We start from the raw sequence: 70,429 nt of genomic DNA, 5'->3' as shown, positions 1-70,429 counted from the left end.
TTACGCCAGTACCACATTGTTTTGATTACTGTAGCCTGGTAGTAAGTTTTCAAATCAGGAGGTGTGAGTCCTACAACTTTGTTCTTTTTCTAGATTGTTTTCACTATTCTGGGCCCATCACTATTCCATATTAATTTGAGGATCAGCTTTTCCAATTTTGCAGAAAAGGCCTTTGGAATTTTGACAGGGATTGCATTGAGTCTGTGAATCACTTTCGGTAATATTATGTTGTCTAATCCATGAACATGGGATATCTTTCCATTTATTTAGGTCTTCATTAATTTCTTTTCCACAATGTTTTGTACTTTTCAGAATACAAGTCTTTTCCCTCTTTTGTTAAATTTATTCCCAGATATTTTATTGTTTTTGATGCTATTGTAAATAGAATTGTTTTCTTAATTTCCATGTTGAATTGTTCATTGCTAGCATATTTCAGAAACACAACTGGTTCTGTGTGTTGATCTTGTACTTTGAAACTTTGGTGAATTCATTTATTAGTTCTAGTAATTTTGGGGGTATAGATTCTTTGCGAGTTTTTATATAGAAGATCATGCCATCTGGGAATAAAGATAATTTTACTTCTTCTTTTCCAATTTGGATGCCTTTATTTTTTTTCTTGCATAACTGCTCTGGCTAGAACTAGTATTATGTTGAGTAGCAGTGTGAAAGCCCGCATTCTCATGTTGTTCCTGTTCTTAGCAGGAACACTTTCAGTCTTTCACCATCTAGCATGATGTCAACTGTGGGTTTTTCATAAATGCCCTTCATCGTGTTGAAGAAGTTTCCTTCTATACCTAGTTTCCTGAGTGTTTTTATCGTGAAAGAATGTTGAATTTCGTCAAATGGCTTTCTTGTGTTAATTGAGTTGATCGTGTATTTCCTCCCCTTCATTCTATTAACATTCTGTATTACATTGATTTTTGTATTTTGAATCACGCTTGCATTTCTGGGATAAAGCCCACTGGCCATGGTGTATAATTCTTTTAATATGTCATTGGATTCAGTTTTCTAGTATTTTGTTGAGGATTTTTGCATCTATATTTGTAGATATAGGTCTGTAGTTTTCTTCTCTTGTCATGTCTTTGTCCGGCCTCCTTATCAGGTAATGCTGGCCTCATAGAATGCATTACAAAGTGTCTCACCCATTCTATTCTTTGGAAGATTTTGAGAAGGATTTATGCTGATTTTTCTGTAATTATTTGGTAGAATTCATTAGTGAAGCCATCTGGTCCTTGGATTTTCTCTGTTGGAAGGTTTTTGATCACTGATTCAATTTCTTTACTCATAGCTCTGTTCAGCTTTTCTATTTCTTCTTGAGTCAGTTTTGGCATTTGCCTATCTAGGAATTTCTCCATCTCATCTAGATTATCTAATTTGTTGGCATAGCATTGCTCATAGTACTCTCCTATAATCCTTTTTATTTCTGTAAGATCAATAGTAACGTCCTCGCTTTCATTTCTGATTAAGTTATTTGTATCTCACTGTCTTCTTAGCCAGTCTAGCTAAAGGTTTGTCAATTTTGTTGATCTTTTCAAAGAATCAACTTTCGGTTTTGTTGATTCTCTCTATTGTTTCTCTATTCCCTATTTAAGTTGTCTCTGCTCTAATTTTATTATTTCCTCCCTTCTGCTGACTTTGAGTTTAGCTTGCTCTTTTTTTTTAGTTTCTTAAGGTGTTTTTATTTTATTGATTTGAGATTTTTCTTCTTTTAAAAATGTAGGCATTTACACTTATATATTTCCCTTTATGCACACTGCTTTTTTTGCATCCCATAAGTTGGTATGTTGTGTTTTCATTTTCAAAGACTTCCATCTTTCATAAAAAATTTATATCTGGAGTGTGTTATAGTGCATGGTTTGAGGTAGGCATCCATTTCACATCAATTTTCCATTATTTGAGTGGTGCTTTCCTTTCCCAGGTACCTGCTCTGCCACCTCTGTTCTCTAAATAGTTAACTATGTTTCCCAAAGTTCTGTTTTAGAAATAGTGCTCATGAATAAGTATTAGAGAAGTGAACTCCCTTTATGCATAGGCATATCTTTAGTCACTAATTCTATTCAGCTTTTGTCTTTAGTTTTTCACTTCCTGTAAAACTTGTGGTTTCCCCAAACTGAGGTTTCTTGGTGATAAGTTTCCTCCATCTTCCCCACCAGTCAGAGCCCTGCTGATCTCAGAGTTTGTCTTTAATATACCACTGTTCACAAAAACAGTGGACCTCCTCCTGCTGGCTGCAGGGCACTTCCCGTCCTTTTCCCTCTGTCCTTTCCTACTTTATCCCTACCTGGAAGTCTCACGGGAGAGGCTGGGCTCAGAGAGGGGAGGCCCAGGACCATCCAGCCCAGAAGAAGCCAGGCCTCTGTACTCACAGCCACTGCTCTTTCAACCACGCAGCATCCTGAGGGAGACATCATGGTGCAGAACACAGGGTGAGGTTCTCAGTTTTCTGAGGTTCTCAGGCAGAGGGTCAGCAGGGAAGGTGGGCTGGGCCAGAGGGTGGTTCTGCGAGGACCGGGCTCAGAAACTGAGGAGGAAGCTGGCTGTGGGGCAACCATGTCCCTGGGGTCCCAGGTGTGAGCCAGGCCACAGGAGCCCAGGTGTGCCCTGGGGCAAGATAGAAGCCAGGCAGTCCTGGGCCTGGCCCAGCCCTGAGCCTGCAGTGGGGGCTGGGCCCTGGAGGCGGGGCTGGGAGGTGCTTGGTCAGTGCTGGTGGTCAGAGCCAGCCGCCAACACTCAGGACAGCATTGCCTGGGCCCTCTCCTGGTCTTCCACTCACAGCCACGGTCCTCCCAGGTGGTCCCGGCGCCCCAGAGGCTGCGTCTGGTGCAGAGGAGCTGCCACCTCCCTTCTCTGGTGAACTCCGGGGCCCGGCAGATCCTCAGGTAGCCGCCCCTCCTTCCCCGATTCCAAGGCCACTCAGGGACCCACAAGAACAGGCACAGCCCTTCCTACACCCCCCACTCCAGGGCTCCCACCAAAGCTGCTCTTGGTTATCAGCAGAACCTCCACTCTCCAAAGGAATGTCTGCACAAATTATCCCCCTCAGGGCTCTTTCTTCACCCTAACCACTTCCCCAGGCGGGTGAGAGGCCCAGACACATAGGCATGGTTCTTGGACACCATTTGGAAACTGCATTTCTTCTGGGCCTCATTTTGCTGTCTGATTTCTGTCATCTCAGCGTCTCAGATGGAGTGGAGTCAGGACAAGTCCCATTTTAACACCATGTGCATGTTTTCATTCTGCTTAAAAAAGAAATTGCTGCAAGAGCATTTATCTCTATGATTACACGTCACACGAATAAAAACTCCTTATACTCATGAGCCCTCAGCATCCTACTGCACATCATCACATTCATTCCAGGGGCTGGAGTGGCTGGGAGAGACCATCATCCCCATTATGGAGAAAGAGGGGATCTGAGAGGAGATGGCCTGCTCAGGCCTGTGGCTGGTCAGCGGCCCACGGGGAGCCAGGCCTGCAGAGGACCTGGTGGTGCCCGGCTCATCGTCCTGCTCCACCTTTCTGGGGACAAGCTTTTGTCACCTCTTGAGTGGTCTTGTCAATGGGAAGTGATAGATTTGAACTGCCCTTCATTATCATAAGGAAATTACTGGAAATATGGAAAAAACTTCTGGTTCACATACATCTGTAAGAGCATTAGTTACAATAGGAGGAAGCGGAGATCCAACTGTCTGACGCGGAGAAGTTGAGGGAAGTTACTGTCCTGAGCCTGCAAAGTTGGGAGCAATGCCTGGTGCATGGTGCTAAGTAAGAGGATAGATCTTACATTAGATGGTCTTATCACACAAAAGGAGGGGACGGTTAGAGGCGATGGTGAAGTTTGTGGCGACCGTTTCACGGGTGCATACTTATCTTCAAACTCACCAAAATGTGTACATCGAATGTGTACAAGCTTTGTGTGTGTCAACCTACCTCAATAATAAAAAAGAAAGAAAGAAACAAGAGCTTAGAAGTGCATCTGTGGAGTGAGCCCTAAAAGTCAACAGGAATGGAGGATGTGACACACCAAATCTTCACACTTGTCTGTGCTTTGAGAAACTTTCTTCTACTTCTACGTCTTCCAAACGCCTAGAGTGTTATTACACTTGGAAAAATAGGGCCTTTGAACCAAAGAGAAAGCAGATCTCTGTGCTTTCCCGACAAGCCCTGCAGGGGGTGCTGCTAACTGACGAGGCCCCGCTCCTGCTCTGGGGAGCCCACCACCAGCTTCTAACGAGCTCCCAATTGGGGGCAGCCCAGACGCCTGTGAGGCAGGGGCCCCACAGCGACAGTGGAGTCCCCAGTGTGGAGTGACAGTTGAGGCCCGAGCATGGCCGGCTGGGGTCACCGCTCCTCCTGGCTGCCATCGTGCCCCTTGTCCCTGGGGCCTCGTCAGGACCTGCTCTGACTGATGCCCACCCCACAGCACTGATGGGGGAAATAGGCTGAGGGTGGGTGGTCACAGTCCCACCACCTCCCAGGACCCCCACCCCAGACAGCTGAGTTCCTGCCACCCAGGCGCAGGCCCGTGTGACTAACTGCACGCAGCCCTGCCCATGGCTGTGAGCCCAACTCCACATCCCCCTGAGTGTGCCCCACAGGTGTGCCCCACAGGTGTGCTCTGGAGCCCCCGAGGCCAATGCTCGCAGAGCCCAGAGGGTGGGCTCTCGCCTAAAGCCACCTGGCTGACAGCGGTTCCTTCCCTTTGTCATAGCTTCTTCTTGGCCACAGTGGGCTCGGGGTCCCCACCTCGGGGAGCAGCCCAGGGGGGACCAGGCAGGAAATAGCCCCCAGCTTGGAGCAGCATTTCCAGAAGGCTTGAGTGGGGGTATAGAGTGGGGACAGCCTATCGACCTGTGGGCCATCATCACTCCGTTTACAGAGGGGGAAACTGAGGCACAGAGCACCTGCTAACAGCACCCAGCATCCAGCATCCAGCCAGCCCATGCCCTGGGGTGTACAGGGTACCGCCCCTCCCCCCCCCTGCCAGATGCTATCACTGTGTGGGCTCCCTGCTCAGGACACTGCCCTTGGAGACAGACCCGGCATGGGCTGGGCCCTGGGGCAGATGCACTTGGGTTGTGGGTGAGAAGCGGCTGCCAAGTGCAGCCCAAGGGCAGGAGGCCCCACTCAGGATGCTGGGTGCCACCCGGGACACCCTTGGGCCCCTCCTCAGCCCCCAGGGCCAGGCTCTTGCCAGCTGTGTAATCAGCAATATGGTCCTTGTAGGCCTGAGCCTGAGGGAGGTGGGTAGAGAGCAGAAGTAACCCAAGTGTCAGAGGGCTGCCAGCTGGGCACAGGGCTCACCCTGCTGCTCTCTCCACTGGTGGGTGGACAGGCCCGGTGCTGTCCAGGGTGGGGAATCCCCCTTGCTGCCCTGTGTCAGATGCGTTTGCTGGGCCGTGAGCTGGAGTGCCAGTGGCCTCTGGTCTGGGCTCCTGGCCAGCGTGCTAGCCGACAGCCAGCAGGACTTGGTGCAGATGCTGCCCTGGGAGAGGTGGGCGGCAGGTGCCGCGTGGCCACGATTTGAGACGAGAACAGCAGCCTGAGGATTGTGACAACAGCAGAGGCGCCGCCGGCTTCCTTCCTGTGAGGTGGGGCCGGGGCAGCCTCCACGTCCGTGTCCTGGGGTCTGCACTGAGCTGGGCCAGTGCTGGCCACTCTGAGTGACCAGTCAGGGTCACTGGGCAGAGCAGTCTTGCAGACCTGGGGCAAGAGCAGTGGTCTGAGAGACTGCACTCAGGCCCAGTGTTGATGGACGGTCAGGTGCCTTCCTGGGCAGCAGAAACCTGCCTTCTGGCCACTGCCATAGACGTGCTGGAGCAGCAGAGGGTCCAGAGCAGCCCATGACCCCCACCCGTTCCTTCTCGCCACGTCTCCAGGAGCTGGGCAGCAGAAAGCAAGTGTTCCGCCAACAGGGGACCCTCATCGGCAAGTCAGAGGGTCAGCCTGCCAGAGGCAGTACACCACCCCGGGGGCGCAGCCCTGCCTGGAGGGTGCTCAGTGTCGTCCCATGCTCATCCTCCTGGTCTCCAGGCTGCTTCAGGGGGACACGTCCTGGAGCCTGTCAGACCCCTTGGATCAGTGACCCCCAACCACAACGAGCCCCCACGAGCTGACCTCCAGGTAGATTTCCCCACACCCCTCCCCCATGAGGAGCAGGGTGCCTCGGGGCAGCCCACGTGGGCTTACTGGGGGACACTCTTTTACTCCTCTCTTCTCTGAGGCTCAGGAGGCCCTTACAAGATGCAGAGGATTTGGTGAGATCTGGGTGTTCTCCCCTGGCACAGCAGGGCTGGTCCTGACACACGTGTGGGCATGTGCGCAGACACACCGGCACTTGGGGGAGCAGACCAGTCGTCCTCGTCTCCAGGGCACAGGAGGAGCCGCTCATAAGCGGCAGCATGGGAAATTGGGACAGGAGGGTTGTTAGGGATCCAGAGAGGGCAAGCCTTGCTGAGGTTTCTTTTCCTTTGAGCCCTTGAAGCCATAATCTTCAACAGCAGAAGGGTTTTCAAAAGGAGAGGCTCGTCCCCAATCAGGGCTGAGAAAATAGCCCCCATCCCTGGTCAGGGGACCGGACGTCACAGGCAGAGCAGCTCCCCCTGCAGCACTGCTCCCTGTGGCTGCAGCGGGTGGGCCCGAGAGCAGTGGGGCCCAGGACCCCGCGCAGCCCGCAGCCCGGGTGGGGTCTGTGCCCACCGGCTTTCAGAAGAGGGGCAGGAGCAATTGCCCTCCAGGAAGCTGTGTTACGTGTGGGGAAGGGGGCTCTGCTAAAAGTACTGCTCCTTCCAGGACGGCCCAGGGTGGTCCCACTCCTGGGACCTGGGGGCAGGGGGCACTGGCCTTGTCTGCACCGCTGAGACCCCCTCTGGAGTTTTGCTTTTGTCTGAGCACCGATGCAGGGCTGCATGGCCAGGAGAGGCAGAGGCTTGCAGCCAGCGCATGTGTCTCAGGGACGTGGCTACAGCGTGGGCCATTTTGTTACTGATTGTAGCTGTGGGACTGGGGAGGGGACGCAGCCAAGGGACCCCCAAATCCATTAGCAACAGGGGTGAGGGCTCCAGAGGGCAGAGGGCTGGCCCAGATAGTGTGAGTGTGCACGCACGTGTGAGCACAGATCCACGAGTTTTATGCTGTGCCCATGTGTGAGTGTGCACAGGCGCGTGTGGTGTGTGCAAGCGTGCAAACCGGGGGAGAGGAAGGGGCTGGGCAAAAAACTGCATGTGGTTGCGGTGGCTCCTGAGCGCGGTCCTCCCCAGATCCCTAACATCTGGACACCGTTCGGCGGAAACTTTTACCGGCCGGGCCCCTCCTGCCTCTCTGTGGCTGCTGGTTCCAGGCTCCATGTCCGTGGGGTCTCTGCCCACCTCAGCCCGGCCACCGCCTCGGAGACTCATAGGGTGCCGTCGGCCCGGAGCAGCCGGCGGGCCCCGGGTTCCGGGGAATGGGCTGCTGGAGGTACTGAGGGGCTGAGCGCGGCGCCCACTGACACCCTCCCCTCGCGCGGCAGCCCCGCGCCCGCGCGTCCACCGGGTCCCGCCCACTGCTCCCCTCCCTCCCTCGCGGGCGCCACCCGCCGCCCACCTGCGACCGTCCTCCCCCGCCCCCGTCCCCCAGCCTCCAGCCAGGAGCGGGCGCTGGTGACAGCTGTTTGCAATGTCGCATGTCGGGGGCTACCTCTGGAGGTTGTCGTCCTTGTGGGGGGGTAGAGGCTACCGGGCACAGAGATAAGAGTGTTCTACTAGGAATCAACCTGGTTTGTTGCACGAAAATGCTAACAACCGGGCCATACATAATTTCATTTGCGAAAATTTGACACTTCCTGTCCTTTCCCAGGCTTCTTGAGTCTAGACTAAGGACCACCCCCACCCCCAACAACCAAGGAATCTAGAATAGGGACCCATCCACCCAGGTGCACCGCTCACCCGCGTCCACGCCGCCCTCTGAGCTGCTTCCCCCGAGGAGGACGTGTTCATGCCCACCGTCCACTCGCTCCCACGGGCATGCTAGGCCTGGCTGGGGTCCTGGGATTATTGGACAAGGTGAGTAGACCCCAAAGGGAGCGGGGAAGGGCCGACCCCTCCGTTCCTGAGCCCCCAGAGAGAGATCCGGGCAGGAGGTCGCTCTCACTGGCCTTGGTGGTCTATGTCCCACAGGCTTCATGGCCTGGGGCCGCAGCCAGAACCTCTCCACGCAGGCGCCGTTCATCCTGCTGGGCTTCCCGGGGCCGCAGGGCCTGCGCGCGGGGCTCTTCCTGCTCTTCCTGGTCACGTATGTGCTCACGGTGGCCGGGAACCTGGCCATCATCTCCCTGGTCGGCGCTCACCGGCGCCTCCAGACGCCCATGTACTTCTTCCTCTGCAACCTCTCCTTCCTGGAGATCTGGTTCACCACGGCCTGCGTGCCCAAGGCCCTGGCCACCTTCGCCTCGCGGAGCGGAGCCATCTCCTTCGCTGGCTGTGCCGCGCAGATGTACTTCGTCTTCTCGCTGGGCTGCACCGAGTACTTCCTGCTGGCCGTGATGGCCTACGACCGTTACCTGGCCATCTGCCTGCAGCTGCGCTAGGGTGGCATCATGACGCTCGACCTCTCCGCGCGCCTTGCCCTGGGCGCCTGGCTGTGCGGCTTCTCCGCCATCGCCGCCCCCGCGGCCCTCATCGCCCGCCTCTTCTTCTGCGGCTCGCGCGTCATCAACCACTTCTGCGACATCGCACCCTGGGTCGTGCTGTCCTGCGGCGGCACGTGGGTGGTGGAGCTGGTGTCCTTCGGCATCGCCTTCTGTGACATCCTAGGCTCCTGCTTCATCACGCTCGTCTCCTACGCCTACATCATCGCCGCCATCGTCAGGATCCCCTCGGCGCAGGGCCGGCACAGGGCCTTCCACACCTGCTCCTCCCACCTCGCGGTGGTCCTCATCTGGTATGGCTCCACCGTCTTCCTGCACGTGAGGACCTCGGCGGAGAGCTCGCTGGAGCTGACCAAGGCCGTGACGGTGCTCAACACCATCGTCACCCCAGTGCTGAACCCCTTCATATACACCCTGCAGAAGAGGGACGTCAAGGAGGCTCTGCGAAGGTGGGTGCAGGGGAACTGAGCCCCCTAAACGGCTCTGCAGGGCTGGACCGCAATTCCTCCGTCCTCGAGGCTCAGTTCTTGGCACCACTCTCTGAGCGGCTGAAAGCAGTGCCCTGGTGTCACCGTGTGGACCCGGCCCTTGGGCGGCAAGGGGCTCTGGCCATGCTCTGCAGTCCGTCGAGGGCTGCGTCAGAGCGCCATCCTGGCCCCGGGGGGTTTCGTTCCTTTACAGGCCTTGCCAAGCCGTGCTCAGACCCCCCAGGGTTCCAGAGATGGATTCTGGAAGAGCAATGGGAACACGCGGCCCTGGAGAAGCACCACATGTACTGCAGACATCCACGGCCCACACCTCAGTGATGTCTCCTGAGCCATCCCTTACTAGTGGCAGGGGGGTTGTTGGTGGCCGAGGAGGGTAACCATGGGAGTGAGAACTCAGAGAAATACGTGTGTCAACCTCTTTGAGGAAGCCTGGCGGCCTGTGGGGGCTGTTTGGGATCAGTGTGTGGGTCTGCCTCACTTGGAGGAGTCTCAGAGCATGCCCACCAGGTCTTACACCCTCCTGGGGCCTGAACTGTGGGACCTGTGGCATCATGGGGGCAGAGGCCTGGTCCGGCCCATTGACTGTCATTATTTATTGTCAGAGCAGCACACACAGGGTTGGAAGCACAGGCTCCGAAGCTGGATGTCTGGATCCAACCCTCTGCCAGCATTACCCTCTGAACCTCTGTGTCATCATCTATAAGTGGGGTTGTGAAACTGCGATCTTAGAGAGCGCTTTGAGTATTAAATGAGTTAACGTGTCTACAGTGCCTAGAACAGGGCCTGACGGGAGCAAGCACTCGGAAATGTTATTGTTACTGTTATTTGCATGCTTAGCAGATAAAACAGTGCACAGGCTGTCCCCTTGTCTCTCTCCTGTCACTTCACACATGGGTCAGGCAGGACTAATGGATGCCGTGTCCTCAGCCCAGTGTCCATCCTGGTTGCCCAGCCACCTGGGGCCTCAAGAGAACTGGACCCTCTCCTGCCAGCTGGACCAAGAGTGAGGGTGGCTGCCTGGACTTGGTAGTGCTGTGTGGCACTGAGTGAGGCTCAGCCACAAGCCGTCCGGGAGCTGTGGCCACCGTGTCCACCCAGGACCACAAACCCTGCCCCAGTTCTCACCCAGGGACAGGCAGGAGGCATGAGCTGGTTAAGCCAGACCAGCCTGGTAGGGGGCTGAACCAGCACCGCCATGCAGAGGGTCCCTGAGCCCAGCCGGCCTGGTGATGCTGGCCATGCTCGGGGGTGGGGTGGGGGGCTGTGGGGCGTGCTGGGGGGTTGGAGCTCACCACAACCGAGCGCATCAGGGCCTGGGCCTTCTTGTAGGTGCACTGCCCCCTCAGTCTTGGCTCAAGCACCACTTCCTGGGTTCCTGGAAGAGCCCCCCATTTAAAACTGCACCCACCCTCACCAGCAGCCCTGGTTCGGCCGTGCGCCTTCAGGGTCTGACACCCACGTGCCTTGTCACCTTATCACACTCTCTCCTCGAGAAGGAAGCCCCACAGGGAAGGGGGTTCTGGCAATTTATCCTCTGCAGTGACGGGTGCCTAGAATGGGGCGGATGCCCATGGGTTCCCATAAACACCTGTCTAGTGGGTTGAGGAGCCATCTCCCACCAGTGGGAAGAAGTTGGAGTTTCTGGAGGCTCCCCTTCCCCGGGGCCAGAACAAAAGGACACATTTATCTCTCTTGGACTCGTACACTCTGTCATCTACAGCTGATGACATGTGTCATCTTTGTGCTTTTGTGAAGTTATGTTCCAAATAATGAATTAAAGAGCATTCACATTTAATGGGTTCATGTCTTTGCTAAGCTGATGGGTAAATTAGGAACACCCCAAATTAGCATGGCATGTCATGCTCACAGCCACATTTGAGTTCACAGCTCAGAGTGACTTAGTGATGGACTGGCCTGGGGCAGGGAAAGGAGGGAGACAAGGGGAGGGTCCAGTAACTTTATTGCTGTGGCACCAGAGCCCAGAGAGGCTGACTGACCCTCAAGGCCACACAGCGGCAGCAGCCTGAGCCCACCTCGGTCCACTGGCCTTTCAAGAGGAGGCAGCCCGAGTTCTCACAGATCCTTCACTCTAGGTTCCTCTCCCAGGAGGTGAGGCCGGTGCGGTGGGTGACCCCAAGGGGTGGCAGGTGGGGGGATCCATCAGGGTCCCTCCACCCCACTGCACCCCTTGGTCCCATGTCCTCAGCTGATCCTGGAAGAGTTCTCCGAAGGCTCCTCTGCTCTGGGGAGTGGACTCCAGCACTTCCCTGTCCCCCTTGGTGTGGGTTAGGGCTCCAGGGCAGCGGGCAGACGCCCTTGTCTGTCCTGGCCCTGAGCATGGCCTCGACCATGCAGACTCGACCTGACCAAGCCACTTCCAAATGCCTGGTGTCCCCGCTCACGTCAAGGATTTTCCTAGGCTGAGGACCGGGCTCCCCTCCCTCTGTCTCTTGGTTTCTGGAGGTACACGGCGTGCCTCGCCGAGCAGGTCCCGGGGAACCTCAAGCCCCTCTGCTTCGGCCCTGGGCTTGCTCCCTCTTCTTGCCGAGGGACGGTGACTCCCACAGGGGCCGTGCCGGCGCAGGATGGCTCCAGGTTCCACCGGCCGCACCTGTCGTGGGCTTCCCTCTTGGGAATGCGGCCATTGCTCGGAGTTGCTGCTCAGGTTTAGGAGCTAGGTGGTTTCTAAAAGCAGAAAGGGGCCGCCATCTAATCATCATTTAGTGTCAGTGCAGGAGGCAGAGAAGCTCAGCTGGCCCCAGGACGGGGCAGGTGCAGGGTCTTTGCCGTCACTCGGCCTGGGAGGATTCGAAGCCCTTTAGTGATTACTCTCGGGGAGAGGGGTGTGGAGCCGGGCTCCGGGGCCCAAGGGGGTGATCTCCGTCACACTGCTGACCTCCCCAAGCCCCCACTTTGTCACTGCAGGTGGGCGAGGATTGCAGGGTATCAATACCTGAGAGGTGCCCAGTGTTAGCACTTGCTCCAAAGTGTTTATCCTTCAATGACCTTTGTGTAGGTTTTGTGACTCAGCAAGTCGCATGAAGACAAGGCCTCAGTGACCTGGTGCTGGTCGTGGACCTTCCTTGGTAAAGTTTGGGCTCTAAAACGGGCGGCTCTAGAAAGAGCAGGGGAAAGCTCCAAATTAGAGATCTCACTTCACATTCAGTTCAAACGTTGTGCACTTTGAATTGTCAGTGTTCCTGTCAGCCGTGAGAAGCTGAGACTCACCTTGGGGCTTGTGAACGTGCTGTCCTGGGCTCCTGCCTCAGCGCCTGCTGCAGAATTCCAGGCCCTTGAGCCCCGCGAATCTCGGCTCTGGGGTTTTTCTGGGTCCTCAGCAAGTCAGTGAAGGAGAGTGAGACTTTTAGCACTTCCTGCTGTTTTCATCCTTCTCTCCCTTTCTAGGTGAAAAAAATTTTCATGGTGATTTTTAAATGAGTAGACTTATTTTAAAAGCAGTTTTAGGTTTATAGAAAAATTGAGCAGCAAGTTCAGCAAGTTCCCACATAACACCTCCGCCCCCCAGTTTTTCCTTGTTAACATCTTGCATCAGTGTGGGGTATATATGTTACAATTGAAGAAACAATATTGAAACATTATTATTAACTAAAGTCCATGATTTACATTAGGGTTCACTCGGAGTGTTGTACATTCTATGCGTTTTGACAAATGCCTATATCGTGTATCCACCACTACAGTGTCACACAGAATAGTTCCATTGCCCTAAAAATCCCCTCTGCTCTGCCTGTTCATCCCTCCTCCCCTCCTTCCCGAGCCCCTGGCAACATCTGGTCTTTTTACTCTCTCTATAGTTTTATCTTTTCCAAAATGTCATATAGGTGGACTCATACCATATGTAGTAGTCTTTTCAGACTGGCTTCTTACACTAAACAATATGTATTTAAGCTTCCTCCATGTCTTTTTGTGACTTGATAGCCCATTTCTTTTTTATTACTGAATAATATTCCATTGTCTGGATGTACCACAGTTAACTTATCCATTCACTTATTGAAGAACATCTTGGTTACTTCCAGGTGTCACCAATTATGAATAAAGATGCTATAAAGATTTGTGTGCAGGTTTTTGTGTGGATGTAAGTTTTCAACTTAATTTTGTAACAAACTGCTCAAACTATCTTCCAAAGTGGCTGTACCATTTTGCATTCCCACCAGCAATGAATTCCCACGTGTTGCTACACATCTTTGTCAGCACTTGGCGTTGCCAATGTTTTGGATTTTAGTCTTTCTACTGGGCGTGTAGTGATATCTCATGGTTGTTTTAATTTGCAGTCCTTAATAATCATCTTTTCGTATGCTTATTTGCCGTCTGTATATCTTCTTTGGTGGGGTGTCTGTTCAGGTCTGTCTCCCATTTTTAAATTGGGTTGTTTGTTTTCTTACTGTTAAGTTTTAAGTGTTCTTTGTATGTTTTGGATACAAGTTCTTCATCAGATATATGTTTTGCAAATATTTTCTCGAAGCCTGTAGTTTGTTTTTTCATTCTTTTAACTGTGTCTTTTGCAGAGCAGAAGTTTTTAATTTTAATGAAGTCCAACTTGTCAACTTTTTATTTTATGGATTGTACTTTTGGTGTTGTATCTTAAAAAGTCATCAACAAACCCAAGGTCACCTCAATTTCCTCTTATGGTACCTACTGGAAGTTTTATAGTTTTGCATTTTACATTTAGTTCTTGGATCCATTTTGAATTAATTTTTTGGTGAAAGGTATAATGCCACTGTCTAGATTCTTTTTTTTTTTTTTTTTACATGTGGATGACCAGTCGTTCCAGCACCATTTGTTGAAAAGACTATCCTTTCTCCATTGAATTCCCTTTGCTCCTTCATCAAAGAATAGTTGACTACATTTGTGTGGGTCTGTTTCTGGGCTCCCTATTCTGTTTCATCGATCTGTTAGTCTGTTCTTTCACCAACGCCACAATGTCTTGATAATGCAGCCTTAAGTCGGGTAGTGTCAGTCCTCCAACTTTGTTCTTCTTTAGTATTGTGATGGCTAAATTTTAGAATCAGTTTGTCGATATTCATACATTAACTTGCTGGGATTTTTATTGGGATTAAACTGAATTTATAGATAAAATTGGGAAGAATTGACATTTTAACAATATTGAATCTTCCTATCCACAAGCATGGAATATCTCTCCATTTATTTAGATTTTCTTTAATTTCTCTCATTAGAGTTTTGTGGTTTTCCCTCATATAGATCTTGTACATGTTTTGTTAGGTTTGTACTTATTTAATTTTTGTCAATTTCATTACATTTGCTAATGTAAATGGTGTTCTAAGTTTCAAATTCTAATTTTTTATTGATGGTACATAGGCAAAATATAAAAGCAATTGACTTTTGTATGTTAACCTTGTGTCTTGCAACCTTGCTGTAATTACTTATTAGTTACAGGAGTTTTTGTCATTTTTTTTGGATTTTCTATATAGACAATCATGTCATCTGAGAACAAAGACAGTTTTGGTCATTCCTTCTCAATCTGTGTACTTTTATGTTCTTTTCTTGTCTTGTTACCTCAGCCAGGACTTCCAGTATGATGTTGAAAGTAAGTGGTGAGAGGGGACATCCCTGCCTTCTTTCTAGTCTCAGGATGGAAAGCATCTAGCCTACATTTTTGCAGTCGTTTATCAAGTTGAGGAAGTTCCCCTCCATTCTCAGTTTGTGAGAGTTTTTGTCATAAATGGGTGCTGGATTTTGTCAAGTGCTTTTTCTGCATCTCTTGATAAGATCAGGTGATTTTTCTTCTTTAGCCTGCTGATGTGATGGACTACATTAACTGATTTTCAGTTGTCCAGCCTTGCATACCTGGAGTAAATTCTACTTGGTTGTGGTGTATAATTTTTTAAAGACATTGTTGGATTTGATTTGCTAATACTTTATTGAGGATTTTTGCATCTGTGTTCATGAGAGATATTGTTCTGTAGTTTTCCTTTCTTGTAATGTCTTTGTCTGGTTTTGGAATTAGGCTAATGCTGGCCTCATAGAATGAGGCAGGACGTGTTCTCTCTGCTTCTAGTTTCTGGAATACCTTGTAGAGAACTGGTATCATTTCTTTCTTAAATATTTGGTAGAACTTATCAGTGAAACCCTCTGGGCCTGGAGATTTCTTTTCTGGAAGGTTATTAACACTGATTCAATTTCTTTAATAGTTATATGAAAGTTTTTTTAAGTGGAGAAATTACATTGTTTTCCCTCATTATTAAAGTATATGTGCTTATTGTATGGGCGGTTAAGAAAGAACTACATTAATGGTTTAGCATATTTTTAGATTGAAATGCTTCTCCAAGTATATCCTTAGTCTTATAAAAATATGATCATAGGACGCCAAAAGTTTGCAAACTGAATGTCCATTTAATCTATAAATACATATTTTTCATATTAACAAATAAGAATTCTGAGCCTCCTTTTTTTTTTTTTTTTTTTTTTTTTTTTTGATGAGGGAGATTGGCCCTGGGCTAACATCCATGCCCACCTTCCTCTGCTTTATGTATGGGACACCACCACAGCATGGCTTGATAAGCGGTGCATAGGTCCATGCCTGGGATCCAAACTTGCAAACCCCAGGCCACCGAAGCGGAGCACGCAAACTTAACCACTACGCAACCGGGCTGGACCCCTGAGCCTCATTTTTTTAATTAGCAGTTATTATTCAAGTAAATGGATATATTATCATTTATTTCACCAATGTCCTACTAACAGGCATTTAGTGGGTCTCAGTGTTTTCCCATTACAGACAATACTGCAAAGAATGTTCCTGAATGAGCATCTTGCACCCTTGCCTGATTCTTTGCCAAATTGCTGCCAAGTTACATCAAAAGGCTGTGCCAATTTGCACCCTCAGTGTGAGGGGGTTTATCTCCCACCCTGTGCTCTCAGCCCAGTGAATGTGAGCAGTTACAACTCTTTATAGTGGAGCTGGTCTCCACGTTTTGTAAGCCACTTCATCTCATTTCATGCATACAACGTCCCCGAAAAGTAGATCAGGCAAGTTTTATCATCTCGTTTTGCACACGAAGTAAAACCAGGCAGAGGTCACTGTGGCCAGCCGGTGTGCAGAGCTGCAGCCCAAGCTTCACCCCGTGGATTCATCACCACCTTGCACTTCTGCTGAGATTAAAGAGACCTTGGGGATTCGGTGTGGATGGTTGTGCCTGAAGAGGAGAGGTTCTGATTGGACACGAGGCCCTCCCTGTGAGGTGAGTGTCTGGGGGATGGGGGACAGGGCTTTACCCACGGCAAGTTAACCCCCTAGCATGTGTAGTACAAATGCGACCTTGTGCTCTGTGGGTTTTTGGAGGTAGCCCTCATTAGGCTTTTTTCTTTTAATTCAGAGAGATGTGAAGATGAAAATAAAAAATGGGCAATCTGTGCCTACCTCACCCACTTTCCTCTTCTAGAAAACAAACAAACCTAGTCAGAGTTCAGACAATCAAGGGCACAGGTGCGAGGCCTCCTTCCCCTCGGTGTACTCCTCCCCTAGCCCCTCTCCTAATGGCCCCCTGTCTGCAGCTCTGCTGATCTAGGGTAGACCCCCTCCCTCCCATCCGTTCTCAGATGCCCACTGGGCCTGTGGGGACAGCAGAGACCTTCTCTGGTGAGCGGTCGTGTTGCCTGAGGCCTGGGGCCTCTTTATCAGCCCTTGACCTCTCCACCCCCAGGAAGCTCCCCAGAGATGGACGAGCCCATGTGAGCAGGGGCGCACCAGGTGCTTTGAGTCTGTCCAGTTCCCATCCGGTGCGTGAGCCCTGCAGGCTCCCACACACACTGTGGCCGTTCTTGCTGTGCCTCTGAGGTCTAGCTACATCACAGGGCCTGCCTTCTAACCCAACTGTATCCTCGAGTGTCGCCATCCACGCCAGCAGCTTCCAGCTTCTTCCTGTTCACTGATAATTCCCAACTCCTCGCGTTCCACCTTCTTTGGAATCCCAGACTCACATTCCAACTGCCTGGTGGAATGTGCAGTTGGATTTCAAATTGAACAGTTCCAAAATGGAGCTCACTCTTCTCTCCAATCAGCTTATTCTCCTGTGTGTCCAACCCTCATGGCAGCAAGCACGAAGCCTGGTAGACTCCATCATGCCATGAAATGTTTTGATCTCCTGCTGTGTTCTGGGCACCAGCTGGGCCTTGGCGAGACACCAGGAACATGGCAGACAGGACTCCTGCCTTATGAGGAGACAGGCGCACGGGCAATTAGGACAGATGTCAGAAGGTACCAAGACCAACAACACTACGGTGCTGTGGGGGCATGAGGGAGTGTGACATTCAAGCCGAGGCTGGAAGGTGGAGCACGGACGACCAGCATGGTCAGCAGGTGCCGAGTGCTATTCTAAGAACCTTCACACGTGGCCTTATCCTTCTTCACCACAGCCTGGGAGGCAGGTACCCTTTCAGTCCCATGTTACAGATGAGATCACAGCACAGAGAGGCTGAGTGACGCTGGGCTCTGGCCAGGGGGATCTGATCTGGGCAGAATGCAGAGCTCTGTCTGGAAGCTTCCTGCACCTGGAGGGAGGATCCAGTGGAGCTCGAGGAAACCTGAGCTTTGAAAGTTGCTCTGGCCTCATCTGGAAGGCAGATGGGGGTCCAGGTGGACACAGGGTCCAGTGGGAGGCTCCTGCATCATCAGGGGGACATGATGAGAGAGTGGCAGCGGGATGTGGAGGAGCAGTGAGACTGGGGGTAAGCATTTAGGAGGGAGTCTGAAGGGGGCAGACATGTTGGATGTGGAGTGAGGAGAGGAGGAGTCGGGATGGCTTTCGAGTCGCTGGCTGGGGACTGGTGGGTTGCTCTGAGTGTTCTGTAACCCACGCTCTCTCATCACCTTGGCTGCACCAGCCACACACACACACCGTGATGCGGCTGCCCCAAGTCCTGGCTCCTCTCTGTGGCCTGGGTTTCCTCATCTCTCTGTGCCCTTGGCATGCTGTTCCCATTCCAGGGAACACCCTTCCCTTTTCTGCTGACTCCACATCCTTTTTAAGCCTCAGCTCTTGGGTTGCCTCCCCCATCCTGTGCTCCCGGGAGCTCTGTGTCCATTCCTTGGGCACCTGAGCACCCACAAAGCCTCAGGGTCACACATGCTCACGACCTGCCCATTGCCTCCCCAGCTTCCCCCAATAGTTGGCCTGTGGCTGCAGGACTCTGCTGGCTTTTGAGACACAACTCCCCACCCCCAAGTGCAACTAGGTGACCTAGGTCTTGAGCTGGACCTCTTGGCTTGTGGACTTAGCTGCTTCTGAACTTGGTTTCTGTTTGGACCATCTGGTCAGGATGGCCATCTCTGAGCCTGTGATTAAGACCCCCCACCCCCTACGCTGTTCTGGGTGACACCTGACTTCATCCCAAGCCACCTGAGGGAAGTAACACTCACTGCATCTTCCTGGCAAGAGGATGTCACAGTGTTTACTTATCAGTGTTGATTCTTCCTAGACTGAGCTCCTTGAGGGCAGAGGTCAGTGGCTTTTATCTACCATAAGCACTGTCATATGCCCACCCACCAGTCCAGTCACCCACCCATCCATCTTCCTATCTACCTGCCCACCCACTATCCATCTATCCATCTAGCATCCATCCAATCACCCACCGTCCACCCATCTACCCACCCACCCACCCATCTACCCATCTACCCACCCACTCATCCATCCATTCATCCATTCATCCATCCACCCATTTACTCACCCACCCACCCATCCACCCATCTATCCACCCACCCACCCATCCACCCATCTATCCACCCACCCACCCATTCACCCATGTACCCACCCACCCATCCATCCATCCATCCACCTACCCATTCACCCATCCACCCATCCATTCACCCATCCACCCATCTACCCATTCACCCATCCTCCCATCCATTCACCCATCCACCCATCTACCCATCTACCCATCCGTCCATTCATTCACTCATCCATCCATCCATCCATCCATCCATTCATTTGTCTGTCCATCCATCCATCTATCCATCTGTCTGTCCATGCATCCACCCAGCCATCCATTCCTTCCTCTTCTCCTTCCATTTTTTGTAATTCCTTCCCTTCCCCCTCCCCCTTTTGCTCCTTCACATGGGGCAGGAGTGTTTCCAGGGTGTTTGAAGAACAGTTATGAAGCCTGTGTGTCTGGAGTGAGGTGACTGAGGAGAACAGCAGGAGGAGATGATGTCAGGGTGGAGAGGACTCGGGTTATGTAGGACCTTGCAGTCATGATGAGGGCCTTAGCTGTGCTCTGAATGGGATGGGAGACTTTGGGCGTTATGAGTGGAGGAGTGATGTGACCTATCCTGTGTTTGGAAGGATCCCTCTGGCAGCTATATTGAGAAGACACTGTAGAATGGAGGCAGGGAGCCCAGTGGGAAAGCCACTGTAAAAATCAAAATGAGAGGTGGTGGTGGTATGGAGGTGGGATGGCAGCAATGGAGGAAGAAGTCGCCAGGTTCTGGATATATTCTGAAAGTAGATCCAACAGGACTGCTGATGGGTTGACTGTGGGATATGAGAGAACAAGAAGAGCCAAGGATGACACAGGATTTTGGCCTGAGACACTAGAAGGATGGACTCCATTAATAGAGATGGGAAAAGCTGTGGGTATAACAGGTTTGGAGAGGAATTTCAAGAATCTTGCTTTGAATACATTAAGTCTAAGAGATCAGGAGATAGCTGAGGAGATGGTGAGTGAGCAGTTAGACATGGCTCTGGACTTTAGGGGACTGCCTGGGCGGTGGCACTCATTTAAGAATGTCCCAGTGAAAGTCATGAGGCTGGGTGAGACCCTAAAGCGGGGGGGAGAGAGAAAAGAAAAGTTGGATGATGGCCCTGGGCCCCTGATCAGGACCATGAGGTGGCACCAGCACAGGAGACCAGGAGCAGCAGCCACCAGAGAAGTGGAAAACCAGGGCTGGTTTTTCTGGAAGCCAAGAGAAGGAGGTGCTGCTGATGGTGCCTTCCCATCCTCGTCTTGGCCTTTGGCTTAGCCATGCAGGAGGTCACATGACCCTGACAGAGTCATTTTGGTGAGTGGTAGGGATGGAGGCTTGTGAGAAGGTGAGCAGAGATAACACATTGATACCCTGCCAAGGAGCCGGGGACTGGTGCTAGCTGGAGAGGAAGTGGGGTGAACCTGCCCAGTAGTGTCACGTTTGATGGAAGTGGCCAGTGAGGAGGGCAACCACGGTGCTGCTGGAACCAGAGGAGATAATTGCTGAAGTGGCCTCACGTCAGGTGGGAGCAGCCATTAGGTAAGGAGCTCCGTAGGCGTGTCCTGGAGTCACCACAGCCCTGGGCTGAGGGTGAGATGTTTGAGGCTTTTGGACTATTTCTGTAATTCCCCCAGGGCCAGGGAGAAATGTGGGGCCCATTTCCCCTGGACCTGCAGACAGGGCATTCCTGTGTTCATGGCCAGAGGGTGGAGTTCAGCCATAGTTTCTTCTCTGGGCAGGTGCTGGCCAGGTGATGCCTGCTGGGCCAGGAGGCACCTGCTGAGGAGACACCTGCTGGGCCAGGAGGCACCTGCTGAGGGGACACCTGCTGGGCCAAGAGGCACCAGCCCCTTGCTGGCAGCAAGGGCCCTGGGCATGCCTGGGTCTCTGTCCGTGACCAACTTCCATGCCTTGGAACCTCAGCCTTCCTGGCCAATGTGTGTCGCCGAATGTCCTAACAGGCACCTCTAGGCAGCAGGGTGGCAGCAGTTTCCACCTGCAAGGAGCTGAGATCTGATGGCGGCTCTGCTCCCACTGGGCTGTTCTCCAGCACAGCTTAGCGGCTCACGCAGCCGGGCCCGGGCCCTCTGTGCATCCTCTGCCTCTTCCCTGACCTGCTTCACCCAAGGGAACATCTCCTATTTTGAGCTCTGTTTCTGAGAAAAAGTTTGTGTTCTTCAGGCAATTGGGGAATCGTTCATAAACCTCTTGGTACCCAATAAAATTTACAGTTTATGAAGATTTATGGGAGAAGTTTCAAGAGCTGGGAGACTTATGTGCTGCCTTCCCTGGGGCATCATTAAAAAGAAGGCAGGCGGGGCTGCTGGAGGCCGAGCAGCTGAGTGGGGGAGGCGCCTTGCCAGGCCCTGGGTCAATTAGCATGTTGGGTGGTTCTGGCTCATTAGGCACAGGGAGAGGCAGGGCAAGGGGATGCTCCAGACACCATCAGGAGGATGGTGAGGACTATCCCAGTTAATAAAGACATCAAATTCCCTATGGGGTTCAGCTCCAAGGAGTCAATTAATTTCAAACAAGCAATTATGAAGCGGGCAATGTGCCCTCCTGAGAGCTGGGCTGTCTGCAGCTAGAGGCAGAGCGCTGAGGAGGGAGAGCTGAACAGGAATCTCCTGGACCAGGTTTCCTCCTCCCAAAATTTGACCGGGAGGGGCCATGGGAGATGAGGCATGCTGAGCGCTTCCCGGCCTCCACAGCCCCCTGGTCTCCTGGTCTCTGTGGAATTTCCTGCAGAGCCTGGCTGCTCCACTGAGCTCTGACAGGGTCTGTGGGATGCATCAGAGCTCACTGCAGTCTGTTTTCATCACACAACTAAGATACGTAGACACCAGGACGTCAGCATCTCCTCCACCTGTAACCGGAACACAGTCAAGTCGTGCGGAGGGCTGCTGGACTGTCTCATTTTGTAGTGTATTGATTTTCAACCATTTCTGCGTTCTCTCACTGTCTATATTTCAAAGGGATTAGGTGCTTTTTTGTGTTTAGAAATTTTTTAAAAATTTTTCTATTAGGCTATTTATCATAAGCAAATATGTGACAACACAAAACTTTGGTGGTCCTTTGCATTTTTATTTATTTTTTTATACTGAGATATAATTGACATGTAACATCATATTAGTTTCAGAGGTACAACATAATGATTCAATATTTGTACATATTGTGAAATGATCATCACAGTAAGTGGTTAACATCCATCATCACACATAGCTACACATTGTTTTTCTTATGATGAGAACTTTTATTATCTGCTCTCTTAGCGACTTTCAAATATACAATAAGTATTATTAATTGTAGTCACCGTGCTGTACATCTGGTTTCTAAACTTTTTATCGAAATATTGAAGTATAAAATACATATAGAAAAGTGCCCACATCTTAAGTGTATAATTTGGTGAATTTCCATGAACTGCACACCCATGAAACCAGCACCCAATCAGGAACCCGACGTGGCTAGAGCTCCAGAGCCCCAGTTCTCCCTTCTCCCCATGGCCCCGAGGGTCACCACGATCCTGACCACCTAACACCACAGATTAGTGCTGCCAGCTTTTTATTTGCATAAGGGACTCACACAGAATGTGCTCTTTTGTGCCTGGAGTTTCATTTAGCATCGTGTTTGTGAGATTCTCCCATGGTGTTGTGTGTGGTTGAAGTTCACTAATTCTCACTATGATTGTGCTCCATTGCATGAATAGACCACGGTTCATCCGTTCAACTGCTGATGGACGTTTGGGTTGTTTCCATCTTTTGGTTGTTATAAACAATGCTTCTCTGATAATTCTTACACGTGTCTTTTGGGGAGACTATGCATGCCTTTCTATTGGGTATATATCCAAGAGCAGAACTGCTGGGTCATAGGTCTGTGTATGCTCAGCTGTAGAAGAAAACAGTCTTCCCAACTGGTTGCCACCCTGTCCAGTCCCTTCAGGGGAGTAGGATTGTCTCCATCCTCGTCAACACTTAGTATCGTTTGTCTTTATCTTAGCCACCTTGGAGGGTGTGTATTGCATTGGAGTTTCAATTTGCATTTTCCTGATGACCAATGAAGTTGGGCATTTATTCTTGCTTGTTTTCTGTTGGGATATGAGTCCGATCTCCCTTGACAAGGGATTCAGGAGAGCAGGATAGGGCTTCTGTGGGAACCAGTTTATTCCCACTGTCCCAAAAGGACTGCACTCAGACGGTCTCGCCGATGCTCATCAGTGCCCGGGACTGAGTGTTGTCTTGGAGTTGGTGGACCAGGCCGTCATCTCTGTCCCCACCATGCCCCCCAAGATGTCTCCATTTGAAATGCATGTGGTTGGCAAACAACTCCTCTTACATCTGAGATGTGTTGGGGGGACCACAGAGTTGCTGTGAGATGCTCATGTCTCACTGTGAGTGCCCACTCCATACCAGCCCCTGGGAGACACTTCTCAGCGGGCCCGCTTGAGGCAACATAGCCTCGGCCAAGAGACAGTGTGAGGTCTTGCTCCTCTTCCCGGCGGCTCCATGAACCTGTGCTCAGTCCCCATGCACACAATGGGTGCGACCACCACACCTGCTCCGTCGTGCCATGAGGACTTGGTGTGACATCTCATTTGTCCTCTTGGGGGGACAAAGCAGGGATAGAACCCCACTTTGCAGAAGACACTCATGGTAACGTGGTGGGCACATCACAGTCCTGGGACCTGAACCTCTGTCCGTCCACCTCCTCCCACTTCAATGCACCACTCAGCCTGGCTGCTGTGAGGCAGCCGGCAGGATGTGTGGTCCCTGTGGGGAAAGGGGGCACCATGATGGGTGGACCATGTGTGCTTTCTGTGGGAAGTTCACGGATGGCCCCACCTGCTTAGCTGTTTGTGCCACTTGCTCCTGGGGATGCTGTCCACAATGATTTCTGTTCTAAAGACCACTGGGCTACTCTGGACATAATTCTTTAGGAAAAAAACTCCTTTTGGCATAAAATATTGTTTCCTCTATGATTATTACGTTAGTCATTACAATCACTATCACCACTAATTCATTCCTGCCGATGTGAAGGGAATGTTTGTATGTTGCTGTGCACTGTGCACCAATGCTGAGCGAGCAGATGGTGAGCCTGGCCACGGGCTGAAGACTTGCTGACGTGGATGGGACCCCAGTCAGAGGTGTGCCAGCCAGCTGGGTCATGACAGGTGCCGACAGTCTCTCATGGGCAGTGGAGAAGCCCCTGCTTGCCCCCCGTTGCTCTCATGTCAGCTTATGCACTGCCCATGTGACACACAGGTCGTGTAGTCCTACAGCGACCAGGGTAACAAACCCCCTCAAGTCTCAGTGCCTTACTTTGGAGAACAGCACAGCAGTGTCTTATCAAGTTAAACACATACCTACCACAAGATCCAGCAATTCCACTCCTAGGTATTTACCCCCCAAAATGGAACCGTATGTCCATGCAGAGACATTTATGGGTATGTTTATGGCAGCGTTATTCATAATAGCCCAAACTGAATGTAATCCAAGGTCCATCAACTGGATGAACAGTTGTGGGATCTTCACATTATGGAATATCACCCAGCAATAAAAAGAAACAAGATAGTAATACACACAACACAACAGAACTCAAAACACCATGCTCAGTCAGGGACTCTGTACTGTAGGGTCCACTATGTGGCAGTCTAGGAAAGCCAAGCCTAGAGCCACAAGGGAACTTTTCAGGCTGTGGAAACTGTTCGGTATCTTGATACCGGTGGGGGTCACATTTTTTTATGCAGTTACCAGATGCATCAAGCTGTACACTTCACGTGAGTGAATTTTATTATATGCAAACAATACCTTAATAAAAACCTCAATGGGTTAAAATTACCCCTGCAATTGCATCAAATAAAAGCCTTTTATTACTCCTCGTGAGTCTGCAGGTTGCTGCGGCTTTTCTGGTGTGGCTGTGTTCCCTGAGGCATCTGTGGGTGGCTGTGGGTAGGCTGAGCTCTCTCAGGTTTGGGGTTGGCTGCTGTCTGGAATGGCCTTGCTCCACTCCAGCTCTGAGGTTGTTTAGGACCAAGCATTTTGTAGGATGACGGCAGGTGGTGGTTATGAGGATTTCTATCCTTCATTTTGTTAATGTGGTGTATCACATTAATTGATTTTTCTGTGTGTTCTTTTCTTGTAGTCCTTGTCTGGCTTTGGTATTGGGGTAATCCTAAAATTCACATGGAACCAGAGAAGACCTTGAGCAGCCAAAGCAATCCTGAGAAAGAAGAACAAAGCTAGAGGCATCACACTTCCTGATTTCAAAATATATTACAAAGGTACAATAATTAAAACAGTATGGTACTGGCAAAAAAAAAAAAAAAAAAAAACAGACATATAGACCAGTGAAACAGAGTGGAGAGCCCAGAAATACACCGATGCACGTACAGTCACCTGAACTGATCTTCAACAAGGAAGCCAGGGATACAAAAGGGGGAAAGGATGCTCTCTTCAACAAATGGTTTTGGGGAAACTGGATATCCACCTGCAGAAAAGTGAAATTAGACCCTTACCTTACACCATACACATAAATAAACTCAAAATGGATTAAAGATTTAAACATAAGACTTAAAACTATAAAACTCCTAGAAGAAAACGTAGGGGAAAAGCTTCTTGACATTGGGCTAGGCAATGATTTCTTCAATATGACACGAAAAGCACAAGCAACAAAAAACAAAAGTAGATGAGTGGGACAACATGAAACTGAAAAGCTTCTGCATGGCAAAGTACAGCAACAACACAATGAAAATACAACCTATGGAATGGGAGACAATATCCACAAACTATATATCTCATTAGAGTTCAATATCCAAAATATGTAAGGAATTCATACAACACAATAGCAAAAAACCACATAACCTGATTGGAAAATGGTCAAAGGACTTGAATGGACATTTCTCCAAAGAAGACATAGAAATGGCCAACAGATATATGAAAATATGCTCAACATCACTAATCATCAGGGAAATGCAAATCAAAATCACAATGAGATATCATCTCACACCTGTTAGAATGGTTATTATTAAAAAAACAAAATAACAAGTGTTGGAGAGGCTGTGGAGAAAAGGAGACCCTTGTGCACTATTGGTGGGAATGTAAATTGGTGCAGCCACTATGGAAAACAGTAGGAAGGTTCCTCAAAAAGTCAAAAATAGAACTACCATATGATCCAGCAATTCCACTTTTGGGTATATAGCCGAAGGCAATGAAATCAGAATCTTGACTCCCATGTTCATTGCATATTCACTACAATAACAAAGACCTGGGAACAACCTAAGTGTCTACCGACAGATGATTGGATAAAGAAGATATGGTGTATATATCCAATGGAATATTAGTCAGCCTTAAAAAATAGGGAAATTCTGCTATATGCGACAACACGGATGAACCTGGAAGATGTTATGCTAAGTGAAATAAGCCAGACACAGAAGGACAAATTCTGCATGATTCCACTTATATGAGGCATTTAAAAGAGTCAAACTCATAGAAACAGAGTAGAATGGTAGTTGCCAGGAGCTGGGGGAGGGAGAAATGGGGAATTGTGGTTCAATGGGTATAAAGTTTCCATTACACAAGATGAGTACGTTCTAGAGTTCACTGTGCTGAACAACACTGTGCTTATAGTTAACACTTCTGTGTTGTGCACCTAAAGTTTTAAGGAAGGAAGAATGGTGTGGTGACAGAGCCTAGGGTGGCCCCATGTTCCCACACTGTATGATTCTTGAGAGTAGATGGAACCTTTCTTTCCCCTCCTTCCAAAGCAAGTTCTTTATTGTTCAACCATCAACCAGTGTGTAACGCAGTGGAGCTCTGTTCCGGGTACATCATATGAAGCATAAATATGAAAGCACAAGACAGTCCCTGTCAATTTGCTACCTGCAATCTAAATATGTCTCAGGAATTACTCCATGGTTAAAAATAAAATCTGGATTTAGTTACCAGTATTGCAATGAACATTCCTTAAAGTCAATATTTTAAAGAAAAACATCACATTCTGCATTTATCTTGGTATGAAATTTCTTCCTAGTAATACAACTTCATTGTTATCAATAAACAATGTTTATTTTCGTTAAAGTTCACTTTCCATTCCCCTCCTCTGTAATGTGAATAAAGACTGTTTGAAAAAAGGAATTTTAAAAGGTTAAGTAGCAGAAGCACTTAGGTACAAATTGGCCAAAACTTGTCTGGGCAGAGGAGCTGTAGACTGCTAAGCAAGCCTTGCTCATCTCCAGGCCACTTTTATTAATATTTTGAGGACAACACAAAGCGCTGAGAGTGGATGGGAACCAACGTGTGTGCAAAGGTGGTGGGCTGTCACTCCCGCGACCACGCTATGTTATAGAAGATCCGTCTGAGTTTGACTCTGCTGGCCTTGAAGAAGCAAGCTGCCATGTTGTGAGAGGGCCTATGGGGAGCGCCACATGGAAGGGGACTTCGGTGGCCTTTAGGAGCTGAGAGCAGCCAGACCTACAGCTGCAAGGAGATGCATTCTGCTGAGAACCCGAGGGAGCTTGGAAGTGGGTCCTTCCCCAGTTGAGCCACAGAGGAGAACTCAGCCCTGACTGACACCTGGCTGCAGCCTGGCAAGACCCTGAGCAGAGGACCCAGCTAAGCTGTGCCAAGACCTCCAGCCCACAGAAACTGTGAGATAACAAATGTGTGTTGTTCTGAGCTGCTAAGTTTGTGGTAATTGGTTGCACAGCAATAGAAAACTAATGTCGATGGTGAAGAGAAGGACGGTGACCCTTTGCTCTTGGGTGGGTGATAAGAGCAGCCACCAGCACTGGCAAGCCACAGAGGAGGCTGGTCCCCTGGAGCCACAATCGGGAACTTCTCAGGAACCTTCTTTAGGGTCTGGACCAGTTGATTCTGCATATCTGCAGTAGTGGCAAATCTCCACATTATCTGGTGACTTTGACTATTTAGGAAAACCAACCAAATTTCCGCGTGCATCTTTCCCTGAGTACAGGATTCTAGGATGGCAGATGTTTTCAGCACTCTGAAGGCATCGTCTCGCTGACTTTCACAGTTGCTCCTGAAAAGTCAGCTTCCAGTTCCTTGGAAGGTCGCCTACCTTCTCCCTGGCTGCTCTCAGGGGTTTCTCTTTGTCTTTGGTGTCCTGTATTTTTAGTATAATGTGTCTGGGTGTTGTTTTTATTCATTCTACTCAGGATCTACTGACCTTCTTGGGACCTATAGATTTCTATCTTTTATCAGTTCTGGAATATTCTCCACTGTGGTCTCATCAAATATTGCTCTATCCCAGGGACAAAGCTTTTCTGTAAAGAGTCAGATAGTATACATTCTCGGCTTTGCAGGTCTCTGCCACAACTACTCAATTCTGCCAGTGTAGCATGAACCAGACACAGATGACACAGGAAGGAAGGAGTGTGGCCGCAGCAGGACAGCCTGGCCTTTGGGTGACGATGTTCCAGTTCCCTCTGCTGAGTCTCTCACCACACTTACGCCAGACCCTGTCACTCTGCACCCTCTCTGTATCTTTCCCTCTGTTCCATTTTCCATCTATTTGTTTCCCTGTGCTTATTTTGAGCTTTTAAATAGAACACGGAAGTGTAAATGACACACTATAAACTGCACATATTTAAGGTGTGCATGTTGATAAGTTTTGACATATGTACCCACCTGTGAAATTATCACCACAGTCAAGATAATGAACATATCCATCCCCCCAAAAGTTTAATTGCAACCCTTTGTAATTCTTTCCTCCTTACTCCTCCTGCCCGCCCCTCCCTAAGGCATCACAGACAACACTGATCTACTTTCTGTCACTACTGATCAGTTTACATTTTCTAGAACATTCTATATAAATTTCTATATAAGTGGAATCATACACTCTGTACTTTTTCATATCAGACTTTCTTCATTCCACAAAGTTATTTCGAGATTCACCTATGTTGTTGCATGCATCAATAGTTCATTCCTCTTTATTGCTGATTCTCCAGTGTATGGATATACTATAATTTGTTTATCTGTTCATCTTTTGATGGACATTTGAGTCATTTCCAGTTTTTGACTCTTACAAATAAAGCTCCTATGAACACACACTTACAAGTGCTTGCAAGGACATATGCTTTCATTTCTCTTGGGTAAATACCTAGGAGTGAAATGGCTGGGTTATATGTTAGGTAGACATTTAACTTTTTAGGAAACTCCCAACCTGTTTTCCAAAGTGCTTGTGCCATGTGTCTTCCCACCAACAGTGAAGGAGAGTTCCGGCTCCTCCACATCCTCCTCAAACCTCCATGGGGTCAGTCTTCCTAACCTTAGCCATTCTGTTAAGTGTGTGGTGGTATCTCATTGTGGTTTTACTTTGCATCATTAGCTAATGAGGTTCAGTATCTTTTAACATGCTTATTTGTCATTTGTATATGTTCTTTGGTAACGTGTCTGTTCAAATCATTTGCCCGTTAAAAAAAAAATCTGAGTTGTTTTTTATTATTGAGTTTTGGATACAAGTTGTTGAGTTAAAGGATAAGAGGCCTTTATTAGGCACATGATTCGAAAACATTTTCTTGCAGTCTGTGGCTTGTCTTTTCGTTATTTTGACTGTATCTTTTGAAGAGCAGAAGATTTTACTTTAGATAAAGTCTAATTGATGAATTTTTCTTTTCTAGATTTCGGTTTTACTTTCATATGTAGGAAATTTTTGCCTAACTCAAGATAAAAAAGATTTTCTTGTATGTTTTCTTCCAGAAGTTTTAGATTTTATAGTTAGGCCTATGATTTCTTTTTTTTTTTTTTTTTTTTTTAAGATTTTATTTATTCATTTCTTCCCCCCAAAGCCCCAGTAGATAGTTGTATGTCGTAGGTTCACATCCTTCTAGTTGCTGTACGTGGGACTCGGCCTCGGGTTGGACGGAGAAGTGGTGCCTTGGGGCGTGCCCGGGATCCGAACCCGGGCCGCCAGCATCAGAGCGCGCGCACCTAACCGCTAAGCCACGGAGCCGGCCCAGGCCTATGATTTCTTTTGAGTTTACACTTATATAGCGTGAGGTATGGCTCAAAGCCCATTTCTGGGAATCTGGATATCCAACTTTTCCAGCACCGTTTGTTGAGAAGAATTCTTTCTCCACTAAATTGCCTTTGCACTTTTGTCAGAAATCATTTGTCCTTGTATGTGTGAGTCTATCTCTCTGCTCTCTTCCTCTGATCTATTTGTCTATCTTGAGGCCAATATCACACGTCTTTGTTACTGTAATTTTATAAGAAGATATGAAATTGGATGGTCTTAGTTTTCCAACTTTGTTGCTCTTTTTCAAAGTTTTTTTTGAGTATCCTAGGTCCTTTGCTTTCCATATAAACTTTGGAACCATCTTGGCAATTTGTAAGAGAAACCTGCTTAGATTTTGATTGAGATTACACTGAATCCATAGATCAGTTTGGGAGGTATTGGCATCTTAACACTACTGCATCTTTCAACCAATTAACATGGTTCATCTCTACCTCTCTAGGTCTTCTTTAATTCTCTCAGCAATATTTTGTAGTTTTTAGTGTATAGTTCTTGCACATCTTTTGCAAGATTTACACTTAGCTATTTTATATTTTTTGGCACTACTGCAAATGGTATTTTACAAATATTTCAATTCCGTGTTGTTTGTTGCTAGTATATAGAAATACAATTTCTTTTTATTGTATCTATATGAGAAGATGGAGGTTAGCTGAATCTACTCCAGCGGTTGTTTCACAGTATATGTAAACCAAACCATCATGCTGTACGCTTAAACTTATACGGTGATATATGTCAATTATTTCTCAGTAAACCTGGGGGAAAGAAGATTGGAGCAGAAATCAGTGAAGTAAAACACAGAAAAAACAATAGAGAAAATCAATGAAACCAAAAGCTGGTTCTCTGAGACTGTCAATAAAGTTGATCTATCTCTATTCAGGCTGACCAGGGAAAATTAAGGTAAGACACAAATTACCAATATCAAGAACGAGAGGGGTGACATCTCTACAGATCTTAAAAGGATAATAAGAAAATATTACGAACAACTTTATGCCAATAAATTTGACAGCTTAGGTTAAATAAATTGCTTGAAAGATACAAACTGTCAAAGCTCACTCAAGAAGAAACAGATCACATAAATAGCTCAATATCTATTAAATTTGAAAATAAAAACTTTCCCACACGCACAAAACTTCAGGAGATGGCTTCACTGGTGAATTCCACAAAACATTTAAGGAAAAAATAATACACAAACTCTTCCTGCTGGCCATCTGTGTGCCTTCTCTGGAGAAATGTCTATTCAAGTCCTCTGCCCATTTTTCAATTGAGTTATTTGTTTTTTTGCTGTTGAGTTCTAGGAGTTATTAGTATATTTTGGATATTAACCCTTTATCAGATCTTTGACTTGCAAATATTTTCTCATTCCACAGGTTGCCCTTTCACTTTGTGGATGGTTCCCTTTGCTGTGCAGAAGCTTTTTAGCTTGATGTCATCCCACCTGTTTATTTTGATTTTGTTGCTCTGATGTTTATTATTTCCTTTATTCTGCTTATTTTGTGTGAATTTGTTATTATATTTCTAGTTTCTTAGTACGGAAGCTGATGATGTTGATTTACGGCCTTTCTTCCTTCCGACATAGGTGTGTGGTTCTGTAAACTTGCCTCTGGTACTGCGTTTGTGGAATCCCACCCTTTTTGATATGTTGAGCTTTCATATTAATTTAAAAATTTTTTCTTATTTCTCTTTTGATTTCTTATGTAACTAACAGGTTATTTAGAAGTGTATTGTTTCCAAATATTTGGAGGTTTTCAGAGGTCGTACTCTTTTATTGATTTCTATCTTAATTCTATTATGGTCAGAAAACATGCTTTGTATTGCTTTTGATTCTTTTTAATTTGAGACGTATCTTGTGGCCTAGAGTATGAGTTTATCTCGGTAAATGTTCCACGTGCATTCAAGAAAAATGTATGTTCTTCTGCGTTGGGTGGAATGTCCTCTAGATGCTGGTTGGGTCAAGCTGGTCGCGTTCTTCAAGTCTCTGTCCTCCCTACTTTCTACCTGTTTGTCCCCTTGGCTCTTGGAAGGACAGTTGTTTTGAGTTTGTTTCTGATAAGCCAACCACCTGCTCTTGCTCACAAGCTGTGTTTCTCCACGTATCTGATGATCTCTGACTGCGTGCTGAGTATTGCGTTGGAGAGTTCTCTGAAACAGCAACTGGACCTCACTCTGCTGGTGTTTTCCTCCAGAAGGGATTTTTTGTGCCTTTTTACTTCTTCCAGACGCAGGGTGGTGCTAGTTGTCTAGAATCATGTGACCCCAAGTTCCAGCTGATGACTCCAGGTTGTCCTGGGCTTGTGAGGCTGGGTCTTGCCCAGTTCACCCTCATTCCTGGGCTGCAGCCCCCAGGCAGGGTGTGGGTTTCAGGGGTGTCCCTGTCGGCAGAGTCTGAGGCTGATAGGGCCCTCTGCCCTGCGAGGCCTCCGCTGGCCCACGGCCGAGCGCTGCACTCACCTCTCCAGGCACCATCGTCTCCTGACCCTCAGCCTGGCACCTCCTCACTCACGCTTGTGCCTGTGCTGTTTCGAGAGGGTTCACACAGCTCTCACTCCCGTGTGTGTCTGCTTTCCTCCAGGAATGGGTTAACCTGGACCGCTCGATTCTCCAAGATGGTGTCCTCTGACACCTCCTCACTGACTTCTCTGAGCTTTCCAGAGCTGTTGCTTAGACAGTGGATCTCTTGGGCTAATTCTCTGATCTTAAAACATGTTTGATGTCATTTTCCACATCACTTTTTGGTTTGACTGAGTGATTTCTTCAGTTCATTTCCGGTCCTTACCGCGTTTTTATTTCTGCCATCATTGTTCCAATTTGCGAGAGTTTTCTCTGTCTCTTTTTCTCTGCATTTTCTCTTTCTTTTTTCTCTTCCTGTAGTGTTCTACTGTTTCAGGGATGCACTCCACGTTTTCTCATGTCGACGAGGATGCTCATGAAACTTCTCCCTTCCTGCTCTGTCCCTCCAACTTCCTCTCTTGCTCTCAGTTTCGCTCTGTCTTCCCTGCTGGAGGTCCTCGTCAGAGATCTGGAAGAAATAGGAAGAAATAGGAAGTGCTGACCACGCCTGGTAGGGTCACTCGGCTGGAGGACCCCCAGCTGCCAGTGTCCTTAGTTCTTTGAGTTGTAGGATGCCCAGATTCCTCAGGGAAGTGTTGTCCAGGCTCCCGTCTGGGAGTTATATAGGGACCCGGTCGGGGCTGGGGTTCACGTTCAGCACAGGGACCTTTCTGATGCCCTGATGTCTGTCCCTCTGCCCTCAGACCTCTGGGTGTGCCCTAGTCCTGGATCCTCCTGGCTCCCCCTAGCTCACGATCCCCGTCTCCAGAGTTCTTGTGGGGTCAGGCTGGGCTTCACCGCCTTCCACAAATCCCCACTTTCAGCCCCACTAGCATCTCCCTTTCAGAGGCACCTGGTGCCCCTGCCGAATTTGAGCCTCAAGCAGGCAGCATCTCACTTGGGCTTTGCCTACCGGGGGCTTGCACTTTGGTCCTCTCTGCTCTGCTGGGTCTGCTCCTGTATCCAGTTTCTCAAACTCTGTTCCTGTTTTCCCCTCTGTCATTCTCATTACCACAGGTTCTCGTACCATCACTCTGGGGGGGATTTAAGGAGGGAGCGAGTTGTGCTCAATTCACTGTCCTTAATAGAAACCGCATCCTCACTGGGTGTGGGGGGAGGAGGAAGACAGAGGAGAACTTGGAGGGGACCTGGGAGTGGTCAACAGGACAGAGGGTGGCAGGTGTTGTGGGGTGAGAATTGGCCCATGGGAGCTCGTGTCGTCACCCGCGAATGGGCATCCTGCCTTGTGGGGCTCTGGAGCATCGGGGCTCAGACAAGCCAGGGTGGGGGCCTCTTCCTTCCCTGCCACAGCAGCGCCATCTTCCCAGTGTGGAGAGAAAGGAGGAGCCACTGGAAGTACACGTCTTCCAAAGTCTGGGAAAACAGACGGGTGGAGCATCAGATGAGGCGGAAAGAGCAGGCAGTGCTGGCTCGGCTGAGTGGACTGGTTCTTGGGCCTGCATGGGGTGCAGGGTGGGCAGAGTGGCGTGGCCAGCCCATATGGCACTTCAATCGCCAAGTGGGGGGATGGACATGGAACAAATGAATGAATAGATGGACAGACACGCTTGGACAGCCCTAGGAGCAGGGCAGCTTAGCGGTTGTCTCTCTGTGCCAGCTCCGCTTGGAGACAAGCTGGTGGGAGGGGTCCGGGCAGAGGGCACTACCCTCCCTCAGTGTCCTCAGGTAGAGGCTGGGGCCCAACAGGAGCAGACAGGGATGCGCTGGTGACCGGCCAGCATTGGGATGCAGCATGGGGGACCCAGGCCTGAGGTTTGAGGGCTGGGTCACAGGGTCCTGATAAGGATTTGGGAATTTGTCTTATGGACAGTAGGGGTCTGATGACAGGATCTGCTGAGTGGGTGGGGGAGGGGTGGGGGACCAGGAGGGTCCCAGCAGGTGTGGCTCAGAGCGGGCAGGCAGCAGCCCTGCAGGGTGGGAGATGTGGAGTGAGCAGAGGAGGGAGGCAGGAGGGTAGCCATGAGGCAGAGGCGGGGTCTCTGTCCCGCCTGGAGGAGAGGGTCATCACTGTTCAGTGGGGGGGGAGGTGGGCCGTGTGGAGCGAGGGCTTGTGAGGCCCACGGTGGGCTGTCGAGGGGCAGCTGTGGGTCTGGAGCCCAAAGGTGGGTCCTGCTGGTGCCTCAGGGAGGTGCTGGGACGGGGGTGGAGTTTAGGATGAGAATGTCCTGGACACAGCCCAGCGACCCCCCGGGTGTGGCCTGGAGGGGAGGGCCGGCACAGACGCGGCGCAGGAGGTGCTCCTTCCTTCTGGAAAGGCTGGTAGGGAGACCCCCACCAGGGTTCCCCAGGCTGGGAACTGCGGGGACGTTGAGGCCTCAAGAGCGGTTTGAGTGCTGGGGCCGCCACGCAGGGGGCGTCCTCCTTCCCAGCTGAGGCTGTCCCGCCTATCCCCCGCACCCCATTCCCACCCTCAGTGGGGGTCTGCGCTGCCCTCTCACCTCAGCGCCTTCTCTGGACGCTTTCTCATCAGCCGTCTCGAGTCTTAACAGGCGGAGGCACAGAGGGCCCACCTCCGAGGGAGACTTTCCTCATCCCCTGCCCTCTGCGTCCTCACAGCCGTTTGTGCCCCTGGACACTGCCCTCCCCTCCCTGATGTCTGACCTTCCGTCCACAAGCCCAGCGGACACTCTCAGTCCTCATTTCGCCCAGTTCTGGGCAGCGGCTCTGCTGGGCGCCTCTCGGAAGCTCCCCCCTCACGTGTCCTCTGTCCTCTATGCTCCTTCTCGGAGGGGCGTCTCCAGCCCCTTCTCTTCCAGAGCTCGCCCGCCCTGGCGGCCTCTCACACTCCTGACTTGGACTCCTCGCTCTTTGCTGGTGACTCCGAAAGGTTTGTTTTTAGCCCACTTTTCTCTCAGGGGCTCCAGACCCAGGTATGGAAAGTCCTACTGGATATTTTCAAAATTGAACTCAGCATCTCCCTCCCCGACCTGCCCGGCGGGTGGATGGCGCCCCATCCTCACGGTACATGGGCTCACCCTGTCCGCCCCCTTTGCTCACCTGCCGGTGCCTCGGAGTGCTGAGATCCCAGAGTGTCTAGGACGATCCTCAGCACATCCAAGATCTCGGGTTCTAGGTCCCAAGCGGCTTTCTAATCCTGTCCTGCACCAAGTCCGAGGTGGCGCAGCCTCTCACCCGGGCCTCCCCAGCTCCCTCATTCCAGGACTTCTGCTTTCATCTTCTGCTCCCATATCCACCATCCACTCTGAAGTCAGAACAATCTCTTAAAAACTCAGATATGATTTTATGCCTGCCACGCTCAAAGACTTTCAGTGGCTTCCCATCGCCGTGAGGTCCACAAGCCTCGCCTGGCCCATGAGGCCCCCGTCAGGCCCCTGCCTGCTCTCAGCCCGTCACTCCTCTGCGGATGCTTTCCATCCTCAGCCTGGGGCAGCTGCCCCCAACCCAAGCCGACATTGTGGCTTGTCCCTGGTCCCTCCACTGTGCTTCCTCCCGGCATCCTGACTGGGCTGCGTCCTCCTGCCCCATCTCCGCCCACCACCCCCAGCCTCCCCTTCTGCCTCTGGGCTCAAGACAGTCTCAACAGGCTCTCGCCTGGTCCCTTGAACCTCCTCCCGCCCTCCAGGGCCCCTCTCTCCACAGCTGCAGAGGTGTCTTTCTAAAATGAGAATCTGAGCACATCACTGCCCTGCTTAAAGCTCTCCAGTGTCTTCCGCCTCCACAGGAGGATGTTCAGATAACGCCTTCTCAGCCCCACTGGTCACCCCAGGGCCCCGGCCAGCCCTATACCTCAGCCCCTTCTGGTTTTGGGACTGGCTCTCCTCTCTCTGCCTCCATCATTACTGTTCCCCGCAGAGCACCCCACTCCTGCTGGGACAACTCGCAAATGCATCCTCATCCCACAAACGCACCCATGCCCACGGAACAGACCCCGTGTCCCCGCCCCCCCGTCCCTCACACCGTGGAGACCTCACTGTGCAGCAGGACTGACCAGAGCTGCACCTGTTGCATCCAGGTGTCCAAGCCAGGCTGTGAGTTCCCGTGCAGTCACCAGCAGGCCTGTGTCCTGGGCAAGGACAGGGAGGACGTGCTGACTGCCGCCTTCAGTCCCTCGCTCTGGCCCCTGGCCACCTGGTGCAGCTGGTGAGTGGACAGACGAAAGAGCTGCAGGCTTCCGAGTGTCCAAGCAAGCGTGGGGTCCTGGGGAGGCCCCTAGGAAGAGGCACCCAGGGCCTGGGCTGGCCGCTGCGCCGCCCCGCACAGCGCCTGTTTGACCTCCGGTTCCACGTGCAGTAGATGACGGGGTTCAGCAGGGCCATGAGCACCAAGTAGGCCACGGACACCAGCTTGTTGAGGTCGAAGGAGTAGATAGCGCGCGGCCGGGTGTAGATGAAGAGGGAGGCCAAGTAGAAGAAGGCAGACGGGATGCACAGCACGGCGCTGATGACGGCGGTGTAGGAGGAGACGGTGAGCAGCCCCGGCCCCAGCAGGATGAGCAGCGCTAGGAGGAAGTCCACAAGCTCAGCCATGGACGTGTTGGGGCACTCCAGCCTCAGCAGCGGGGACACGTCACAGAAGAAGTGGTTCATGACGTTGGGGCCACAGTAGCCCAGGCACAAGATGAAGACCTTTCCCAGGGAGATGCTGAAGGCCGAGAGCCAGGACCCGGCCGCCAGAAGGCTGCAGAGGCCAGGGCTCATGACGGCCAGGTAGCGCAGGGGGCTGCAGATGGCCACGTAGTGGTGGAAGGCCATGACGCCCAGGAGTGCGCACTCAGTGCAGGCCCACGCCAGGAGGAAGTACAGCTGCGCCATGCAGCCCGAGAAGGAGACGCGGCGGAGCTCGGGCCCCACCAGGCTGAGCAGCAGCTTGGGCATGGTGACGGAGATGTACCACACCTCCAGGAAGGACAGGTTGCCCAGGAAGATGTACATGGGCTTGTGCAGGGGGTGCTGATGCGGATCACAGCAATGACGACCACATTCTCCATGACAGTCAGAGTGTAGCCAGCAGGAACAGCACCAGCAGGCACATGTGCAGGCCCAGTGAGCCCGGGAAGCCCATCAGGATGAACTCGGTCACTTCTGAGCGGTTGTCCCTGGCAGACATGGCAGCATGACCCCGCCGGGGGGCGGAGGCAGCGTGTTAGATGCGGCTGAGGGTTGGGGGAGGGAGAGGAGAAGTGGGGGGAGGTGGGGGAGGGGAGGTGAGGGGGGTGGGGGATGCTGCCCCCCCTTTGCTGTGTGTGAGGAGCTCCCCACGGTGGGAGGGGGGGCCCGGTCCTCTCTGTGTCCCTCCAGAGGGCCCATGGTTGGCCCACAGCATCCTCCAGTTTCCGCCTGGCACTAGGTGGGAGCTGGACAGACGTGGGCTCTGCTCTGGGGCTGCCAGCGGGCCCTGGCCACAGACGTTGGACAGATGCTGTTGTTTCATGAGGGGACGTGCAAAGCACCACGAGGGGGCCTCAGGAGCCCGACGGGAGCCTGCAAACAGGCATGCATGAGGCAGAGCTGCTTCACTGTAGCCACGGCTGAGCAAGGAGGTTCTGGGGCCTGGTGCCCTGTGCCCTCTGGTCCCAGCCCCCTCAGTGACGCTCAGGGGGCTTCCAGGGGGCAGGGCTGGTGACAGCTTCCTCCTGCTGCAAGGAGTTATTTTCAAGGGCTTGGAAGGACCAGATCCTGAAGACAGAAGCCAGCTCCCTCTGCCCCCGCCTGGCTGTGGCAGCCTGGGTCTCTTCACTCCTGGCGGCCTGTGGGTTTGTGACTCTGATGCTCCCCGAAATGTGGCTGAGCCCTGTACAGTGCCCCTGCACCCTGCCCCACATCAGCCTGTCCTCTTCGTTCCAGGAACAGGCCCCCCTGGAACATTTCCATGGACCACAGGCTGTGTGGCCCCTGTCCTGCATCTTACCACCAGGAGCCCTCAGGGGGCGCCCCCCATGCAAGCTTCAGCCCGCCCTGAAGCCTCAGAGCTGAACCCAGAGCAGCCCCCCACCGGCCCTGATGGAGTAGATGTTCCCTGGACCACACCTTCTCCAGGAGGCCTGTGTGCCCAGAGCCCTGCAGCCTGGGCTCCCCCAGCCCCAGGCCCCACTTGAGTCCCCTCCGCAGTGCCATCTCCTGGAACTCCAGCACTCCCCGGCCTCTCTCCACCTCTGCCCTCCTCCATGTGCTGCTCAGTCCTTCTCCAGGTGGCGCATTCGGGGGGCAGCAGAGCCCAGAGCTCCAGAGGGTGGGGCCCTCCCCCGGCCCCCTGTGCCTTGGACACATCACCTGCCCTCTCCGTGCCTCGCATCTCTCAGCTGTCCGAGGATCAGCGGGACCCTCACTGGGCTCACAAGAGGGGGTGGGGGGCACATGAGCCCCCAGGACCACAGAAGGCCTGCACACCTGCTGCACTCGCTCTGGGGCGTCCAGTGGCCTGCAGGACGGAGGTGACGCTGAGCAACAGGAGTGTCGGATCTTGGTGGGGTCGTCCTTTGGTGTGGCTGGGGCCCTGGGTAAAATGACCCCTGTGTCCCTCTATCTCTATCCCCCCACCATGGCTCCTGGTGACCCCGACAACTGGTGTCTACTCAGATCGGCCGCTGACCCGCTGTGGGACTTGGAACAAACATCTCTCCTCATCCAGTCTCCCTTGTCTATCTGAAAGACAAGCAGAAGCACTGCCTTATCTGACGGGATGGGGCGGGGGAGGTGTTGCAGCAGGAACCCACGTCCTCGTCACACAGACACATGGAGACGGTGGAAGGTCACTGCACTTCACTGAGATGCATCAGCCAAAACACATGCTCCCCAAACCTGACCTGAGCACAGAATCACACACACCCATCCCCCAAACTCAGATTCACACCCAGGTACCCTGAGTCAAAGCTACATCCACCTCCACACCGGGACATGCACCCCCAAGCAGATCCAGACCCCCCCACACACAGACGTCGGCACCCAGGCCTTAGACAGACACACAGATGTCCACGTCTGCCCAGGAGACCGACAGACACCAAGCCCCTCATCCAAGCCTCATGAGCCACACCCTCTCCCACAAAAACACGTTAACAAACACAGCTCTGACACAGGGATAAACGCCAAGCCACAGACACCCTGCTCCTCATGCAGACACAGCTCTGTTTACCAACAGACCCTGGACGGGCTTCCTGCCCAACGTCACTCATGCATGGGTCCACACAGGTGTGCTCACAAACATAGGCACATAGAGACACACAGGTACACACAGACACAGGCACATACACAGGTGCACACACAGACACACAGGTGCACACGCAGACACACATGGACACACACAGTTACACAGACACACAGGTGCACACACAGACACACAGGAGCACACAGACACACAGGTGCACATGCAGACACACAGGTGCACACAGGTGCACAGACACACAGGTGCACACACAGGCACACACAGACACATAGGTGCACACACAGACACACAGGTGCACACATACACACAGGTGCACACTAAGACACACACAGACACAGGTGCACACAGACACTCAGGTGCACACACACAGACACGCAGGTGCACACACAGACACACATGCAGACACACAGGTGCACACACAGGCACATGAACCCCTCCGCTCTCACCTGTGGGAGGCTAACAAGGTTTTAGGTGGCGGATCTGGACTTGAGCCCCAGCCCTGCCCTACTCTCTGCGCTGACCTGTGGCGGGGAGGGTCTGACAGTTCTCTGAACTCCGGAGGACTCAGTGCCGCTCACTTGGGGCAGGGACCTGGCAAACATGGTTCCTTTTCTGGTCCTGGAGCGCTCAGAGGGGCTCAGCGTGGGAGAGGCAGCGGGCATGGTTCTGCAGGGGGATGAGGGCGGGGTCAGGGCTGACAGAGGCTGACCACGGGCTCTCACAAGGCCACGTCCTGCCCTCAGCTGAAACCAGCCCTGGGTGCTGGGCCCCGAGGACCTCTCCCTCCCTGGGCTGCCGGGTTCCCTGTGACCATCCGGATCTGTTCCAACCAGGACAGAGCATGGAGGATGAAGGTGAGAGGAGCCTGGCTTCAAAGACCCCCTCACAATGAAAGAGACCCCTCTAGTTGGAGACAGCAGTCGGTGCCGGATGCACCAGACGGACGGAAGCAGGGGCCTCCTCCAGTGCCTGTACTGCACAGGAGCAGGAATCAAGTTTTGGGGGAAAAGCAGGAGGGACCCCAGTCTCCTGCTGTTGGGCACGTCCCGCCTGCGTGGGGAGAGCGGCCGAGGACCAGGCAGACCGGGAGCCCACGCACCCCCTTCCCAGGCCAGGAGTGTGTTTCTAAAGGATAATCCTGTCGTAAAGGGGAAGCCAGCCTCAGCCCTCACTCACTCCCTCCTCATATGAAATGAACACACAGAAGACAGAGGCGGTGGAGGAGGAGCTGGAGCTGGGCAGAGGGAGCCAGGTTCCTTCCCTCCTGCTGTCCCAGGGTCTGGTGCACGAGACACCTGGACACAGGCAGCTCCTCCTGGGATGCCCCTCAGGTCTCCACCCAGGGACCTGCCTCCCCCTTGACAAGCCGTAAGCCAAAGTGGCCAGAATCAGAGGCCAAATGGAAACCTGTACCCCTTCCTGCCGTCCTCTTGGGGACAGGGCAGTGTGATCTGGATGGCAGGAGGGATCTGGGATCGGGTACAGGTATGGAGGCACCCTCACCCACCCAGCAGTGCTCCGTGCAGCAGAGGGGCTGGAGCAGAAACCACTGCCTCCACCTGGCCAGAGCTGTGGTGCAGGAGCGGGCCCAGGACGTGCCCCGGACCCTGCTCTCCTGGTGGGGTCTCCAGGTCGGCTGAGAGCCGCTGGCTCAGAGTGGTCCGGCTGAGCCTCCTCCCTGGCACGGGGTCCAGTGTCTGCCACACTGCCCTTCAGCTACTGTCTGTGCTCAATCCAAGAAGGGACCCCACAGGCCACAGTGGACAGCTGACCAGCCCCGTCGAGGTGGCTAGAGCTGCCCACCCAGCATGGGGTCCTGGCCCCAGTAGAGCCTCTGGGGCTGCCCTATCCAGGGGCCCTGGGGTGGGGGGAGCAGGTTGTCTCTGTGTCTCTGCCCCAAAGTCACTTTACAGAAGTCACGTTTACTCATTCGTCACTCAGTGATGTTGGCTGGCTCCTTACTGCGGCTCAGGTCAGGCTCTCACTCGGGACACAGCACCGAGCAGACAAGCTCCTGCCGTGTGGAAGAGTGAGGAGTCCACGGCTCCGGGATCGGGGGCTGGAGGGCTGGGGGAGTCGGGAGTAAGTCTCACGTGCTGATTTAGAGGTGAAGAGACAGGTGGAGACGTGGACACATGAGTCTGGAGTCAGAGCTGGGCTGGGAGTGGGGATTCAGGGTCCATCAGGGTGTGACGGTCTTACGTCGTGAGACTGAGGAGAAGACCACGGACGGGGGCCTCGCGGATGAGGGTGTGGATGAGAAAGGAGCCGGGCAGGGCCAGGTGGGAAGAGGGATGGTGTAAGTGGTGACTATTTAAAGACTTCATGATGGGTCGATTCAGGCTGTAATTTTAGGGGGCCGAGAGCTGATGTGGCCACATTGATGACCCAGGGAGGACCCTCAGATGTGTGGATGGCGTCGCCACACGTCCACTCTCTCGGTCCTATGCCATCTCTCCCCGCTGGGCCTCGAGGCAGGGGAGCGGCTGTGGGCTCCTGGGCAGGGCTGCCCACCCTCTGGGCCTCTGTCCGCAGCACCTCGGCCCTCAGCTCCCCTCGGATCCGCCCGTGCCAACCAGGCCACTTTGCAGAAAGGCACTAAAACCTCCCAGGGGATGTGGCTCTCGGCCCCACATGAGCACCCCCGCCTCCCCCAGAGTCCCTGGTGCAAATCTCCCCACGCCTGCGCCCTCCCAGGAGGCTGGGACCACAGGCCCTCTAGGGTCAGGGGTCGGACGGCCCCGGAGGCTGTTCAGGCACCGAGGCTGCAGAGCTACTGGGACCTCTCGCTCTTGAAGACTTTCTTCTTGGGAACCCCAGCACCCATGGACAGCCCACCCAACCTGCGGCCGCTGGTTCCTCAACCTCCTGCTTCCCAGGGCCCTGCTCCCCCAGGCCATCTCAGCCCCTCCCCAATGACACCCCAGCTTCCCCTCACCCAGAACTTCACCTCTGGGTCTGAGATGTGGGGACTAAGGTGCTGCCCATTTCTCAGGGTCATACCCACGACACCCCTTGGCCCACCTCCATGAGCGCCACCCCCTCCCCACCTGCAGGGTCAGCGCTCACCCCACCACCTGCAGAGCCCCCAGTCTCTGTCCCTGCAGCAGAGCCCCGCAGCTCCACGTGAGTGCCCGCAGCCCTCGCTCTGGCCTCTGCCCTCTGCCTTCTGGGATGGCTTCCTGAACTCTCTACCTGCCCCCACCCCTTCTCAGAAAGCAAGCCAACCGGCAGGGGTGCCTGGTTTCCTGCTTACCCCGCAGAGACCTTATCTTTGTCCACACACATCCTGGGGGGCCTTGGCCAGCCTGTGCCCAGCTCTCCACCCCATCCCCCACCTCCTGAGGACCCTTCCTGGGGGCTTCCTCCTGGGTCTTCACCTTCTTTCTCTTCTGGCTTCTCACATTGGCCTGGAAACAGGCTCCAGCCTCCTGTCTTATAAATAAAGGGCAGGAAGCCCCAGCCTCTCTGCCCCTTGGGCGCCAGCATCCTTACCCCATTGGTATGTTCATGCCCACGTGAGCGTTCCCATCAGCTAGGCAGGAGGCCTCCCCAACTCCAGCCTCTGACTGGCCCTTGGAGGCACTCAGTGGTGTATGCGGGAAGGGGGGACTCCACTGCCAGCCCTGCTCTCTGCTTCACCCCAAGCTGCCCAGCCAGCACAGCCTGGGAAACCCCAATGACTCCATTACTGTTACTCCAGACCCAGCTGCTCAGTTCTGCTTGTACTGACTTGGATGGCTGTTCCGCCCATGGGATTTCTATGTAAATTTTAGAATCATTCTGTCAAATCCAGTTCCCCTCCTTCGATAGTTTAATTTGGGGAAATCTTATGTCTTTGCAAGATTGAGTCTTCCAGCCCATAAACTTGGTGTATTTCCACACTTGCTTAAACTTTCCTTTAATGTCTCTCAATTTTCTGCATAAAGTCTTCCACATCTTTCATTAGAGCAATTCCTAGATATTCAATATTTCTGTAACTTTTGTAAGTGGTAACTATTTAAAAGAATTCATTTTCTGTTTATTGCTCTTACGTTGAAAGACAAGTGACTTTTGTTTATTGACTGTGTCCAGTGCCCTTCCCAAACTTTCTATGAGTTCTTCTGACTTACCTCTAGATTCCTCTGGATTTTTTACATTCCCGGTGGCCCTGTCTCTGAGTAATGATGGTTTCACTCTCATTTCCAACCTTTTCTTGACTTCTCGTAACCTCCTGCACCGATGGGGACGTCCGGGGCAATGTCAGCAGATGTGGTGAGAGCAGCCTCCTGTGCTGTCTCTGGCTTCAGAAAGCAGGATGTTTGCTGTGAGTTGTGTTTCGATGATACTTATTATCAGATTAAGGAAATTTCCTCCTATTTCTAGTTTGCAAGACTGTATTTATCTATTATCATAAATGGATATTGAATTTTATAAATTTTTTGGCATCTGTTCAGATGACAATATGACTTTTCTCCCTTAGTATTTCAGTGTGGCACGTTACCAAGGTTAGTTTTCTGGTGTTAGACCAACTTTGCACTCCTGGAGAAGAGCCAGCATGGGTGTTAATTAGTAGGCTTTGCACACATTGCCCGTTCTACTGGCTCTGGGCCTGGGTTTTCTTTGTGGGAGGTTTATGTTTCTTTAAAAACAGTGTTATTGAGGTATAATTGACATACAATAAACAGTACATATTTGAAGTGTACGGTGTGGGTAGTTTTGACATACGTGTGCACCCACAAAACCGTCACCACAATCAGGAGAACGTGCTTTCCCATCACCCCGAGCTCCTCCTTCCTGCCCTTCCCACACCCACCCCCAGGCAACCACTGACCTGCTTTCCATCCCTGGAGGTCAGTCTGCATTTCCTAGAAACACGTAAATGGCACATACAGCATGTATTCTTTTCAGTCTGGCTTCTTTAACTCAGCATCATTCTGAGCTCCATCCGTGTTGTGTTCCATAGTTCACTCCTGTTTATTTTATTACGTCCATTGTATGGATGTCCACAGTCTGTTTGTCATTCACCCGTTGATGGACATTCAGTTGTTTGCAGTTTTTGGCTATTATGAATGATACTGCTAAGAGGATTCATGTACAAGTCTTTTTATACACATATGTTGTAATTCTCTTGGGTAAATACCTAGGAGTAGAACAGCTGGATCAGAGGATAGGAGGGTGTGAACTTATTATGAAGCCCGGACTGTTTTCTACAGCAGTCGTTCTATTCTGAGTTCTGGTTCCTCCATACCCTCTCCAACAATTCAAGTGGTCAGAGTTTTAATTTTAGCCATTTTAATAGGTGTGTAGTGGTCTTGCCTTGTGGTTTTAATTGGCATTTCCCTAATGAGTTATTTGCCATCCATGTTTCTTCTTTGCTGAAGTTCAGATATTTTGCCTATTATTTTATTTGGTTGTTTGTTGTTTTATTCTTGAGTATGAGAGTATCTTCTGGATAGAAGTGCTTTATTAGATACATGAATTTCAAATATTGTCTCCCAGTCTATAGCTTGTGTTTTTGTTCTCTTAACAGTCTATTTCAAGGAGAAGTTTTTAATTTTGATGAACTCCAATTTATCTATTGGCTCCTTTATATTTCATATTTTGGGTGTCATATCTAAGAAATATTTTCATAATCCAAGATCACAAAGAGTTTTTCCTGTGTTTGCTTCTAGAAATTTTATAACTTTAGGTTTTACATTTAGATCTTTGATTCATTTTGAGTTAATTTTTGCATATGGTCTGAGGTATGGATCAAAGTGTGTTTTTTTCTACTGAATTACCTTTGCACCCCTGACAGAAATCAGTTATCCATATATTTGTGAGTCTCTCTATTCAGTCCCGCTGATCTATTTGTCTATCGTGACACCAACATCACATTTTCTTGATTACTACAGCTTTATAATAAATCTTGAAATCAGGTGGTATTGGTTCTCCAAATTTCTTACTCTTTTTCAAAGTTGTTTTGGCTCTTCTAGGTCTTTTGAACGTCCATATGAATTTTAGAATAAGTTTGCCAATTTCTACAAAAATGCTTCCTGGAGGTTTTGACTGAGATTGCATTGAATCTATAGATCAGTTTGGTGAGAACTGACATGTTAACAACACTGAGTCTTCTGGCCCATGAACACAGAATATCTCTCGATTTATTTAGGTCTTTTTGATTTGACTTAGCAGTCACTTGTAGTTTTCAGTGTATAGATCTTTCATTTCTTTTGTTGGATATATTCCTAAGTAATTCACATTTTTGGTGATGTTGTAAGTGGTATTTTCAAGTTTTAATTTGTAACTGTTTGTTGCTAGTGTACAGAAGTACTGTTGATTTTTGCATACTGACCTTGTGTCATGCAACATTGCTAAACTCACTTATTAGTTCAAAAAGTTAAGTAGAGACATGGAAGATACAAAAAAGACCCAAATCAAACTTTTAGAGAAGAAAACTATACTGTGTGCAATGCAAATTATACCGGATGGGATTATATATATATATATATATATATATATATGTTAAATACTTTACAAGAGAAGATGCATATAATGAGTAAGGAGAAGGAGAATTTTAGTAAGACATGGATAATCCAGAAAAAAGCCAAATGAAAATCTTAGAACTGAAAAATACAATATCTGCTATTAAAAATCATTGGACAGAATTAAAATCAGATTGGACATGAAATAAAAGGATTATGTGAAATTCTATAATATTACTTCAAGGTAGAATGTTGTGAGTTAGGAATGCCTATTGTGTTAGCAATATAGCTAAAAGCCGATAGAAATAAAATGGAATTCTAAAAAAATACTTAATTAACCCAAAAGAAGTTAGGAAAAGAGGAATAAGGAGTCGATGGACAAATAGAAAACAAACAGCAAAGTGGCAAACTCTGCCATGTCAACACTGCAGTTAATATAAATGGACTGGGCAATCTAATAAAGTGGCAGACTGGATAAAAAAACAAAGCCAAGTTATAGGCCATTCACAAGAGATGTGCTTTAAATATAATGACACAAATAGGATAAAAATTAAAAAATGAAAAAAATACATACCATGCAAACAGTAAGTACGTGAAAGCCGGTGTGGCTACGTGAATGAAAGACAAGGTAGACTTCAGGACAAGGAGTGTTCCTGAGACTGATGATCATCTTGTAATGACAACAGGGCCAATCCACCAGGATGACAAGGTAGTCTTAAAGCTGAATGCAATTGTTAACAGTTTCAAAATACACGAAGCCAAAACTGACACAACTAAGAGCAGAAACAGACAAAACTATATTATATGTTGGAGGATTTAGTATTCCATGCTCAGTCATTGACAGAATATATATACAAAAGACTCAGTTATTCACAGAAAATATAAACAACACTATCAACTAAAATGACCTGATAAAAATTCAAAAACATTACACCGAACAATCACACAAAACACGTTCTTTTCAAAAGCATATGGTAAATTCACCAACATAGAATGTACCTGGACCATACAATAAATGTCAATACATTTGAAAGGACTGAAATCATAAGAGTATTTTTTCAGACCACACAGAACTAAACTAGAAACCAACGAAAGAAATGTGTCTGGAAACTCCCTGAAATGTTTGGAAACTAAGCAACACACCTCTCAGCAACCCATGGGTCCAAGAAGAAATCGCAAAGGAAATGAGAAAATATTTCAAACTGAATGATGATGAATACAAAGCAAAACCTTCTACAAACAAAAAGCCAGACCCAGATGACTTAAAACACTTAAGGAAAAATAACGCCCGTCATACACAAACTGGAGAGAAGAAATAAAGGAGAAGGAGATGCTTCACACATGCATTTTACTGAGGCCAGCAGAACCCTGATATCGAAATCTGTGACGAAAATACAGAACAGCATACTTTATGTACATAAAATCCCTCACAAAACATTTGCAATTAAATTTTAGCAACATAAACAAGCGTGATGTATCATAACTAGGCTCACTTGGCCCAGGAATGGAAGGTTAGATTAACATTCAAAAATCATCAAAGTAATTTGCCATACTAGCAGAATAAAGCAGGGAAATTACATGCTTATCACAATAGATGCAGAAATTCATCTGAGCAAGTTCAACACTTATTCATACCAAACCCAAAATTTAAATAGACATGCAAAGGACCTCAAATGACCACAGAAAATCTTGAAAAAGAACAAAATGTCAGGACTTATAATATTTCATTTCATTCTATAGCCACAATAAGCAGTGACAGTGGGATTGGCATGAGGACAGACAAGTAGATGAATGGACAAATGGGCAGTCCAGAAGTAAACCTGCGCACACTCAGTTGATTTCAGTCAGAGCACAAAGGCATTTTACGGGAGAGGGGAGCCTTCAGCCAGTTGTGTCAGAAGCCCTCTCAGGAAAACCAAAAACCTAGGCATCTCCCTCACACCACACACAAGAATGAATTTGAGATGGTCCTAGGCCTAAATGTAAGCACTAAAATGATGAAACATCTAAAAGAAGACACAGGAAAATATCTTTACAACCTTGGGAAAGCAAAGTTTTCTTAAAGAGAATACAAAAAGGAAAAAATTGATAAATTGGACTCCATAAGAATTAAAACCTCTGCTCATCAAAAGACAAAATGAAAAGGCAAGCCAGAGACTGGGAGAAAATGACCAAGAACTTGTACCCAGAAAACATAAAGAACTCCTACAAATCAATAATAAAAAGACATAACAAGAATAACAAAAAGACAAATAACTCCAACAGATGATTCTCAAAAGATATGTGATTGGCCAATAAGCACATGAAAAGGTGCTCAACATCATTAGTCATCAGGAAAATGCAAATCAAAACCTTCATGAGATAACACTCCACACACACCAGAATGGACAAAATTAAAAACATTGACCACATCAACTGTTGGAGAGGAGGCGGAGGAACCAGAACTCAGAATAGTAAGACCACTTGGAAGAGTTTGGGCTTCATAATACGTTCACATACTCCTGCCTCTGATCCAGCCATTCTACTCCAAGGTACTTACTCAAGAGAAATGAAAATACATGTCCATCCACCGAAAGACTCCTACAAGAATGTCCATAATAGCTTTATTCGTAATAGCCCCAACTGTACACACTCCAGGAAATCAATATTGGTACAATCCATGGAGTTTATTCAGATTTCGCTGGTTATGCAAGCACCCATTTGTGCGTCCGTGTAACTCACAATTTTATCATGTGTGTATCTTCACGTAACCACCACAGTAACTGAGTTAACTGTGTCATTACCACAAGCTCCCTGGTGCTACCCTTTATAGTCAACCCCTCCATCCCCACACACCTAACCCCAGGAAACCACTAATCTGTTCTTCATCTCTATAATTATCTTATTTCAAAAATGTTGTATAAATGGAATCACGTACAGTTGCTCTCTATATCTGGCAGGTTCTGCATCCGAAGATATGAAGGGATGACTAAAGGATTGAGCATCCTCGAATATTCTGAACCTTGGAGGGGGCAGGGGGGTCCTGGAACCAATCCCTTGAAGATGCCAAGGGATGACTGTAGTATGTATCCTTCTGAGATTAGCTTTTTTCATTCAGCATAATTTCCTTGAGGTTTATCCAAGTTGTTGTGTATCAATAGTTCATTCCTTTTTATTGCTGAGTAATGTTCCATGGCATGGATGCACCACAGTTTATTTAACCATTGACCCATTGAAGGACATTTAAGTAGTTTCCAGTTTCTGGCTACTATGAATACAGCTGCTATGAGCATTGGTGTACAAATTTCTCCATGAAAATAAGTTTTCAATTTTCTGGGATAAATGCCCAAGAGTGCAATTACTGAGTCATATGGTAAGTCTAGTTTTGGGTTTAAAAAGAACTGCCAAATTATAGCTGTATCATTTACACTCCCACCAGCAATGCATGATGATTCAGTTTCTTGACTTCCTTCCCAGCATTTGGTATTGTCACTAACTTTTTAAAAAGCCATTCTGGTAGTTCTGTAGTGATATCTTACTGTGTTTTTAGTTTGCATTCACCTAATGGCTAATGAAGTTGAACATCTTTCATGTCTTATATGACTCTGTATATCCTCTTCCGTGAAATGACTCTGCATGCTTATTTTCTAATTGAATATTTTTAAATGTTGAATTTTTAGAGTTTGTTATATACTCTGAATACAAGTCCTGTATTGAGTATGTGATTTGCATATTATTCTCCCAGTGTGTAAGTATTTTCACAAAGCAAAGATTTTTAATTTTTACAGGGTCCCATTTATCATTTTTATGGAATTTTGCTTTTGGTGTCAAATCTAAGAATACTTTGCCTCATCTTAGGTCTCAAAGATTTTATTCCATCTTTTTCTAGAAGTTTTTTAGTTTTACATTTTACATTTAAGTCCATGATCCTTTTTGAGTTAATTTTTGTATAAAGTATGAGGTTTAGGTTGAGGTTCATTTTCCCCATGGCTATCTAATTCTCCCAGCACCACTTATTGAAAAGTTTACCCCTCTTCCATTTAATTGCTTTTGTTCTTTTGTCAAAAATTAATTAAGCATATTTGTGTGACTCTGTTTCTTGGTCTTCGTTCTGTTCCATTTATCTACATGTCTTGATTACCGTAAATATTTAGAAAGTCTTAACATTGGAAAAAGTGATTCCTCCCATCTTTTCCCCCCAAAATATCAGGCTATTCTAGGATCTTTCATTTTCCATATAAATTTTAGAATAGGTTTGTCCATGTCTACAAAAAGTCTTGCGGAGATTTGGATAGGAATTGCCTTAAACCATACATCAATTTATGGAGAATTGACATCTTCACTATGTTGAGTCTTCCAATCCACGAAGACATATGTCTCTCCAAGTATTTAGAGAGTATTTGACTTCCTTCATCAGCATTTGGTAATTTTCATCAGACTTATCCTGCACACATTTTGTTAGATTTATGCCTAAGTGTTTCATGTTCTTTGGAGAAATTATAAATTATATTGCAGTTTTTATTTTGAGTTCCACTTGTTCATTGTTAGTATATAGAAATGCAATTTATTTTTGTGTTTTGGTCTTATATCCTGTGATCTTACTGAATTCACTTATTAGTTCCAGGAGATTTTTTTTTTTTGGTAGACTACTTGGGATTTTCTACATAGATAATTATGTCGTCTGTAAATAGAGATTTTTTTTATTTCTTCTTTTCCAATATGTAAGCTTTTATTTCTTTTCTTTTGTTTCCTTTTTTTGCCTTATTGCAATGGCTGGAACTTCCAGTAATATGTTGAATAAGAGTGGTGAGAATGTTTGGACGTCATTGTATTGTTCCTGATCTTAGAGAGAAAACATTCAGTCTTTCACCATTAAGTATGATGTTAATTGTAGGTTTCTTTGTAGATGCTCTTTATGAGGTTGAGGAAGTTCCTCTCTACTTCTAGTTTTCTGAGAGTTTTTTATTTATCATGAATGGGCTGTGAATTTTGTCAAATGCTTTTTCTGCATCATTTGATTGATAATGTGATTTGTCTTCTTTAGCCTATTGATGTGGTGGACTACAATGATTGACTTTCCAATATTGCCCCAGCCTTCGATGCCTGGAATTATTACACTTAGCTGTAGTGTATATCCTTCTTATATATTGGATTATATTTGATAAAATTCTGTTTGGGGTTTTGCATCTAAATTCATTAGAGATATTGGTCTGTAGCTTTCTTTTTCTGTGCTGTCTTTAAGTATCAGGCCAATCTTAGTCTTATAAAACAAATTGGGAAGTGTTCCATCTTCTTTTATTTTCTGGAAGAGATTGTGTGGAGTTGGTGTATTCGTCTTTAAATGTTTGGTAAAATTCTCTAGTGAAACCATCTCGGCCTAGAGATTTCTTTTTCAGGAATATTGAAACTGTAGTTTTTAGAATAGCTTTAGATTTACAAAAAATAGAGAAGATAGTACAGTGAGTTACCATATACCCACACCCAGTTTTATTATTATTAACATCTTACACTAGTGTGGTACATTTGCTACAATTCATGAACCAATATGGATACATCATTATAAACTAAAGTCCATACTTGGACTTCCTTAGTTTTTACCTAACGTCCTTTCCCGTCCCAGGACCCCATCTAGGATTTCACTTTACGTTTAGTTGTCACATCTCCTTAGGCTCCTCCTGGATGTGACAGTTTCTATACTTTCCTTGTTTTTGATGACCTTGACATTTTTGAGGAATACTGGTCAGGGATTTTGTAGGATGCCCTTTTCCTGGAATTTGTCTGATGTTTTTCTCATTAGATTGTGGTGATGGGTTTTGGGAGGGAGGTGGCAGAGGCGAAGTGCCATGTTGATCACATAATATCAAGGGTGCACACTACTGCTATGGTGTGAATGTTAATGATGACCTTGATGCCCCGGCTGAGGTCATGTTTGTCAGGCCCCCTCCACTGTAAAGTTACAGTAAGGTTATCCCTTCTCTCCCCTTTCTATACTTTGCTCTTTGGAGGGAAGACACTGTGTGTGGCTCACACCTGAGGAGTGGGAGGTTGTGCTCTCCCTCCATGACAGCAGAGTATCTACACAAATTATCTGGAATTCCTCTTCATGGGAGGTTTGCCTCTGCTCCCCGTTTATCTGTGTATCAGTCACTTACTTATATCAGTATGACTCACGGACATTTGCTTTACACTTGGAGTTACAACCCAGTGTGGCTATATTTTCCTTGCTGCTCATACTCTCCGGGCTTTGGCCCTCAGGAGCTCTTGAGTTAGCCCCCGGGTACTTTTTGGCAAACCTCCATCAATGTGTTTTGTTTTTTGTTATTTGTTTTGGGTCACTTCTTTACTTCCTAGCGCTATGAGATACTCCAGGCTCATCTTGTATATTTCTTGCCCCAGTCTTAGAAACAGCCATTTCTCCAAGGAGCCCTGGTGCCTTTTATTGGAGAATGGAGTTAGAAACCAATGCTGGGTGTGCTCATTGCTGCTGGAGTGTCTTTGTTTCTAGGCCTTCTCAGCTGACAGAGCAAAGAAATATCCGCATAGCTGTGCACACATCAGTACACAATTCTGTGTGTGTACACACATCTGTAAATATTCCGATATGTGGCCATCTGTATCTGTACTGAGCTAAATGTGAGCTCTTACTGACATCTCCACGTCTAGTCCATCACCACGTGGTCACTCTCGCCTCCTCTCCTCGCTGATCTGTGAACGCCCACTCCAACACTGAGAACCCTGGCTTCTTTAATAGTTATAGGACTATTCAGGTTATCTATTTCATCTTGGCTGAGTTTTAGTAGTTTCTGGTTTTCAATGATTTGGTCCTTCTTTTCTAAGTTGTCAAATTTGTGACTTTAAAGTTGTTCCTAGTATTTCCCTATTATCTTTCCGATGGCTGCAGATCTGTTGCTTCTGATTGGTTCACTGATTTGTGCCTTCTCTTTTTTCATCTTTGTCAATCTTGCTAGAGGTTTATTAATTTTACTGATTTTCTCAAAGAATCGGCTTTTTCTTTCAGTAATTGTCTCTACTGTTTTTATCTTCCTTGTTTCCTTCCCTATGCATGTATTCGCTTTATTTAGCTCTTCTTTTTCTAGCTTTTTGAGATAGAAATTTAGATGACTGGTTAGAAATCTTTCCTGTTATGTAAGCATTTAGCACTATAAATTTCCCTCTTAGCATTACTTTAGCTGTATTCCACGAATTTTGATATATTGTGTTTTCATTTTCATTCAGTTCTTTGTATTTTAACATTTCCTTTGACACTTCATCTTTGACCCATGGATTACTTAGAAGTGCATTTAATTCCTAAGTGTTTGCAGATTTTTCTGTTGTCTTTCTGTTATTGAATTCTTGTTTGAATCCCTTAAGGTCAGAAAATGTACTCTGTATGATTTCAATTCTTCTAGATTTGTGAAGGTTCGTTTCATAACGTACAACGTAGTTTTGTGAATGTCCCATGTGTGCATGAAGTGAATGTGTACCCTGCTCTGTTGTGCGGAGTGTTCTGTACCTGTCATTGAGAGCCTGTTGGCCGATGGTGTGGTCCACTTCTTCCAGATCCTTGCTGGCTTTCTGTCTAGTAGGTCTATCGACTGCTGTGGGTGGGGTGTTGAAGTCTTCAAGTTGAGTTGTGGATTTATCCATTTTTCCTTTCAGCTCTCCATTTTTTGCTTCATATATTTTGAGGCTCTGTGGTTTGGTACATACCCATTTAGGATTGCTCTTTTTGGTGGATTGGTCCCTTTATCATTATGTAACATCCCCCTTCTCCCTAGTAATTTTCTTTTATCTGAAATCTTTCTCTGATATTAATATAGCAACTCCTGCTTTTTTTGATTAATGCTTACATGAAATATATTTTTCTTGTAAACAGCACATGTTTGGGTCAATTTTTTTTTTATTTACTCTGCCAAAATCTGTCTTTAATTTGTGTATTTAGACCATTTATATTTAAATCTTGCTGACAAATTAAGGCTTCAGTCTGCCATTTTACTCTGTTTTCTGTTTGCTCCCACTGTTTCTCGTGCCTCTGCCTCTTTTTTTTTGTTTTTGTTTTTGGTGAGGAAGATCAGCCCTGAGCTAACATCTGTTGCCAACCCTCCTCTTTTTGCTGAGGAAGACTGGTCCTGGGCTAACATCCGTGCCCATCTTCCTCTACTTTAGGTGGGACGCCGCCACAGCATGGCTTGACAAGTGGTGCGTCGGTCAGTACCCAGGATCCAAACCTGCGAACTTAGGGCTGCCAAAGTGGAGTGTGCCAACTTAAACGCTGCGCCACCAGGCTGGCCCTCTACCTCTTGTTCTCTTGTCTCCCTGTGGGTTATGTGAGCAATTTTTAGAGTTCCATTTTGATGTATTTATAATGTTTTTGAGTGGTGTACAATTTTCTTTTTAGTCGTCATAGACATTATATACACTTATCACAGGCTGCTGGTGTTCACATTCTACCACTTCCCGTGAAATACAGAACCTCCCTCACCTCTAGGTTCTGCACCCTCCCACTTTAAAGGTATAATTGTCCTAAGTATTTCCTCTGTATACACTGAGCCCCACTGCAGGCGGAGTTAGAACTTGTGCTTCAAACATAAACTATGATCAAAGAAACTCACAAAGTGGAGGATAGTCTATTATATTCAATTCTACCTTTAACCATTTCATTGGTCTTTCCTTTCCAAAAGCCCAAGCTTACTGTTACCATTTTATTTCTATTTGGAGGGTTTTCTTTAGCCATTATGTGAGGGGAGGTCTGCCTGCAACAGGTTCTCTTAGTTTTCCTTCTCTTGAGGATGTCTTTATTTCCCCTTAATTTCTGTAGGACAGCTTCACAGCTATGGGACTCAGGTCAACACATCTTTTCTGTCAGCACTGAAGAACTGTTGTTCTGCTGCCTGCTGCTTCCATACAGATGAGAAATGGTGCTGTCGTCCAAATTGGTTTTTCTTGGTAGATAATGTATTATTTTTCTCTGGCTATTTTTAGAATTTTTTTCTTCATCTTTAGTTTTCAAAATTTTAATTATGATGTGTTTTGGTGTGAATTTCTTTGGGTTCATCCTGTTTGGAGTTTGCTCAGCTTCCTGAATCTGTAAGTTTACGTCTTCCATCAAATTTGGGAAATTTTCAGCCATTATTTCTTCAAATTCTTTTTTAATCCCACACTCTGTCTCCTCTCCTTCCCAGATCTCCAATGATGGAAATATTAGGTTTTCTGCTATTGTCCCAGAGACCTCTGAGATGCTATTAATTTTTTCTATTTTCTCTGTTGTTTACATTGAGTAAATTCTATTTATTTGTCTTCAAGTTTTACTGATGCTATCTTTTGTCATTTCCATTCTACTACTGAATCCATTCAGTGAATTTTTTTTTAATTTCAATTATTGTATTTTTAGTTCTCATCTGTTTGGTTCTTTTAAAAAAAACAGCTTTATTGAGATATAATTCATATCACAAATGCATCCTTTAAAAAGTGTATAATCCAGTGGCTTTTAGTGTATTCAGAATTATGCAATTCTCTTCACTAGCTAATTTCAGAACATTTTCATCACCCCCGAAAGAAACTCTGTGCCCATTAGCAGTCATTTTCCATTTTCTCCTCCTCCCATCTCCTGGAAACCAGTAATCAACTTTGTATGTCTATGGTTTTACCTGTTCTTGACATACTGTTTTCCAGGTCCATCCTGTTGTAGTATGTATCAGTACTTCTTTCCTTTTAATGGCTGAATAATATTCCATGGTGTGGATGTACTACATTTTGTTTATCCATTCAGCTGATGCACATCTGGGCTGTTTCTGTTTTTCTGTTTGCTTATTACAAGTAAATCTGCTATGAACATTGATGTACAGGTTTCTGTGTGGACATAACTTTTCATTTCTCTTTGACATGTACCTAGGAGTAGAATTGCTGGGTCATAAAGTACCTCTACATTTAACGTTTTGAAGAACTTCCAAACTGCTTTCCAAAGCAGTTGCACTATTTTCCAATGCCACTAGCAGTGTATGAGTGCTCCATTTCTCCACATTCTCGCCATTGATTCACTTTTATAACTTCTATTTCTTTGCTGAAGTTTTCTGGTTTTTTCATTTGTTTCAAGGGAATTTGCAAATTACTGTGGAAGCATTTTTCATGATGGCTGTTTTAAACTCCTTGTCAGATAATTCCAGCACTAATTCTTCTTGGCATTAGCATCAGTTGATCGCCTCTATCATCAAATTGTGGTTTTCCTGGTTCTTCACATGAGTGATTTTCAGTTGTATCTTGGATATTCTGGTTTTGATGTCAGGAGACTGTTGATTCTTTCTAAATCTTCTGTTTCAGCAGATGGTCACCCAGTTTAGGTGTAGAGTGTAGGTTCTGGCCTTCTTTTGTGGCTTTAGTTCCAGCCACAGTGCAGTTTCAGAGTGCTGGCAAAGCTACCTGGCCTGTCTCGTCCTCCTGGTCCTGCGGGGCTCCCCCTCAGTCCCTGCTGGTCCCGGGGTGTCCACTGTCACTGTGTCATGTGTCACTGTCTATGGTGGGGAGCCAAAGCCACTGGGCCTGGGTGGAGGGCAGAAACACAGGGCTTCGTGGCGGCTGTGGCTGTGGGCAGATCAGACAAACTGCCTGACTGTGGGGTCTGAGTGAAGCTACCCCGTCAGCAGTTCTCAGTGGGGAAGGAAACCCCCAGCCTGGGCCCCTCAATCAGGTCTGGCGATGCTCACAGCCGCCAAGGCCATTGGCTGCTCTGTTCACAGACCAGAGACAGAGCCATTGATACGCTGTGGAAAGGCCCTCGCTGTTCTCATTGGTCTGGGGAGGCTGCTGGCGGCTCCTGCTTCTGTGTATTTGACTCTGAACTGTGGTCTCCGCCATTGCCCCAGCTGAGTGGCAGGAACTGGCTGAGGCCCTAGGGGCTGCCAGGCCATGAGGGCCACTCTCTGGGCCTTGGGACTTGGGCCTCTTCTCCTTACTCTCAGGGCAGTCCCCACTGGTAAGTTTCTCCTTCTTCGTCCATAGGAACTTCTGGAAGCAGCAGCTCTGTAGATGCCCAGACTGGGGTGTGAGAAGCTCCTGCTGTGACTAGTTGTCTGCCTGGGTCTCACTCAGCCCAGAGGTGGGTGGCATGTTCTGGGGCAGGAGGGCATGTTGGCTTCAAAGTATGGACCCCCAGAGACTCTTGTCCCAGCACTGACAGAGTGAGCCCAGGGCCCCCAGCCCCACTGCTTGGAGCCGGGTGTGGGGCTGGTTAGAGCCAGATGGAATGAGGGGACATGGCTGGCGGCTGGCCCCAGTGACCCAATCCACCAGAGGTGCTGATGGGCCCTGCAGGGGTGGGGCTGGCAGTGGACGGGGCAGTGGGACAGCCGGCTGCACCTGGCAGTGAGGGGGAGCATCGAGCTTGAGGCTGGGACACGGAGGAGAGCCACAGTCCCAGGGAGATGCCACACCAGGTGGGGGGGCACAGATGTGTGGGGGGCTGCTGCATTCAGAGGCCAAGAGGCAGGAAGTGCAGAGAGGGGTCGTGCCAGAAGGAACAGCACAGAGAGGCTGGAGGCGAGACCGTGGGCCCTGGGGGGACTGCACCCAGTATCATGGGACCTATGAGTGGTGAGTGTGTGACAGTGTGCCAGGGCGAGAGAAAGAGTGTGCGTGTGTGTGCATGTGTGCGTGTACATGTGCGTGTATGTCAGGGAGAGGACGTAGGAGAGGGTAGCAGTGTGTGGTGCCCTGGAAACTGACAGAAGAAAACTTCACTGGGCCAGCCGATCCAGGGCTCCAGCAAGGAGGACACCACCTGACTGACAGAAGGACCTGGTGGTGGGGCGGGAGTCTATGGGCAGTGACCGTTTGGCGCAAGTGATGTGGCAGCTGGTGGAGATCCTGTCTTGTCTTCAAGATGCAGACACGGGTGCACATTTACCTCCCGGGAAGAGCGGGTCTGGAGGGGGACAAAGGCTCTGGGGGAGAGGTGGCGGTGATGAACTCCCCCAGACCAGGGTGCGAGAGACACGTGCCTTCCTCTGGGCCATTGGGGGTGCTGCCCCCTCTCTCCTCCCCAGTGAGCCCAGGATGGGCCCTTTAAGTGGTCTAGGGTGGCCCGGGGTGGCCCAGGCTGGGACCACAGGCCCCACCCACACAGATTTCCCCATGGCTGCTGTTCTGTTTTCCCCGCAGGAGGGGGATGAGAGGATGGGGGCGGTCAAGGGGCTGAGATGGGCTGTGCAGGGAAGACCAGTGTGCAGAGGCCTAGACGGGACATAGGAGGGGGATGCGGCTGTGGTCTTGGTGGGACGAGAAGGTCCAGGGGGCGCTGAGACCCTCGGAGACCAGGGCGTGCCACACGCCCGCTGTTAGAACGGTCAGAGGCCGGCGCCGTGGAGAGCGAGGCAGAAGGATGGTGTGTGGTGGGGCGAACGTGGCTCCGCGTGGCCATGGGGGGTGGGAGGAGGGGCTGCCTGTCTACGATTGGAGAGGCAGGGAGATGGGGAATGCTGGAGTTTTCCTAGATGATGAGGGGGCTGCTGTGGACAAGGAGGCGGTGAACGGGGCACTGGACAAATGGGCACTGGACAGCCAGGGGCGTGGGGCAGGGGTGAGCGAGGAAGTGGGGGGGCATGGTGAGCCACAGGGCTTGGAGTGGAAGTGGGGAAACAACGTTTGGGAAGTGGGAGTAGGGTGGTGGGAGGAGCCCCCCAGCTTTAGGCAGAGGAGGACAAGGGGACTTCCTTCCTGGGGGTCGGGTTACCCACGACATGGGGGCTCCAGAGGGCCAGGAAAGAAACAGCTGTGGAGCTGAGGACACTGGGCTGTGTGGGCGCGGGGGGCAGGGGCAGGTCTGTGTGACCCCCGTCACCTTTCTGGACTGGCTCTGCTGGCGATGGGGACCTGGCTTGGCGCTGAGGCCTCGCAGCCAGGCCCTGGAGGTGGCCCCAGGCACTGCAGTCGCCCTCACACTCAGCTCGCACCCACCGACCCCACCCCGCACCCGACGGGCTGGCCCCTCTAAGGCTGCCGGTGCCGTCCACAGGCGGACCAGGCGACCTGAAGCTGGCGTACAGACCCAGCCCATGCGACGGAGTGGTGCTGGTCCAACGCGAGGGGCAGTGGGGACACGTGTGCAACCAGGAGTGGACGCAGAACGAGGCGTCCGTGGTCTGCAGGCAGCTGGGCTGCGGAGATGCGGTGGGGGCCCCCAAGTACGTCCCACTGCCGGGGGAGATGGTGTCACCCTGGCTCCACAACGTGTCCTGCACGGGCAAGGAGTCCTCCCTGTGGGAGTGCAGCCTCGGGGCGTGGACGCAGAGCAAGTGCCCCCACCAGTGGGTGGTGGTGGCTCTGTGCAAGAGTAAGTCAGGGCAGGAGCGGGGTTGGCGGGGAAGGAGGGTCAGGGGAGGGGGAGGAGGGTTGGTCTGGGGGTGGGGGAGGGGGAGGGGAGGAGGGGGGTCCGGGGGTGGGGGGTCAGGGATGCCCTGTCTTCTAGACACTTGAGGGGGCCTGAGGCGCCTAGCAGTATCTAATCACGACTTCTTACACAGACGACCGGGAGGCAAGAGCTTTGCCTTTGAGGTCTGTCTTGAGGGTCTTCCGCTGTCTCTGGGCACTTTATGTGGCAGAGAGCTTGTGAGGCCCCTCATCGCATCCTCTCTCTGAAGCTGACACACTGCATGGTTCCTGAGGCTCTTGCTCAAAAACAGTTAAGATTTTCAAGAGAGTGACAGCAGAGCATTAAACCAGGCACCGGCCCTTCTGAGTGGGGGACCCTTTGTGACAGCCTGGCCAGATAGGCCCCCCTGCTCAGCCCAGCACTGAGCCCCTTGAAGAACGGCCAGTCTCAGGCTGTGACCCCTGGCAGGCCCTCAGGCCCAGGGTGGAGTGCCCGGGGGGCCTGCCACACCCAGATGGAAACAGGCTCCAAGTAAGCACGTGGACAGCAGGATCCGCACCTTCTGTAACCGGGCCTTGCTTCGCAGACGGCACTTTTCGGGAGATCCGGCTGGTGAAGGGCCGCAGCCCCTGCGCAGGACTCCCCGAGATCAGGAACGTGAACGGGGTGGATCGCCTCTGTGGCCTGCACGAGGAGGAGGCCACAGTGTTCTGCCAGGAGCTGAAGTGTGGCCCCGCGCTCCAGGCCTCCCGCGAAGGTGTGGGCGTCGTCGGGAAGTACATGACGTGCAGGGGCACTGAGAAGACGATCCGGAACTGCAGGCTCAACAACAACCTCCGCAGCGGCTGCGACTTCCAGCAAGACGCGGAGGTGGTCTGCGCAGGTGAGCCGTCCCACAGGCCAGGCCTGCCTGGGGCATTGCGCCAGACCATCTGGGAGTGGCCAGAGGGAAAAGCCTCCGCTCTCACAGCTGGGCAGCTCTCTGTTTTAGGAAAGAAGAGCAGGCTGGGAAGGTGAGGAAAGAGCTCTTCTTTGGAAATCTGACACTCGCGCTCAGAGCTGCTCTGAGACCTAGAGGTGGGAGCAGAGGAAGTGCTCTCTCGGATGCTCAGCGGGTGCTGCACTGGGCGGGCTCCAGGTGTGCCCAGGTCCGTGTGCACATCCCTGCGGCATGCACCTGGGTTTCTGGAGTCCGGGCAGAGGTGTCCCTGCTCAGAGCCCCAAGGCTGGTTGGGGTCCTGGCTGTCCTGGCAGCGTCTGCTGTGTTCTGGCTGTGGTTGTTGTGTGTCCAACACGCAGTCACGCCCTCCCAGCACTGTCTCAAGTGTGTGAGAGTGCACCAGCCCTCACAGATCCTGGCTATGCTCTGGGAATCGGCACAGGCTAAAATGAGGTGGACAGTCCACCCTCCTTGGTGCCCCCAGGAGGGCAGTGCTCTGTGGCCCGAGGGTGCCTTGACCTCCCCTCTGACACTACACAGAGCTTTGGAGCCATCACCCTGGGCAGGCAGAGGCTGTGTGACACACGTGGCACCTGCTGCAGGTGACCCTGACCTCTGCCCTTGGGGATGTGACCAGGGACCCCTGCTCTGTTCTGGTGCCGGGGGGGCCTCTGACCATCAGTTCCTGCCCAGTGCTTGGCAGACCCACTGCCTGGATGCAGATGATCCCGCCCGGTGGGAGCCTCCTGTGGTCCAGGGCAGTGGTTCCAGGCTGAGCTGTTCACCCAAGAACACCTGTCCCTAACTGAGAGTTTGTCTGTTCCCAGGACACATTGAGGCCCGGCTGGTGGGCGGCGAGCACCCCTGTGCCGGGCGCCTGGAGGTGAGGCACGGCCTGACCTGGGGCACTGTCTGCGACTCCGACCTGGACCAGGCCACGGCCCACGTGGTGTGCCGAGAGCTGCAGTGCGGCATGGCCGTGTCCACGCCCAGCGGCACCCACTTTGGCCGTGGCTCTGGGCTCATGTGGACGGAGGCCTTCCGCTGTGCAGGCAACGAGTCCTTGCTGTTCCACTGCCCTCGGGGCCCCGGGCACCAGTGTGGGCATGGCCAGGACGCAGGACTCAGGTGCTCAGGTGAGGCCAGGAGGGTGGACTCTGTGCTCAGCCCTGCCTCCTTCCCTCCATGACTACCCCTGGGGGCTCTAAGCCCAACTGATAAAGGTTCCTCCAGCCAAGAGGGTATGCAAGTTCCCAGAGGAGAAAGTTGTTTCTGCTGGTTGAGGGAAGGGGAGGAGAGGGAGGCAAGAGTTCTGGTCATAGAGGGATGTGCTCCCCAAGCACCATGGGAGCGTGGGCTCCTCTGCAGACATATATGAGGTGGACGCTGAGGCTGAGGTGGGTGGGGAGCTGGTGGGAGCAAGGGCACATCTCTGTGGCCACCACACTGCATACAAAAGAAAGGAATTGCCCCCTGCTGGGCCTGCAGGCCAGGGGGATGCTGACTGCCCTGCTCTCCTCAGAGTTCCGGCTGGTCAACGGCAGCAGCAGCTGTGAGGGGCGCTTGGAGCTCCAGGTTCAGGGGGCCTGGAAGCCCCTCTGTGCCGCCCACTGGGACTTGCCAGACGCCACCGTCCTCTGTCACCAGCTCAACTGTGGCAATGCGGTGGCCACTCCCCAAGGAGGCCATTTTGGGGATGGGGACGCTCCCATCTGGCCCGACGTGTTTCACTGCGTGGGGACAGAGCCCTACTTGTGGAATTGCCCAGTTAGCACTCTGGGGGCCCGGGCGTGTGCCCTGGGAAACGCAGCCGCCGTGGTCTGCTCAGGTGCGTCAGCAAGAGCGCTGGACAGAGGGAGGCTGAGAGCAGAGTGGGCTCTGCAGGGAGATGGTGGTCCTCTCCCCGTTACAGGCCTAGGGACCCTCCCCCGACACCATGCTGGCCCCTCCCACGCACCGCCTCCCTCCCCAGGTCTCCCCAGCGCCGTGCGGCTGAGGGAGGGACAGAGCCGGTGTGATGGCCGCGTGGAGGTGTCCCTGGACGGGGTGTGGGGCCGCGTCCTGGACAGCGCGTGGGACCTGCACGGCGCCGGCGTGGTGTGCCGGCAGCTGGGGTGCGGAGAGGCCGAGCGAGCCTACGACGCGCCTGCACCTCCGCGCGAGGTCGTCCCGGTGGGGCTGAGCCGAGCGCGCTGTCTGGGCACCGAAACGCGCCTGACCCAGTGCAACGTGTCCGAGTCCCTGCTGGTGCCTGCAGGGGCCTCGCGGGACGCGGGCGTCGTGTGCTCCGGTGAGTGAGGCCCCAGCTGCCGCCCCAACGCCCCGCGGGCCCGGCTGCCCTGACTCAGTCTCTCTGCAGGGAGCCTCCGGGTGCGGCTGGCCGCGGGGCCGGGCCGCTGTGCGGGGCGCGTGGAGGTGCTCCACGGGGGCGTGTGGGGCACCGTGTGTGACGACGGCTGGGACCTGCGGGACGCCCACGTGGTCTGCCGGCAGCTGGGCTGCGGCCCCGCCCTCAGCGCCCCCGGAGCCGCGCACTTCGGGCCCGGGGCCGGGCGCATCTGGATGGACGAGCTGGGCTGCGGGGGCCACGAGGCTGCGCTATGGCAATGCCTGTCGAAGGCCTGGGGCCGGCACGACTGCGGGCACAAGGAGGACGCCGGCGTCTTCTGCTCAGGTCGGTCCTGTTGACTGAGTTCCTTCGTGGGGTGGTTGGGTATCGGATGGTCGCGCTGTCTTAGTGCAGAACAACGCACACTTCTTTCCACGCGTTCCGCTGTCTCCAGGGACTCTTTTCTTCCTGGTGCAGAACCTCCCTGCTGTATTGTATCAGGGTTCTCTTCCTGCGGTGATCGAGGTTCTCTTGCAGAGATCTTTGGTTTGTGCACTGTGGGGCGGGGTGGGGGGGAGGAGGACTCTGGGGGCACCCTCCGGGGGCCTTGGGGGGACTCAGGTCTGCTCAGATAGTGCTCCTGCTCCTGGACCAGCTGTGCGTGGGGTCTTTCTCCCCTGCTCGCAAGGTCATCTCACATTTGTGCCTGAAGTTCTCCTGTCTGGAATTCTTTTTTTTTTTTTTCCTGAAGAAGATTCGCGCTGAGCTAACATCTGTGCCAGTCTTCCTCTATTGTGTATGTGGGTCACCGCCACAGCATGGCCCACGACAGTGTTGTGGGTCCGTGCCCAGAACCAAACCCAGGCCGCCGAAACAGGGTGCCAAACTTAACCACTAGGCCACAGGGCTGGCCCCCTGTCTTGAATTCTTAATTTTGATCCATGTTTTAGTATGCTGGAGAACTTTGCCCAGAGTATTTTTAGGGCGGTGTATGACGGATTTTTTGGTCTGTTTTTTAGCTCATACGTATCTGAGGCTCTTCATGTTGGTCTGTCTAGATGTGGTTATTCTGGAGGGGCAGATTTCATCATTTATTGGTGTGTGAGCCTGTGAGGTCCTAGGGGAACTGCCTCTCCCAGCGGGTTGGGCATCCGCTTGTGGTCTCTTCTCACTGATGTGGGTTCTTATTTTTGCTGTAGGAAAGGTTTCTTCAACCACGTCTTAGACGATTGCATCTGTTTCAGTCTTCGTGTTTCTTAAGTAAAGGCTCATTATTTTGGATCTTCCCATCCTTTTCTTCTTTTTCTTGCTCTCATACATTCCAGAGAGTCTCAGGTGTGGTCCACATCACTGACTTGCTTTTCTGTCCGTTCTGGTCTTTATGTTCCTGGATGCACATTTTAACCTGCCGCGCTGTCCTTGAAGTCCTTCCTTCGCTGTCCCATGGGCTCCTCAGGCCGCTGTGGTCACTCGCTGGCTGGCGGGACTCTGCTGTGGGGACCGGCTGCTGGGAAGGGCAGGAGCCTCCGTTTCTCTTACGGGTCAGCCTGGCAGCTTCTTGTTGGAAAAGTGAGAGCAGAGGCAGGCAAGGCTCCCTGAGGCCCAGGCACGGGCGGGGCACTCACCCCACTCATCTCGTTGGCTGAGGTCCTGAGGCCCAGATTCAAGGGGTGGAAAATAGACCCTTTACAAGGGGCACGGACACAGGCAGGAGGTCTTTGTGGCAACTTTTATAATCTGTCACGGATCTATTTCCTTCCAGTGTTTTTTCTAAGCTTATTTTAAATTTGTTATGATTCTCTCAGATGCAGTTCATATCCAACTTTCTCCCATTATCCCAGTATAGGTATTTTTTGATGTATTATAGGCCCTTGTAACATAATTTTAAAGGGCTGTCTAACGCCACCCCATCATGTGGCGATGTCAGAGTCTACTTAACACGTCCCTGCTGTTGGAGTTACACTGCTCAAGGGTAAGATGACAGTCCTTGGGTACTGACCAGCCAGGACCAACGCTGTCTCTGGACACAGAGCTCTCGCCTAATTCATGGTTTTTTTTTTATTTCTCAATGTTTATAATCACTGCTAAATAGATCATCTTGTGCAAGAGGATTTTTCTGTATTTTGAGTAATTTCCAAGGATGAATTTGTGGACAATCAGCTGATGCCTGCTGACTGCGAGGTTACAGCTGAGCATTAAATCTGGTTCCTGCATCCTCGCTGCCTGCATCCTCGGGGTGGGAGGTGGTTATGGGGATGCGTGATCAATGTGAGGTCGATGTCGGGGGGCTCGCTGGGTCAGGTGCCCGTGAGTGGCATTTGTCTTGGTGCTGGGACCCCCTCATTTTGGCCTCTTCCTTCAGAGATTTCCCTTGGCCTGACTGCATGTGTCTTCCAGAGTCAGTGGCCCTGCGGCTGCGAGGTGGCACCCACCACTGTGCGGGGTGGCTGGATGTCTTCTACAACGGGACGTGGGGTGCTGTGTGCAGCAACGCCCTAAAGGACACCTCCCTGTCCATCATCTGCAAGCAGCTGGGCTGTGGGGAGCAGGGCTGGCTGGAGAACAGGCCTGTCCAGGCTGCAGGCCTGGGCATCTCCTGGGTGGACAACGTTGAGTGCCGTGGTCTGCGAAACTCCACGCTGTGGCAGTGCCCCTCTGCCCCGTGGAACCCACACTCCTGTGCCCACGGAGAGGAGGTCTGGATCACCTGCATAGGTGGGGGCCCTGGTGGTCTAGTGGGGGGAGGGGGGCTTGAGGCAGCTTAGGTGTCCTGACATGTCACCGGCAGGGGCTGCTACTGACCCGTAGCTCAGGGCCTGGGGGTCACCTGGGATCCACAAACTTCATTCTGAAGCTTTTTAGGGCATTTACACTGGGTTGGCCTCTGTTTAATCCAATAGGATCGTCAGAGAAAACGCCACAGGATTCCGGGGAGACCCTCAACTGCTTATCCACCCACAGTTGCCCAGGTACCCCTCTATGCGTCTCCCTGCCCACTCCCCATCCCAGCCCTGCCTGGCAGTGACCACAGCCTCCTTTCCAGAGGAGGGCGCGCTGCGCGTGCTGGGGGGCTCAGACGGCTGCTCCGGCCGCGTGGAGCTCTGGCACGCTGGCTCCTGGGGCACCGTGTGCGACGATTCCTGGGACCTGGCGGACGCGGAGGTCGTGTGCCGCCAGCTCGGCTGTGGCCAGGCCATGGGCGCCCTGGCGGGGGCCGCCTTCGGGCCAGGCTCAGGGCCCGTGTGGCTGGATGAGGTGGGGTGCCGGGGCAGTGAGGCGACCCTGTGGAGCTGCCCGGCGGAGCGATGGGGACGCGGAGACTGCACGCACAAGGAGGACGCGGGCGTGCGCTGCTCCAGTGAGTGGGCAGGCGGAGGCGGTTGTGGGGCCAGGGAAGGGGGTGCCGGAGGGTTCCTTTGGAGGATCCCCCATCCTGGGTGCTCCGGAACCCGGCCCTGTCGTCCGTCCCTCTGGACGCGGGGGCACAGGTTGCCTTGGCGATGGTCGACCACCCGACAGGCTCAGGCTGGGCGGGGCTGGGACTCTGCTCCGAGGGTCTGGGTGAGGGTCTGGGCTGCTCAGGACCGTGGGCGCCTCACCTTGCTTGCACCAAGGTCTTGCAATTTCTCCTGCAGGTGACAAGGGGACCACGGTCCTGCCGCCGGCCTCTGGTGGGTGTGCTTTTTGACAAGCTTCAGCTCACGCCTTCTTGCTCAGCCTTGACACAGAGGGACCCCGCAGTGGGCTCTGCCTCGGGGGCCCCCTGGAGAATCCTGTGGGCCTGTGCCTCAGCAGCCCTTCCTTAGGCCAGCGGGACGAGGTCAGCAAGACCAGGACCAGGATTCCTGAGACAACCCCTCTTCGGAGGAAAACCGCTGTCCTTCCCCCGTGCCAGCCTGGGTGGAGAGCCATGGGGAGGGACAGGAGGCCCAGGCCCCGCCCAGCCAGTTCTCTGGGGTTCTTCCCTTGTCTCCTGGGGGGTTTGGCCCTGGTGTGCTGTGACCTGTTGGACACTGTGGCTCTGTGTCCACACACAGCTGAGGGCAGTGGGCAGTTAGGACAGTAAGAGCTGCCCTCCAGGCCCTCCCTTCAGAACCCTCTCTCCTGTGCCCTCCCTCCTGGTTCCCTCCCTCCTGGTCCTCCGTCCTGTGCCCTCCCTCCTGAACCTGTCCCTCCTGGCCCTCCCTTCTGTGCCCTCCCTCCTAGTCCTCTCCCTACTGTACCTTCCCTTCTGAACCCTCCCTCCTTTGCCCTCCCTCCTGGTCCCCTCCCTCCTGAATCCTCCCTCCAGGCCCTCCCTCCTGGTTCCCTCCTTCCTGCACCTTCCCTTCTGAACCCTCCCTCCTGAACCTGTCCCTCCAGGCCCTCTCTCCTGGTACCCTCCCTCTTGAATCCTCCCTCCTGTTCCCTCCCTCCTGGCCCCCTCCCTCCAGGCCCTTCCTCCTGATCCCCTCCCTCCTGAACCTGGCCCTCCAGGCCCTCCCTCCTGTGCCCTCCCTCCTGGACCTCAGCCCTGTGACCTCAGGGCCATCTCTGGAGGAGGAGCAGTACAAGGCTCATCTCTCCTCTGGATGCCCCTCCCCCTCCCTGAGAGGCTCAGATGGTCCAGGCCCAAGGTCACAATGCCCCAGGCAGTGCAGGGACACAGGGAAGACCCCACCTCTCACTGTCCCTACAGGCCCTCCCCTGGCCTCTCTACCTGCCCTCAAGGCTGGGACCTTGCCCATGATCTTCTGCCTCATCTTGGGCGCCCTCCTGGGGATCGTCTCCCTGCTCCTGGGAGTGCAGTGGTGCCGTGAAAGAGGAGCCTGCAGGGGTAGGTGGGCATGGCCAGTGAGGTTAACACTGGGGATGGGGAGGCTAGGGGGGCAGCTCTGAGACCCCAGCCCATTGCAGGCCCCCTCTGTCTTGGTCACTGCCACATGTGCCAGGTCCCACCCACACCCCACATGGCAACTTCTCATGATTCTCCATGAAGCCATGGGTTGTCAGGCCCTGCCCTGCCTCTGTGATGGGTTGAATGAGGAGACCCAGAGTCCGGGGGCTCCCAGGGGTCCAGATCCCCATCCCTGATCCCTGTGCCATCTGAGGAGCTGGGGAGCTCTGTGGGGTGTGCTCAGGGGCCGGGACCAACAAGTCTCACCCAGGACCACTGGCCTGGGTGCCCAGGAAGCGTGTGGCCCCTCATGGGGGGATGCTGCTCTTAGTGGGGAACTGCCGCAGAGGAGCCAAGGGTCGGAGGGTCCTGGCCTGAATGAGAGGCCCCGCAGGGGGCCCAAGGGTAGGCTTAGACTGCGGGAGTGTCTCTTGTAGAAAGTTCTGGTGTGGCCTTTGCAGGTTCCCGAATGTCGGGGAGTCTGCCCTCAGAAGGTGTTTATGAGGACATCGGAGCCATCCCCATGGAGGAGAAGGATGAGGGGCCCGGGGGGCCCCGGGACCTGGTGCTGGAGGAGGAGTATGATGATGCCCAGGAGCCGGAGCAGGACCCTGAGGAGGAGGGAGCAGAGGAGGTGGTGCCCTTGAGCTCTGTGGGCGTGCACCTCTGCGCCTTGGCCTCCCTCGCGCTCTTCCTGCTGTTCAGGTCCTATGTCCAGAGTTCTGCTCTGGCCAGCGCCTACATTTAAAGATCCTGAGAGCTGCCTCTCTGTGTCTGTGACCCTCACTCCCATCACAGGTTTGTGTGTTAGGATGTTCGTCCTCCCATCAAAGTTGCTTGTTAGACTGGAGTCTTCTCACGGGGAGACGTGGAGTTTAGGGAGGGTCCTAGATTTTTGTTTGGGTTTCTTTTTGTGGCTGTGCACAAGAGTCCCTCTAGTACCTTGTCCTCAGTCGGCTGCAGGGGGGAACAAGCAGACCAGGTGGGAGGAGGCACGGTCAATTCACTGTCACCCTGACACACGTTGTCCAGTTCTTGTCTGATCCTCTGGCTTCACGGTGCAACAGGAACCAGGGTCCCGACGTCCTGGGGGCTCTGAGGAGTTGCTGATGGTCGCAGTGTGTGTCTCCCTCCTTAAACCAGGTGGGGCTCCTCACGGCCTGGGCCCTGAACCTCAGGCTGGGATGGAAGACCATGGCAGGATGTGATGACCATGAGCTAACCATGGGGGACATCAGCGAGACCAGAGGGTGGGAGAGAACCCAGGTGCCCAGGGGCTTTTATTTTCCTCATTTCTGGAAGAGATGCTATTAAACTCCCATTGAACTCACTCGTTCATCCATTAAGTCATCTCAGAAACGTCCCTCAGACGTCCACCAGGCCCAGGTTGTCTTCGGCCGCTCCTGCCTCACCCTCGTCTGACGTAGGCTCTGAGTGTTTCATTGGTCCTCACCCTCGGCCACCTGCCCACACCGTTCCCCCGAAGTGTGAGGTGGGGCTCCCTGGTGACCAGCTCTTGGCCCCCCCTCCTTTGTCTGCGGACAGCGCTCAACCTGGCTCAGGTGTGCCAGAATCCCCAGCACTCGCAGCTGTCCGCATTCCTGCTCTGATTCCTCTGGTGACCACACCAACCCGACCACACCTCCCTGTCTGTACCCTCTCTGGGAAATAAGTTTCTCTGCATCCTCTTCCCTGTGTGATTCTGGGCTAGGTTTGCAAATGCCCACACCCCCCATGTCTAATCTTTCTGGACTCCCACTCTCCCATCTCAGCATCCTGGGAAAGACTAGGTTTAATCATCCTGTGATCCTCCCATCTGTGGGGTCTGTCCCGTGGTGCCAGCGATTACCACCTACTTCTTGGTGTTGACCCTCAGAGTCTGGCCAGGCTGCTGTGACCATCACTGGGGCTGGCTCTATGAGCGCTGAGGACCCCATCTGGGCCCTTGGGGTCTCTCTGAGCACTGCTCCCACGCCCAGCCCTTCCCCTCCTCCCCATCCCCCAGGCTGTAAGAGGTCTCAAGGACCACTCTGCTGGAGAAGATGAACTTGACAGTCCCTCTTGGACAGGAGACCCTGATGAGGGAGCTAGGGTGACACCCAGAGAGGTGGACTGGGGCCTGTGGGGTGAAGCAGGGTGAGGAGGGCAAGTCGCCAGGTTCTGGGGTGTGGCTGGAGCAGCTCCTGAAAGAGCCTTGGTGGAGAGGAGGGGTTTCCTGGAAGTCTGAGCGCACCTCGCACCCGTGTGCACATGCGGGGCCTGTCCTCTGGCCTCAGGAGTTGGCCAACCTGGTTTAGTGGTGCCCACTGGATGTCCCTGGGGCCTGGATGTGGGAGAAGGTGTGAAGGGGGAGGGCATCCCTGGGGTCGGGAGCGAGAGAAGCAAGCTGATGGGAAATGGGATGGGCGTCTGAGCATGGGACAGGAGACCAGGAAGGCACCCCGGGGCAGGGTAAGGATGTCAGCCCAGCAGTCAGGGAGGGTAGGCACGTAGGGGAAGGATGCAGGGCTTCTTCTGCACCTGCCCTTTCCCTGCACGGTTCTCCTTCCACCTGCCCCGGACATCTGGGCCGCACCCCCTGAGGGCTGGGTGCCCAGCTTTCCCCATGGCGTCCGACCCTCTCAGTCCACTCGGGGGGTTTTGACTAGGCATCTTCCGGGGAAGTGCACTGGGCGACCCAGCTGAGGTGGCTGCAGGCCCCGGCCCCTGAGACCCCGTCTGGGAGTGTGGGTCAGGGCACAGGCCGCGGTTTGGGAGGTGCGGGAGCTCCTGACAGAGGTCCTGCTGTGACGGGGCCTCCTGCCTTCTCTGGAAAGCCCTCCAGAGTCTCCTTGTCCCCTGCATCCTGGTCCGAAAACCCAGGCTGCCCTCTCTGAACCTGGTTCTCTGGCAAGCCTTTATTGATCTTAGCCCGCTTCCAAAATAATAGACATTATTGTAAATTTAAAAACTCAT

The 70,429-nt window shown here is 51.1% G+C and overlaps 2 protein-coding genes and 1 pseudogene across 3 annotated transcripts; 2 read left to right on the top strand and 1 right to left on the bottom strand.

Moving 5' to 3' along the window:
- Positions 1-8,158: 8,158 nt before the first annotated feature.
- LOC101407005 (olfactory receptor 287-like) lies at positions 8,159-9,091 on the top strand. The gene is given in 1 exon segment (XM_014794037.2): positions 8,159-9,091. A coding segment is annotated over 1 exon segment (933 nt).
- Positions 9,092-36,592: 27,501 nt separating this feature from the next.
- On the bottom strand, positions 36,593-37,489 carry LOC101407277 (olfactory receptor 6B1-like; annotated as a pseudogene).
- Positions 37,490-56,868: 19,379 nt separating this feature from the next.
- Positions 56,869-68,222, top strand: SCART1 (scavenger receptor family member expressed on T cells 1). 2 transcript variants are annotated; one of them, XM_087432992.1, is made up of 13 exons: positions 56,869-56,935; positions 58,973-59,290; positions 59,916-60,212; positions 61,097-61,405; positions 61,792-62,097; positions 62,242-62,559; positions 62,629-62,943; positions 64,996-65,313; positions 65,499-65,567; positions 65,642-65,964; positions 66,242-66,269; positions 67,277-67,414; positions 67,936-68,222. In XM_087432992.1, exons 1-13 carry the CDS (start codon positions 56,869-56,871, stop codon positions 68,220-68,222), a joined length of 3,093 nt encoding a protein of 1,030 aa, XP_087289118.1. The 2 variants fall into 2 exon arrangements, with proteins under 2 accessions (XP_087289118.1, XP_087289117.1); XM_087432991.1 differs by lacking the exon at positions 66,242-66,269 and having other exon boundaries at positions 65,642-65,960; positions 67,239-67,414.
- The last annotated feature ends 2,207 nt before the right edge of the window (positions 68,223-70,429 follow it).

The sequence above is a fragment of the Ceratotherium simum genome, chromosome 6 (assembly GCF_057802395.1).
Source record: "Ceratotherium simum simum isolate JZ-2026a chromosome 6, ASM5780239v1, whole genome shotgun sequence".
NCBI classification, from domain to species: domain Eukaryota; kingdom Metazoa; phylum Chordata; class Mammalia; order Perissodactyla; family Rhinocerotidae; genus Ceratotherium; species Ceratotherium simum.
The sequence above is the reverse complement of the archived record's forward strand: the minus strand, read 5'-3'. Positions and strand labels throughout refer to the sequence as shown.

Excerpts from the sequence above, each read along its gene's own strand:
- SCART1 (XM_087432991.1), top strand. The coding sequence starts at position 56,869 with ATGAGGGCCACTCTCTGGGCCTTGGGACTTGGGCCTCTTCTCCTTACT. Across the intron at positions 65,314-65,498 it reads GGTCTGGATCACCTGCATAG|GATCGTCAGAGAAAACGCCA; the intron begins GTGGGGGCCCTG and ends TTAATCCAATAG. Across the intron at positions 67,415-67,935 it reads TGAAAGAGGAGCCTGCAGGG|GTTCCCGAATGTCGGGGAGT; the intron begins GTAGGTGGGCAT and ends TGGCCTTTGCAG.